Here is a 69884-nt window from a genome sequence, read left to right on the forward strand (position 1 = left end):
TTTGCTGAGGTTTGCTGCAGAAACAGGCTATTTTCCATTTAAGGAAGGAAGCTGAAATGAGCATTCAATAACAAAGGGGATATTTTACTTTCAGGCAGGCGCAGTTCAAGGACTTTTCAAGGTCAAATAAAAATGTGATTATTCCCGGAGGTGTTGGGGAGGGGGGGTGCCAGGGACAGTCCACCATCTGTCTGTTATATCTGGTGTTGTGGTGTCTGATCGCAGGAACCGATGATGCTCCTCAACATCCTCCTTTGATTTTGCATTCATATTTTTGGCCAATTAAATATGAAAAGAGAGAATCCAGATGATGGGGAAAATGGAGAACTACCAAAGTTCACCTTTAGCTCCGTTTTCCCAGGTAAAGAAATATGGAACTATGAATATTATATTTCATTGCTTGCTGAGGAAATTCTGCAAAAGTAAATATAAAGAGTAAATAATAGCTGTAAATAGCGGACGAACATGGAACAGACAGGACATGTGACAGGATATCGGAGCTGCCTTCCTATGTTTTACATACTGAAAGGCTCTTTATTCCCAGGCCCAGCTGGATCCCTGCAGGATGACCTCATAGCGCAGGACGTTCTCACAGAGCTCAGAAAAGCAGTTTGTCAACAGATGTGCAACGATACTGAAACTAGCTGATCGCGATGAGCATGTAAGTACCCCCCCCCATCCCCAATAAAAGAGTACTGTGCACGGCCGGCTGCAGCCTGACGCCTCCTGACTGACTCGGCCAGCACAGTAACACTTCAGTGTCCGTAAATCACCACACTGAAGAAGACAGCGATGAAGAACAGCTGGATGCATTAAATGAAACTGCTTTCTCACTCTCAGTCCTCCGGAAAAACCACAACACAACTGTCCAAACAAAGGAGTTTAATGTTTGTGAATTGTGGTTTAATCCATTCATCCATCCTCTACCGCTTATCCGGGGTCGGGTCGCGGGGGCAGCAGCCTAAGAAGAGAAGCCCAGACTTCCCTCTCCCCAGCTACCTCTCCCAGCTCATCCGGAGGGATCCCCAGGTGCGGTGCGCACGGAAGCCCAGGGCGCGGGCCCAGGTGGAGATCTTGGTGGTGGTTTAATCATCACGCTTTATTATAAAGATCATATAGTCACGTCTCTAAAAGAGACTGAGGGACGTTTTCAAGTGCTACCCGGTTTGGGGAGGACATGATGGCGTTATGAACGCCTGGTTCAGCTCGTGGGGCAACAGAGACACGTTGATTATTGGGGGTGGAAAGTGAAGCAAACTGTGGTTGAAGTACAAATAAAGTACAAACACACCCAGAAGCGGAACGAACTGTGCTAGGTTGAAGTGACGGCGAGCGTTAGCAAAGCGAGAATCGCACGCAGACTCAGGGAGCAGCGTTGACACAGCAGTGAAGAGCACACAGGTCAGTCCTGGAGGGAGGGGCCCACTCAGGGGAAAAGGGAGCAAGCAGATCAGGAAGTGACGTGTCTTCAGGAGCCACGACCAAGAGGGCTAACAGGGGGCTCACGGGGGCTCACGTGGGCTAATGGGGACTGTTGTGTCCAACGGTTCTTCTTCTTGTGCTTCACACTAACAGAACCAACAGAAGCTCTGCTGAAAATGGAAACTCGAACAAAAAACCTCCAGTTTGTGTCCCTTGAATGGGATTAGTCGGCTTGAATGTGAACCTACGGAGCCTCGTAACCGGGGAAACAGGCCACTGTCGTGTTGACCCAGCTGTCTGCACAGACCGTAGAGATGACACAAAAGTCTGAACATCGCTGCCTCAAAATAAATCTCTCAACAACAGTTAACGAGAAAACCAAAGAACTGCAACAGGTCTTTAAAACACGCTCCATTTATTAGCCGTTCAGGGCAGCTTTGCTGGAAGAGCGAACAAAAGCTTGTAAAGTTGATCCTGATGGAGAATTTTGGATTTTTTTGGCAGCATAAGCTCAGTTTACACGTCAGAGCTCCAAAACCACATCATTCCTAATGTCAATTATGTGCACGTTATTAGCAGCCGCTGCTACAATAGAGGATCACTGAAGCACCTCTTCTCAGGATGATCAGCAAATTGTTCCCAGAATTCAAACACCACAAATTTAGATTTCACCCACTGATTTATTGTTGAATCCCATCGGGTTTATCAGACCTGTCCACGTGACGTATCTGACCTGACCTCTGAACCCCAATGCTGGGCAGAGTCTCCAGTCTAAACTGTGTCCGCCTAACTTCAATAACCCCCCCAGTTGACAATAGATGTTACAGAGGAAGGCCGTGGAGCAGCTCCCTGGACCGAAAGCAAGCCGTTAAAACTGTGGTTGCATTGTGGAACCACCAGGGCGGGGGTTGAACCTGGGGGAGGGGGGAGGGGGGAGGGGGAGGTCACCCTGCAGTCGTGGGGAAATAAATTCTAAATGAAGTTAATAAAACAGTGTTTGCTACAGAATGAAATCAGATCATTTGGACAGAAACCTATCAGATAAATGAAAACAGCGACTGCCAGATCCTTGCAGGAGGAAACATCTGGAGGCAGAACCGGCACCAAATGTCTCCCTTCAGATGTTGCAACAATGGGTCAGTGTTGTATCCACATGACAGCAGCGCTTCCATCGGGCCTCCACGCTGCTAACGATTAATACTCCACTGATGAGCGTTCCAACATGACCTGACATGAAGAGGACCGGAGCAGCACTCGAGGAGGTGGGAGCTGCGTCCCCATCAGCTGATCGCTCAGCCCGCTTCAAAACGACCGCCAGACATTTCCGACGCTGGGAGAGACAGAGAGCGTTCGTGGGCGTTAGCGTAAAATGTTCCGGCTGTTTGCCGATCCGCGATGAGCTTCCACAATCGTCTGGGCATGCGGAGACTCCAGGAGCTGCTGAATGGCTGGAGGCCAGACCCCTTTATGAGCGGCACCGTGGATCCAGTTGGCGCTTCCAAGAGCGACTCCTGATGCCACCTGGCATCTGGGCATCAAGTGGAACACAGTTCAACAGCATCCTCAAGGTCCTCTTCCAGGCACTTATTTAGTCCCGATGCTTTTCTGCGATGGTTCATCCCCCCCCCCCCCCCCATGAGGGCCATGCTTGGCTTTTTAGCAGATCAGACATTCATTCCCTAATCCCGTAATTCCCTTCGCTTGCTTCAGATTATCTCTGTAGTTTGTTTGCCGCTCAGGCCGTTTCTCCGTTTATTCCTCCCTTGATAGCGGTCACGTGACCACAATGTGTGTTAGCTTATGTGATGTGAAGCGAGCAGCGCTAACTTTGAGTTCACATTTGGGAATATTGGTCTTCCTGACTGTCCTGAGGGCTGTCCTTGGTCATTTCTCCTCAATTAACCGATCCAGAACACTCCTGTGATGTCAGAAATTCCAGCTGGAAGCACCATTATGGTGCCTTAAACTCTGGAACTTGTCCTTGCTCTCCAGGAACCCTCTGGGAGGAGATTCAGGAAACACTTACACCAACACACTTGGACTTTGCAACTTCCTGTTTTCCAAAGGAGCCTCAAAAGCCAAACTTGACAACTTTGAGCCATAACTGAGTAAAATCCGAGAGTTTGTCCACAAAGGCATCAAGCCGGACAACATTTGTGAGGTCAGGAAAAAGAAGTTCTTCCTGGCATCTTTGTCAGGCCTGCTATTCTTAAAGTTGGGGGTTCGGGTTAGATCCAATCAGTGGTGGTTTGGTTTTGATAAACTAAAATCTCTGCTTGCAGCGGCAGCATCTGCTGTGGAACGATGGCCAAAAGAGTGACTGCCAGCAACTGCTTCATCTCCTGCTGTTGCAGAACGTATCCAAATGTGATGGCTTGTTTTTATTGGGTTGGTTGGGGCGGACGTATAAATCCTATCAGTAATCACTGCTGGCTTCCCGGCCTGTCCATAAACACAACTTTGAACTGATAATAGTTTCACATCGAGCTCCAGAGTCCGATCGCGAAGTACAAAATAAGAGGTCGGCTACGCTTTGGTCGGTCATGGCGAGCAAAAACACGGAGAAGCGACCTCCGGGTCCATATGTTAGTTCTGAGCTTTGGTTTTTTTTCTGGGATCTGGAAACAGGAGATCCACGTTATGGCCTGCGAGGAAGCGCATCCGCGCCCGAGCTAAAGCGAAGCAGCTTGATTTGACTCGGAAAAGCTGCTTCCACATTCTCGGCTGAGTTTACGCCGCGTGTCCCGCAGTTACCATGGCAACGGGTTTATGGCAACTGCATACATACACACGTGCAAAACATTGGGCATGCACGGGGGTTCCATGTGGGGTTTTACTACCCCCGGGGTAGTTAAAGTGCAGGAATTGGGAGACAGGTTAATGTTCAGTCGTGACTGAGCTTTATTTCCCAGTGGGGAGCAACGGGAGAACGGGTGGAGTCCGAGGAAGCTGCGTCCCTTCAGGACAAGGCCTCTCCGAGGTCAGCGAGACTTTGTCAGCGTGGGACGGACGCGGCCGCATGTGAGGGGGCCTGCAAGGCGAAGTCCCCCCGTAGTCGCGTCTGTCGTCAGTCTGCTGCGGCTCGTTTGTCTGCAGCAGCTGGTTCCTTTTACAAAACAGATGAAAACTTCATTTTAAGTCCGCGAGCATCCCGACGACCTCCACCCATCGTTTTGCACACGCAAACCTTTTATGGCTCCGTCGGCGTGACTCTTTGAAGTGAGCGGGCAGAGTGGGTGCACTGTATCGCGATAAACACCGGCGACTGGCGGGCGGGGGGGTTCTTAGTTGGCTAAAATTTTATTGTATTTTCACTTAATTACTTTCACTCTTCGTGGATGTTGTGGACGTTCCCAGAACAACACTTTCATCTCCTTGAACCACGATAAAATCCCCTTTAAGAGTCTAAATGAAGGGATTAAAATGCAGCCCAGAGTGGGCGTTGATGAGGAGCAGCTGATGTTACGGAACCAGTCGTATCTTTACTGGGAACATAAATGAATGCAGATGAACGTGTTTGCTTAGGAAAACCCGTTTTAGGTGTAGGAACGTTACTGAGATATGAGTGATATGGAGATATGAGGGTCACTAAACAGAAGGGAAACGAGCTACGTGGTAGCAGAGGCCCCGATTTCAAATAAATCCTTTAAAACTATAAAAAGGCAGGAAAACGATGAGCGGGGAACTTGGTGGGTTCCATGGAACTCGGGTGCAGAACCGTCTCCGTTCAGAACGCTTTTCGTTTTCCTGAAGAGGATCTTGACCGGCTGGATGAGGAGCTGAAGCAGTTATGAAAGCAGAGGTGTGAACGGGCAGAGGTGGATGAGAAACAGATCGGGACAACACAAAAGGGACTGGGCATGAGAAGAGCATTTCTGTTGGGAAGAGTCGGGTTTAAATCTGGACCTGGTGACAACCGACTGCAGAAGGAACCCTGGACGGCGGCCTCGGCCTCGTATGTCATCACACTTGGGGCCAATGTCCCAATTTTCCCGTCAGCTTTGCACGGATCGATCCATCTGCGATAATTAAGTTAGCAGCAAATCCATGCGGGGAAAATCCCACCCAAAGGACACAGATGTCAGAGTCATCTTTATGTGTGCTGAGAAGCCGAGGTCGGATCACGGAGTTTAAGCCTCCGTTAAACCCACATAGTTCTGCAGCGGCTGTAAATCAAGAGAAGTAATGAAATACAAGAGGCAACTGGACTTTTGCTCCTGAGAGCCGGGGGAGGGGGGATTAGAACCCTTGTTTGTGGGTGATTAGGAGCTGATGGATGGTTCTCCTTCCCTCCAGCCCCCAGTCCTTTAAACGTGTAAATAAAATGTAAAGAGCGTTTCCATGGCGGCATGAGGAGCAGCTAATATTTAAATGTAAAGAAAGTTTCCAATAATCTACGCTCTCGTTTCCTGTCCCTCTCCAGCACGTCTGTTGCTCAGGTTCTGAGGCCGTTCCTGGGAAAACCCGCGATAAACTGAGCGGTGTCGGTCTGAGAGAGGAAGAAAGAGCAAAAGCACTGATGGCGTTTCCCTCCGAGGACCGTTTCCTGTCAGGAGGCCTGTTGAGCAGGATCAACATAAGGAAAAGATGGAACACATTTGTTCCTTTCATACAACGGATCCTCTGTTATCCGAGTGTACCCGTGAGCGTGTGTGTGTGTGTGTGTGTGTGTGTGTGTGTGTGTGTGTGTGTGGTGTGTGTGTGGGTGTGTATTTAGTACCTAAGTACCTAAATACTGCAAAAGTGAGGACATGTGAGGCTGGTCGTCACAACTTCAAAGGACTGTTTGAGGGTTAAGTTCATGGTTTAAGGATGAAGTTAGAATTGGGTTTAGGTCAGGGGCCTAGTGGGGGGGGGGGGGGGGGGGTGTTAGGGTTAGGAGCTGAATAATGTATTATGCCTATTAAAGTCCTCACAGAGAGAGAATTACGAGGATGTGTAAAAGTGTCTCTGTAAAAGGAGGTAGATCAAAGAGAAGGGCAGTTTCACTCATATTTATATATATTATATTGTTACTTGAGCTGTTTTTACTGTGAAATTACAACACATAGAAAATTCCAGTCAGTTTTCTGTGCACGTGTCGCCTGCAGGATTTGGTGAAACTGCAGGAAGAGTCGATGCTTCCTGATGCTGCTCTTGTGTTTTGACATTTGTCTAGTTTAATGATTACAAATCAAAGGGCTTTATGTGGGAAAACCAACATTTTTGATCCTATCCTTCCACTGCCTGCCTGTTAAACGTGTATGATTATAGTTCATCCCATAATTATCTGGCACTGTGCTCCCTGGACCTCAAGGTTGCGCCGTCTGTTCCCAATCTGCAAAGAGGTGCAAAACACCAGCTTTTAGGGTTCAAGTCCACTAAACACGTCAGGACAGGGACTCAGGCTGATGTCTGTCTCTTATTCCCACCAGGTGGCCCCACCCTGCTCCTGAGCCAGGGCTCCAGTGGGAGACCCAGAACTCTGCTTGGATTACGAGGCCTTTTATTGCCCATGAAGTCAGTTTTGTTTAAACAAAAGGCCTGTTGTGCTGACTCTCGTTATCCACTGAATTGTCACACAATTATCTGTAATGACCAAATGATTATGTTTGTCTTTTGATGCTAACTTTTCTAAATTGGGTTCAAGCAGATGTAACCTCTTCTTTTCTTTTCTTTTTATTGCATTTGAAATGCAAATGTCCTTTTTTCAGCCCTTTTTTCTTCTTCCCAACTCGTCCAACGATGACTAAAGCACCTTTTACTATCGCTTTCAACACTCAAGGCGGCTCAAATGGCAAAATGCTGTTGGCTGAAACCACAGCAGCATTTTATGATGAAATTTTTCTAATAACCACCAAATGTAGGTGAAAGCAGAAAAACATCCTTTGAGAACGCAGCATTTTCTTCATTAAAAATTAATGTGAGCAGTGTAGGTTTTATATATACTGTATATATTTCATCACATAAAAGAAAAAAGCAAGCAGATGTTTACATTATAACACACATTTGAATGAAAATGACCAGAGAGGAGAGGAGGACTAATTGTCTTTTAAAAATAATGGGTTAGGTGGGTCTCTATGGCAACGGTTGTTGATGATTTTCAAAGCTCTCCTCTGGAACCTTTAAACATGCAGGGTGTGCATGTTCTCCTGGGGTCCACAGGGGTTCTCTGCAGCTTCCACGTGCATCTGAGGGGTAGAAGGACTGTGTCCAAGAGTGCACGAGGCCCTCGCGATGCTGTTAAAGAGGAGCCATTATGATTCTGCAGCATTTAATTAAAATCTGTCCACACATCTAAAGCAGGAAGCTAAGTGAGAAGAGATGAAGCCTTTATTTTCACACATCTGGGTAACGATTTGTTTCCATTCACACCGAAGCCAAAGCAGAGCTCAGATCCTTCGAAGTGATGTCGCTAACGAACGCGCTCGTTTCACTGGCGACTATAAATTCTCCTAATGTGCCAGTGTGGTCGACAAAGAGCCAGATACACACACTGTGATTACTTCCAAGGTTTCCATGGAACCCAGTTGTTTATGTTAGCGTGGCGCCGCCAGAAAAGGGGGGATTTACCGCTTTCCATTCAAAAAGAGGCGCCGCACCAGTGGTTTAGCATGTTACGCGTTATGGGTCCTACCGGTGCCAATGAGGGTTCCAAGATTCTGCAAGTTTAGTGTAGAAGAATATTAGAACAATATATCTTATCATATTAAAGATGTGTTTAGGTATTGAAAGCCCTGAGAAGTGTTGGACCCCACCCACATTAACACTCATTACTCCTGAGGGGGTTTACGAGGTGACCGTGTCCCGTTTTATTATTTTATTGGGATTATGACAGTATTGAGCTGAGGAATAGGACTCCGCCGGGCCCCGCGGAGCCTCTCGCGTGTACGTTTTCAATGACTTTCTTGTCCTCATGGCTTGTAAATGATGTGGAGGGTGACGAGCTGTATCATAGCAACCTCCGTGGGGGTGTCACACACTCGCCTCTGTGATACAGCTCAAATAAACCCTGCTGCCTTTTTTCACCTCTGCCACCTCACACACGCAGGCCACGGGGCGAGTTTCAGGAGATGTGCAGGAGCCTGCATGTACCATCCGGTGTTCTGGATCAGGTTATGCTCAGGTTCTTTCATTATGCTGTCCGTGTTCTACACCTGTGCAAGAACCCAGGGCGCTACTGAAGACATAAAGACTCGACCCAACCCACCGACACCTCGATACATTCACTCTTTTGCTTGTATTTCCATATCTTCAAACAAGAAACTCAGGCAAAGAGCATCTGTCTATAGTAGAGGGAGGGTTGTTGGTCACAGGTTCGAGTCCTTTGGACCATTTTTGAGCATTTTTGAACGTTTTCTCTCTGCCTCATCAGTTTTGCAGTCACAGTGGGTGTTCGTGAACTAAATTAAAGGATTAAATCAAAAACATCCCCCAGTTGTTGCCTGTCATGTGTTAACTGTGGAAGTCACATTTGGCTGTGAACAATAGTTTAAATCCCATTAACGGTGGCTGTGCTTATTCTCACAGCCAGTTGGTGAGTACCCCCCCCCCCCCCCCCCCCCCCCCCCCCCACACACACACACACACACACACACCACCACACACACCTTGATCCACTGCTGGCCGGCATCCATCCCGGAGTCATTGCTAATCAGAACTTGACGACAGGCAATATCCTTCACAAAAACAAATGGATCCGTTCTCTTGTGGGGTCCGCCCTGATGCGGGGGGGACAGGACGGGACGGTGAACCAGCAGTTGTGAGGACATCGGGGCTGCACTCTGCTCACTTTAGTGCTGATTCAACACTTTGCTTGGCAGATCCACCCAGAACTTTTAAAGCCCAGTCAGCCATTTCCGACTTGAGGAGCAGAAGATGCATTGTGCTTGAATCATCTCCAAGAATGCTCCTGTTATTTGCATGAATTAAGAAGTGGAGAAGTTTTGGGAAGACACAAGATCCATCAGGTTTGCCCAGACTCCTGCCAGGCTCCTCATGGGTGGAACCAGAAGATCCTGGCTTGGTCATCATGAGATCAGCCTCCTGTGACCCATCTGTGAATGCGCTCGTGCCCATGAAACCCGGCTCTGTGTCTCTGTGGACATGCTGTGGACTAACAACTCTACAGACATATTGCTAAGATCATGTGGAATTATAAAACATGCTGACTCAGGCGCACACATTCTGGCTGCCATCAAACGCCTCCAATCCTCTCCAATTATCCGCTGATAATCACGCATTCATCGCTGTGGGCCTCGAGTGCTTCCATTTCTAATTTAAACCACATTCGGCCCTCCTCTCCACACACATCTTTGCTTTGTCAGCACTTAAACGTCGCCTCAACAGCCCGATGTTTGCATACGAAGCTCAGAAACAGGCAAGCTGGGAGTGTGTGATGCACCACAGTGTCCCAGCATGGATTCAGAAGAAGGAGGGGAGCAGATGTTATCGCTCCGGTGATGTTTAGCGTGTTTCCTCCCTCGGAGTTTCGTCATTCGTAAAGGATGACCCAGACAGCTGAAAAAACGGAAGGACCACACACAACACCTCTGCTGGTCACATGCCTGGTTTACACCCCTGTAAAACTGCTCTTTGAACAACAGTCCGCTCCCCCGGTGACCGAGACTCAATTAGCAACCGAGGAAGTGCCCGATTGTTAGCTGACATGCTGGAAAATGCTCGGAACGTAATAAAGGAAGAAATGAGAAATCAATTAATCAAATAAGGTAGGATGAGGTATAAATATAAGATGTGGTTACGCCTTCTGTGGGAATCATTCTATGGCCCCTACATAGAATTATTTATTATTTCATTCCAAGCGTGGACGCATCCATCCCATTAATGTCAGAACGAGCGCTTCATTTGTGCCTGTGTGGATCTTTTGCTGTGTCCTCTCTCTATAGAGGTGGTTTTTTTCTTCAATAACTTGACAAATGAGAGCCAGATTAGAGCCCCGAACGGGATGGGCTGACAGGAGGGGGGGCGTGGTCTCGGTCATGTTGGACCACAATAAAAGCCACTTCTCTGGAGGATCCCAAACGTCTGCAGTAACACCACAGAAGCTGCTGCTGCTGTTGCAACTCATGCCAGTCTACATTTGACCCTTTGTCTTAAGTCAAAGGTTTCCTGTTAAAGTGTGTAAATTCCAATTTAAAAAATGAGGAATCAACTCTTCATCACAATAATCTCCGTCATTCTGGCGGCCAACGTGCAGGTGAGGAGCGCTTCCCCTCAATTTGAAGGTAAGATTAAGACCTCATTCCAGCATGGGTGTGTGAGTGGGAGGGTTTGTCAAAGGATGCATGTGTGTAAAAGTGTCTCATTGGAGGGTGACCACTTCAGGGACCAGGACAGGCTGGTGGAACAATAGGGCCGTTCACAGATATGGCTTTCATAAATAATACTTGTAAAAAGTCACCACAACAGTCAACGATTTACGACAACTATTGTATCCGTTCTCTGAATCGACGACGTTTCCGACGCAGACAGGAAATGAAACAGGGACACGTGTCCCCGGTAATTCAGATCCGCACCAACCATGAGCTACGAAACAGCCGCTGCGCTCTGGTGCGTGAGCACTAATCAGCGACCTCGCTGACTCAGCGAATGTGGAAACAGGGCGTCTCAGGACTCGCTTCTGCTCCGACACGCCATGAGGAAGCAGTGGGGAGACGAGATGAATGACTTCAGGGACAGCGTTTTTTTTCCCTCCTCCTCAGGCTCACTAAAATGATGTCCGTGCGTTTGCAAACCCGGCGAATAGGATCCATCTGGGCTCCGCATCCGCGTTGGCTCCGTCTTCATCATCTCAGGGTCTGATGTAGTGTAGTAACGCATCAGCCCAATGAGCAATACGTTTGTGTTCATGGGGCGTAGTTTGTCCTTATTCCTGCTGACTGCTGGGGCACTGCTGTTTGGAAGCCAGCCATTGTATCACACACACACACACACACACCTTGACAGGAGGGAAGTTAAGATTAACGACCCACACCCAAACGTATGCCCGATGCTCCCCGGCAGCCAAATGACTGTTTTTCCCCACAATGGAACAGTCTGTGGAGCCTAATGCTCGCTGTAGCTGGTGGTTACTGAGGCCCGGCGTGAGGCGGCTGGCGTGGTGACACCGCACATGAGTTAGGAGATAACATATCACTACGGCCACGTTTGAGCTGTCCGAGCGCTCACAATGCGCAGCGCGAGTGCTACACACCCACCGTTTAGCTGTAGCTTCAGTTCTTTTTACCATTCTGACTCAATCAGGGCAGCAGCTAAAGCTGAGCCTCTCTCTTAAAACTAACATTCAGGGGCTTAACAGCATAATTACGCCTCTCTAGCTGGAGAATATAGGACTGCCAGCAAACTCAGACCTCTGCAATGCTCTTGAATTTACAGTTGGATCTTATTAACAAGCAGGTGTTTCCCATTACAGCTGAATAGAACCTTTAACAGAATCGTGCCTGCTCATAAAACGTCAGTAGCTGGCTGCAGCTGCTGAGCTTTTTCCATTTTATTGTCCCGTGCGTGCTCACGTATCGGCCCAAACTGCACTGATTCCCAGCCTTTTTACCGAAGGAAAGCTTCAGCGTTACGGTAGACGTGGCGGTTTGGGCAACGGGCTGCGACTTCAGCCAGGCCTGTGTAAACGGGCTTTAGCTGGAGGTGAGAAGGCCAAAGGACAAGGACCTTCTCTTCCCAGCAAGCTGAGTACACAGAGTCGCCCGGGCTTTTATGAGCGTGTATCCCACAAGGTTGGGGCCACTTTCCCCCGCGGGACATGTGTCTGCTGGGACGTGCAGGAGCGTGAGAGGTCGGAACTGACCTGGACGCCGCTGCCGCTCTTACCTACGGTGAAGCTGCTCTTGATGCCCGTATAGTCTTTTATCAGCGCTGAGGAGCTTCATTAAGTTTTCCACACGAGTATCAAACCACACAGAGAGGCTGGCTTTCATTTGAGCGAATCTCAATGGGAGTCTTTATTCCATCTACTCCATTTTCCAGAGATTTGTAAACCGCTTACTCATAAATTCCGGAGTTGGCGTCGCATCTGGTGAGCTGGCAGCGCCGTCGTAGTCGCGTTTATAATCACCTTCACCTTTGCCACGGCCTTTGAGGGGCGGGTTTAGTCATCCTGGCTACCTCATATTTCAGCCTGTGCTCCACGCAGCCAATGCCCATGCGGAGAGTTAACGAGGTTCTGAAGCTGTGACTCATTCCCCACAAACAGAGAGGAATGAGGCTCAGACTGCCGTTAAACTTTAGAATGTTTTCAGACACATTAGGAATTAGCGGGGGTAAAAGTTGGGATTCGATCACACATTGAGGACCTCTGACGAGCGCTCGAGAGACAAACGCAGCTGCTTGATGTGATAAAACCCCGTCAGCAGTTAGAAGGGAGGGTAGAATAAGGAATGAAAGGAGGATCCGCGGAAGTTTACGCTCCGGAACACAAATTGGGAGTTTTCCGCTTTCGCAACAATACTAAAGAACTGTGGCTCATCAGAAGTTTCTGAGTGGGTCTGATCCTCTGCCAGAACCAAAGGTGTCCACTGAAGAACATGCGTGCCAAGTCTCTGATGGCCGTGCCGCCTCATTTGTAATATCACCTGAAACCTCGAGTATGTGCGCTCAGCGGAACGGTGCCTTGAAGGACGGGCGCACACACGTTCAGCACATTTCTGCACACATTTGTAGAAAAACAGGTGGAATCTGGCCATATTTTCATTAGAGATACAGTAACAGACAAAAGCACAACAGATTGCACTCTGGGATTTGTAGTCTCCCTGAATATTGTGGGATACTTAGTGGTCCCAAATCCACAAGCAAGTACACATGAGAGGACTTGGAACATACTTGGGAACGCAAATACATTGACAAAGAACAATAATGTGAGTGACATAATGACTAAATGATCCAACAATGATGATTGGGCCACGAGTTCGCTGAAATTAGCCGTTCATTTGCGGAGCATTCAAAGGTCAAAAGGTCGGTGTTACGGGTCCTTTGTAGCCGGGCCGATGAAAGCGACGGCACACATGCATCCGTTCATCTGCGTGTTATTACTGCCTACAGGCTGCTGCCACCAGCGCCGCCACCCCCGGGGTCACATTAACTAAACAATCCCCGAGCTCTAAACACGGAGGTCAAGGCAACTGTGGGAGACCCGGTTAAGACAAAGACCTCGCTGTTTTCATTCAAACAAACTGGCGACCTGAAAATAAGGCTCAGGCTTGTCTCGGATTATTGAGTTTCTGTCTGGTTTGTTTCCACTGAGACAGAAATACGCTGACGGCGGGGGGGGGGGGGGGGCGGGCGGGGGGGGCTAACATCAACGTTAATCTTTCATCTGCGGTTTTCCTCTTTCACGCACACCTGCGGCTTTCCGTGTTTTCACAAACAGAACTTTGTGGCGCCGGATTGCCGCCAGGCGCAAAACAAAAGTAAACAGCCGATTGTACTGAAGTGTTTCGATCCATAAAAATGGACAATTAAACGTCTTCGGGTTTCCTCACTTTCCAGTCAGGGTTTTGGCCGACCTCGGCGGCAACGCCACGCTGCCCTGCCAGCTCCCGTCCAAAGACACCATGTTCTTTGGCGCCACCGGCATGCGAGTCAAGTGGACCAAAGTGGCGGAGGACGAGGCGTTCAATGAGGACGTGCTGCTTTCAATGGGATTCCACGAGAAGACCTTTGGAAGCTTTGAGGACCGGGTCTCCATCGTGAACAGCGACAGCGACGACGGCTCCATCTTAATAACCAACATCGCCATGCAGGACGCGGGGAAATACCAGTGCGAGCTCATCAACGGCATGACAGATGTGGTCATGGAGGTTCACTTGGAAGTGCAAGGTGGTCTCAAGGATGGTGGGTAATTTTTGCTAGCATGAATCCTTTGTTTTGTCTACTCCTGTGGAATATGAATATATTTAATCAACATGCAAACAGAAGCCGATTGTGTTGGTCCGATCTGTCCTGTTTTTCCCGCGTCTGATTCCTGCTTCCCATTCCAGCCGAGGATTGTTTCACATTTGTTAGCCGGAATCGCTGCAGCTTGTTTTTCGCCAGCGTTCGCCAGCATCTGGTTCCCTTTCGGCGACGGCTCGCCCACGTGCGTGGAGCGACTTCAGGCAAAAGTAGTGGGGAGAAAGGAAAGCTTTTAAGACGGGAAGGAAATGAAGCCACGATGGCTCATCACTTGTCTTCAGTTTCCAGGAACGAGATCAAGCATCCCAACGTGCAGATGTTTCCTTGCGCAGTTGGACAAAGGCTACGTTCATTATTACGCTGACGGCCTTCGTTGACCACATTTGATCTCCTTGCTGTCTCCTTCAGGGGTCGTTTTCCCGTACCACCTCCGCGTGGGCCGCTACAACATGAACTTCACCAATGCCGTGCGGGCGTGTCTGGAGCAAGATGCCGTGGTCGCGTCCTCCGATCAGCTGCTAGATGCCTGGAGAGGTGGTCTGGACTGGTGCAACGCCGGCTGGCTGAGCGACGGCTCGGTGCGGTATCCCATCACCAAACCCAGAGAGCCTTGTGGTGGCGCCAAAAACGGACCAGGTCTCAGAAGTTACGGACTCCAAAACAGGCGGAGCCTCTTCGACGTGTTCTGCTTTTCCTCCGCTCTCAAGGGTTCGTTCTCTTTCTTTTTATTGTCTCGCCGGTGTTTGGTTGCTCACAATCTTCTTCCTCTTGCGCTTCCTGTCAGGGACCTTTTATTGGCTGGTCCAACCCGAGAGGCTGACCTTCGCTGAGGCCGTGCAGGCCTGTTTAGATGACGGCGCCCAGATCGCCAAAGTGGGCCACATCTTCTCCGCCTGGAAGCTGGAGGGTTACGACCGCTGCGACGCCGGCTGGCTGGCTGACGGGAGCGTCCGCTACCCGATCTCCAGGCCTCGCAAGAACTGCAGCCCCACAGAATCTGCGGTGCGCTTCGTCGGATTCCCGGACAAAACTCAGAAGTCGTACGGCGTTTACTGCTTCAAGGCCGAGCAGTAAACACATGGAGAGTGCAGCCTCTCCCTCGGAAGCAGCAGCAGTCAGTAAAACCATCAATAAAGTTTACAATCCTACATCCCAACGTGATCCCATTATCTCTGACAACCCTCACGGTGAGGTCGTGCGCGAGCGAGCTGACAGATAAGAGCTCGACGACTGACATCTGCCTTTAGTCTGTCCTCCCCGGAACGACTCCAGATTTATGTTTTATCTGCAAAGATCGGCTGCTTCATCAAATGTCTGAGCAATAAAAGAATGTGACATTTTGGGCATTTGTAAAGTGTTGTTGTAAGAGCTTCAACTGGTCACACATCACGCTAATATCATAACAGTTGGGAGGTACTCCAGATAAATGCCATATTTCATCATCCGTCTGCCTCCTCTGAGGCCAGACACCGAATGTAAAGAAGACTGTGACCTTTCTGTACTGGCGTCTCAGACAAGCTCACCAGAGCTGTTTGGCTGTTGCTTGGCTATGATAACCTGATGCAGCGTGTATGTTCTGTGTCAGTCTTGTGTTGTGTTTGTCGATCCCAGCCCAGATTAGCTTTGCTAGCATGAATAAAATACAAATCCGATGTTACTTTTATCAAATGCATTTGTGTGACATGTAAACTGTGATCGATCGAAAATGAGGTGAATTCCAACACCAGATTAAAGACCAGAACAAAACAACACCTCCACAGTGTTTCCATGTTCTTTTTGTTACATTAATCCTGCTATATTTATCACATGCACTGAAATATTGTGGATATTTCAGCTCACGCGTCATGATGCATTTTTGACCCGTGGAAAATATCTGTTGCACTTGTGCACAAAAACAAGACTAAAGGCCTCTTTGTATCTTATCATTGTGTATCTTTTTAAAGAAAAAAAATAAACTTTTTTTCTCATAATGGTTTTGTCATTATTTTGTAGATCTATAACCAGCATGTATTATGGGGTGAACCGTATATAAGGCTGTTTAAGCAGCCTGAGTTAGGGACAGCATGTTGATGTGAGGATTTAAGGTGACCCTCTTCAGAATGCTGCTGGACAATCTTCCACGCTTCCGGTTCTCCTCCGTCTGCAGATCCTGACCGGTGCAGACTATCGTGATCTGATGTTTGCATTAGACCAGGCCGTTCCCTCGGGAGTCAGTGGCTGCCAGGAAGCTTACAGGAAGACCCAAGGTGCATTACCTTCGCAAAATAAATCTTGGATGCTCGTTAAATTCCTCAGACGTGGGTTCAGAGGTTTTTCCGGCGATCACCTAGAAAACACGTGCATTTCATGAGCCACAAATGTCTTTTCTTTTTTTCTCTCGCTGGGGCATCCAGTTGCAGCCTTTGATCACCACCAGTTAAAGCAGGCTGGGCAGCACCCCAGACGTCAGGGTGCACCCCTCTAATGGTCTCTAGGAGGGAGCCTCTGCTGCTAAAGGACGAGCCTTTCATGAGCAGGAGCTCACCCCTTTAACTGTTTATGTCAAGGTTACATCTTTAGCATCGGTCTCAGCAGTAAAAAGCAATGGAAAAAGGCTCTAATCTTGTTTACTTGAGTCAAAACCACTTTTTAATAAACAAACCCTCTTCTAATACACAGGCCTGCACCAAGGAGACTCTTCTGCAGCTGTAGCATTCCATACAAGTCACGTTTGCTTTTCCTCTGTCCCCTCAAGTCAGTTTCTGGTGGAGGACAATAACTCGGCCTGGATGTTAATTGTTCCTGAAGCAAGTGCGATTTAATGCAACATTACAAAAGATAAATACATTTGTAGGTCAAGCTACTAAGCTACGGTTTTATTTTCCATATTTTTTAAGGGGCAATTATGAGATTTGTGCCATTTCAAATCAGCTGGACTGTGGAAGCGACCCGACAATCGTGGTTTTATCCCCAGTCTGACAGCTCGACCTACTGGTGAAAAACCGCAAGATTAAATCCACCCGAACGGGCAAAATATGTAACGCGAAAATGTTAATAATCTAATGTAAAATAACATTTTATGAATCAATGTTGAAATACTAAAGCAGTCAGATTCTTCCGTACAATAGTCATAATTTATTTTAAAAAACTTTGGGGTTTACATTAAATAATGTCACGCACATCTGTAATCGCTGTGATTTCCGCCTTCGGCCACAAGAGGGCGGAATAACATTTTCTGCTCTATCGGTACCTTGGTGATGACTTTTATTTGCACTCTCTTATAAATAGAATCAGAAATGGTTAAACAAACAAACACGAGATATATGAATATGCTAACTTTTTTGACTCAAGGCATTCTGGCAATGGTGCAACTTCACATTTGGACCTTTAAAGTTGCACAAAGTCTGGAGAACAAGTATTTACGTGTGCAGGATTCACTGCAGTCCAAGCATTCTTCCACACCGGCCCGCCCACCAGCGTCACTTATGGCTGCCGAGGAAGCAGAATGCAGAAACAAACGGATCAGCCGCTGTGGCAGAGGCTCACGCACACACACTGGGACGCACGGAGCCTGTGAGAACCTGGAGATTTGCGGGAACACAGCTGGAGATGTGGGCGGAGGTGTGGAAACTCGCGTTACTACAGTTGTTACTCCTGGAGTTCTGCTGGGTTAAAGGTAAGGTCTCGTCTTCACTGTTGTAGAAAGAAATAAAAACGGGGTGGGGGGCCCTGTGGCCTCATCATCGCCATAATTAAAACACGGGATGAAACAGAAATTAAAATGCGGCCACTGCCGTCAGGGTTAAAATAAAATTAGAGTTTAAGATTAAAATGGGCAAATTAGTGTAGAAACCTTGTCACACATTTGGTTCTCTTTTCAAACAAATGAGAAAGGCACTTTAAAATTAAGTGGCCTCTTACAATTTTCATTTAACTTTTAAGACTTTGTACAGCTAATTATTAAAATCACCCTCGGGAAATGATGTTTGGTTTTCCTAATATTGGCTTTCATAGTGGTAAATATTGACAGAATCAGCAGCCTAGATATACTTTTCCATACATTACATAAACATACACAATTGTTAAGTCTGAATTCTGGCGTTGAGCTGTACCTCAGGAGTGTGTGGAGGCTTGGGGGGGGCAGCTGGTGTTTGTTTGGTGGAACCAGTTCACCCTGAAACACGTGAGGAGAGCATGGAAACTCCACCAGAAGGCTTGAGGCCATCAGGCTGGTACTCAAAGTCCATTTATTCAACCCCGAATCCGTAAACCAGGACGGTATCAGCTCAAGTGGGGGCACCTAAATCACAGCCAGGCTCACCAGTCAACACTGGGAGAGTCTGGAATGATGCTCCACTCAGGTACAACAAGACAATCAGGAGCAGGAGAGGAGGGAAACAGCTTTTATACTCGAGGTGGAGTGAGACAATGACACAGGTGGAACACATTAGAGCTGGCACGCCGTCACGATGGCGGGAAACTTGACAGGAAGACGAGGATGACCCCAGACTTCAAAATAAAACAGGAGGTGGGGACATCAAGGACAAAAGCCTGCAAGCAACAACCTGACCTGCTGACCTCTGACCCCCCATCCCATGCAAGTCTGACCTCGTCGGGGTCTTCTAGAGAGACAAATGGTGCATTACACAAGTGAAAGGATAGAAAAGGGACCAGACCGAAAGCAAAAGAAAGATAAAGGATTTAACGATAAACAGGATCGTTATTTTCTAAAAATGAGGCAACACAGTGCTCTCAGGATGATCCGGAGCCCCCAGCAGCGCACGCAGACAAGCGAGCGGCTCTGGTGTCATCAACCACCCGTTTAGAAGAACAGTGTCGTAGGTTTCTTTGGTCTTTGGCTGTGAATGAACACACGGTTCCTGTTACTCTGTTCCAAGGTTTAGCACAGCTAATAAATGTCAAGATTCACACACCCTCGATGCTGATATGGCACAAATGAAAGGGGAAGCTCAGTCACGTAGACATGAGTCACTCGCTGAACAATGGCTAAGACGTCACACAGTTTTACACTCTGGGCTCCAACCAAGCGCTCAGTGACGTGGGAAGTCGTTATTTTTAATCCCAGGAATCCCGTCGTCGGGATCTGCTCACTCATCCCCTGTTTTCCCTCAGATGATCTGTTAGCGTGAGCATTAGCCTCCCCTTTTATTTCAAAACGAGGGATAAAAGTCCGACTTTTAAAGCAAAACTGAGGGGCCCTGTAGAAGGTTCAGAGATCCAGGCCCAGCAGTTGCCTCTGACTTACACAGACACGTAGACGACCCTCTGGAACCAGGCTGCAAGCTTTAAAGCTGTTACCGGTGGCAGTCATTAGTCATTTGAAATTGATTCTAGATGATAATTTTGGAAAGACTGCCAAGTCCTGGAAGGGTGATAGATGAGAAGGGTTCATCCCGGGAGAGTCTGGATAATCACAGCTGCCTGTTCCATGTGGCTATGATTTGGTATCACCGACATTTCTTACTGATGCAGGAGTTCCAGCGTGTGAAAGCCACGAGTTCCAGTGCAAGCTAGGAATCTGCATTCCCGCTGTGTGGAGATGTGACGGCGACGATGATTGTGCCGATAACTCCGACGAGGAGGACTGTGGTAAGATCTCTTATTTGTTACCGGAGGTGGCTCCATCTTTAAGTTGGTTTTTCTACGGCTCGTGAACCTCACAGGTAGGGAGGGGTGCTGTAAAATGTCAAGCGTGGTAGGAAAATGCAGCATGTTGCTTCAAAACAAAACTCTTCCCGTCTGCCTGACCGTAGAGTCTCAGTGCGAAGCCAATCAGTTCCGGTGTAACGACGGTCTGTGCATCCCAGCCAGCTGGCAGTGCGACGGAGACAAGGACTGCTCAGACTACACCGACGAGCTAGAATGCATTGGTGAGTCCGCTACCCTCTGGGAGGGGGGCTTGGGGGGGATGGGAGCCTGTGCTTGATCTTAAATGACCTGGAGCGATGGAACTAAAATATATAAATATTGGAAATTCATAAGGAAGAAAAAGAAAAGCTCCATAGCATTCCGAGCCAGGAGCGCTAGGTTCTCCTCGTCCCCTTTGAAAGTTTGATCTTGAGCAGTTGCTCATACCTGTTTAGAATACCACCCCCCACCCAAGAGTCCAGCCTCCGTCCATCCCGGAGCCATATCGAAGTTCCAAAACCCAAACGGAAACATGAGCCGGACCAGCTGCACGGCGTCAGAGCTCACCGAAGAGCTCGCCGACTGGACGCTTTGCTCTTGCGATACACCCGGAACCTTTCGAGCCGCGAGCCACGATTCGCTGTGTGACATCACTGACTTATTAGGAGCAGACGACGCATTTTCCTTGATTCTCCTCCAGGGAGGTTCCGATTTGCATGTGTAATGCTGTAAATAATGTAGAACACATGTGTGAGCGTGAAGCCACGGGATCCACCAGGATTGTCCAGCCTTTCCGAGCAAACTCCCGAGAGACTCCGGAGAGCTACGTCGAAAGCGCTACATACTCTCATGGGTGGAACCAGAAGATCCTAACGTGATTCATGCTACTGTCCAGCTCTTGTGAGATCAGCCTGCTGTGACCCATCTGTGGATGCGCTCATGCCCCTGAAACTTGGCTCTGCTCCTCCGCCTCCGAACCTTCTGGACTGTCAAACGCGCAGACATACTGATAAGATCGCACGTCAACAAACGTGTGGAATGTTGGTCAACGATTTCCAACAGGATAAGCCTGACCCCATGTGGAGAGAAATAAAGGCCTTCCCACTGTGGCAGCTGGATTCCCATTAGAACCATCGTGGCCATTTTTTTGTTCTCCAGCTGTTTGGGATGAGCACTTGTTGCTAGTCAGCAGCAGAAATCTTCCTGAATAAAGACGGGAGGGATCAGAATCAGCCTGAAGGGACGCCAGGCCGTGATCAGTGTCTCTTCTAGAGGCTAGTGTGACCATTAATGTATGTGTTTCCATCTGTTAAACATGCTGCTGTCTTTCTTCTTCTTTTTCTTGCACCCTCTAAAGGACGGCTTCTCTCATCCTTTATGGAAGCCTTCTGTGCGACTGTCATTTCATTTATCGTGATATACGGCTGTGGGCCGAGAGCAGTTGGGTTCTGGCCGCCAGCCTGATCTCAGCTGTTTCATATATGAACATATGACTCGCAGCTGGTTTTCTGAGTGTATATAACAGTCACTGGAGGCCCTGCTTAGTTCACGTAGTGGCTCTCCCATGACCAGCCAAGATCTCCCTTGGTTGCTTGGACATCAGCATCTGGATCGGGTTTTGGAGTTTCAAACTCACGGGCCCATGGCAATCTGCAAATATACAACAGGCTCCCGATGTTGCGTCAGAACACGAGTCGGAACAAAAGGAGTCCAGTGTTTTGTGTTGTTGCTCCCCTCCCCAGCTTGGTCATCCTTCACAAACAATCCAGACCCGGCGGAGAAGAGACCACACAGAACAGCTGTGCTCGCTGCAGGTCTCGCGTCCACGTCTTAACCTCAAACAGAAGCGCTTTGTTGAGCAACAGCAAAGACCATGAGAGAGTCACTTCATTTTGTTTTTATTTTCAATGCACGTGCGTCACCTGTAGGCTGGCAGCAAACCAAGAAAATGCTGCAAATGCTTTGGGACATGTGACTGCCACGGCCAATCAGGAGGCTCGGCCACACGTGACCTGGTTTACAGCCTCTCATATAGTCCAGCTGGGATACTAGTGCGGCTCCGGGACATTGATACTTGCCCATTAGTTTCATTCTTGCATGTGAATTTGCCTTCTTGACGTATGCAGACTTACAGGAGAGTTGTCAAGCGGAGGACTTTATGTGCGGCTCTGGCAGATGCATTCCAGCCACGTGGAGATGTGACGGTACCGGCGATTGCCCCGACAACAGCGACGAAATGAACTGTCCTCGTAAGTCTTTTCCTTCTGACAAGTGCGATGACTCCTTCCTTTTGCTGTCTGATGCACCCGCCCCCCTATTTTCCTAATGGGAATAATAATAAAGTGCTGAACTGTAAAAATATATGTTATATATAATGAAATATTATATGTAATTGAATATGCAAGTGGTTTAAATGTTACACTTTAAATTGCCCCAGCACCATTGTAGGAGGAACAGCAGCTCAAACAGGAGGGGTTCTGGTTCGAGTCCCTGTTGCACACCAAAACCAATTGCAAAGTAGTTTTCTCCTGTTGCTGCAGGGAGGACGTGTGATCCCGCGATGTACCAGTGTAAGAGTGGAGAGTGCATCCTGGCCAGCTGGAGATGCGACGGCGCCAGCGATTGCGGTGACGAGACCGACGAGGAGAACTGCACACGTAGGTTTGATACCATCAGAAATAAGGACAATGATGCCTTTATGTGAGTGACGAGTGTGGGATTTTCTACCTTTACCGGTTGTTTCTGATCACACAAGAACTTTTCCTCTCCTGACCATTTAGAGGCTTATAAGGAGATGACGTGTCCGCCTGGTCACTTTCAGTGCAAATATGGGGAGTGCATCCCAGCCAGGTGGAAGTGTGATGACGAATTTGACTGTTCCGACCAGAGTGACGAGGAAAACTGTTGTAAGTAGCCTTTGATAAACTCCAGTCCCTCCAAAATGTCATGACTAACGCAAAAGGAAACACATCTCAGCATCTTCTTCAACATCATTGTTAAACATCCCCTCCAGTTCGGTTACCTGGCAACCCGCTCGGCTTTCTTCTGAAGCTGCATTTCTTGCCCCCACATTTCTGTTCCAGCAGATCTCACTCCATGTTTACATCATTTCCAGTTCGGATTTTTGGCGACCTCGGCGGCAACGCCACCCTGCCTTGTCGGCTCCCGTCCAAAAGATCCAACACCGGCATCCAGGTGAAATGGATCAAGCTGGAAAACGACGAATCTCCGCTTGAGGACGTGCTGCACTCGCTGGGAACCAAGACCAAAACCTTTGGAAGATTCGAAAACCGGGTATTTCTACAGGGCGCTGACAGCAGAGACGTCTCCCTGGTCATCCATGACATCGCCGTGGAGGACATGGGACAGTACCGCTGCGAGGTCATCGACGGCACCAAACGCACAGCTGAAGAGGGTTTCCTCAAAGTGAAGGGTTGCGTCATCGAAGGTGAGAGGAACTAAGTAAGTTACTCTTTTCTGCCCTCGACCCTTCAATCAACCATTACGGTGCTGCTGCGTTCAGGGGTCGTCTTTCCGTACTCCCCACCTTCGGGCCGCTACAACCTGAACTTCACCAAAGCCACGCAGGCGTGTCTTGAGCAAGATGCTGTGATCGCGAGCCATAATCAGCTACTAAAGGCCTGGAGAGGTGGTCTGGACTGGTGCAACGCCGGCTGGCTGAGCGACGGCTCGGTGCGGTATCCCATCACCAAAGCCAGAGAGCCTTGTGGTGGCGCCGACAACCCAGCAGGTCTCAGAAGTTACGGACTCCAAGACAGGCAGAGCCTCTTCGACGTGTTCTGCTTTTCCTCCACTCTCAAGGGTTCGTTCTCTTTCTTTTTATTGTCTCGCCGGTGTTTGGTTGCTCACAATCTTCTTCCTCTTGCGCTTCCTGTCAGGGACCTTTTATTGGCTGGTCCAACCCGACAGCCTGACCTTCGCTGAGGCCGTGCAGGCCTGTTTAGATGACGGCGCCCAGATCGCCAAAGTGGGCCACATCTTCTCCGCCTGGAAGCTGGAGGGTTACGACCGCTGCGACGCCGGCTGGCTGGCTGACGGGAGCGTCCGCTACCCGATCTCCAGGCCCCGCAAGAACTGCAGCCCCACAGAATCTGCGGTGCGCTTCGTTGGATTCCCGGACAAAACTCAGAAGTCGTTCGGCGTTTACTGCTACAAGGCCGAGCAGTAAACATGCGGAGAGTGCAGCCTCTCCCTCGGAAGCAGCAGCAGTCGGTAAAACCATCAATTAAGTTTACAATCCTCCCTCCCAACGTGATTTTAATAGGTTTATTTAGTTCTGATACACAGCGAGGACGTTAGCATGTTCCATGCAGTCAGTCTGTGCTGTGATATGGAAATACGAAGATTTTAGGGAACATCTTAGCACAGGATTATCCCTGTCGGGGTGTTTTGTAGTTCCAGAAGATTTAGTGGACCAAATAATAGTTTCCAGTGGGCTAATCTGTGATATCCAGTGTTGTGTTTAAGTGAATGAAAGCAGTATTTTAAAGGTTATTTACAGCGGTGCCACATGTTAGAGTCACCACTCCAAGATAGACTTTATCAATATATATGACATATCTGAAAGTCAGGAACTTTCAGGAATAATGTCTTTTGGTTCATTCAGCGTAGCATCGAAGCTCAAATGTGTTTTTATGAAGAAGGGAGGGTAGAATAGGGTACAATAGTAGTGGGTCGAGCACAGAACCTTGCGGGATCCCCATGACTAGTTTAAATGTACAGGGAGAAGATTATTATTAATACATTTATGTACATTAAAGATGAAAACATTCCTGATGCTGCTTGTCCACTGTCTGACCCCATGACAGGATGTAATTGATCAGATTTTACTGCAGTTTTCAGCTGTCTAAAATCTAAAGTGACTCCGACAAACTGTGGTTAGGATGTGAGCTGTAAACTGTGTGTGTTGCCACTTCGTTTCTGTTCACTCTGAATGGGCTGGATAGCATTATAATAATCTAAAAAAAAAAATCTTTTTTTTCCTTTTTATTAGGAATGCTGTTTAAAGACCACAGTAATTGTGTCCTGGACAGAAAGATCAAACAATTCAAAGTAATTTTCTTTGATTTTTTTTTTTATGTTTTACGGGGTTTTGAACTTGTTGTGGTGGTGTTTTTTTTCAATAATTCTTCATAATTTCATTGATTTTTATGCTGCTGTTCACGCTGAGGTCACATAAGTGAAGTATTCAGTTTTTTACAAACCAAGCTTGTAATGTTATTGTAATACACTGCAAAAAAAACCCAAAAAACAACCAAAATATATTTTTGTGTCATGTTGCTGTGCAGCTTTTTCAGAAGAATAAAAGGAACCAAAATAAATCAGCTTGAAATGAATGAGGATGTGGTGATTTAAGTGTATTGCTTCAGCTGCCAGGGGGTCACGGGTTCATGCTGCTGTGAGGATCTAAGATTAACCTCACCTCGTATTTCATATTCACTGACAGTTAAGTGGGTCCGTTGGTTCTGTTGCAGATGGAATTTATATACAGACCTGCGTCTGTACAATAACTGAACAGAAAGAAGCTGTGGTGCGTTCCAATTGTGATATCGCCCCCTGCTGGCCGACGCGCCGCACTGCACACTATGTTACACGACGTCACATAGCTTTACCAATGTCTTTTATCCATGTATGTTATTTATTTGGTGATTTAAAGCAGAAACAAAGACTTTGGTCTCATCATCAAAAACATTCTAGACATTCACATTGTAAAAAAGGTGATAAATATAAAATGATAATAAGGCTTGAACACACAGAAACATTCACAGGCATAAAAAATAAAAATAAAATAAAAAACCCAGACATATTTCTATTGGAAACGGGATGGACACACATATCCATCCACATCCATCAACATTCTGTTAATGTTACCGTCGGGGCCGTCCGTACTCTTTGGTCCATTGCTGGTATAAGAGAGAGTCAGAAAGGAGAAAAATTATGTTATATTGCTGAGAAACATTTCATCTTTATTGCATCCCTTTTACACACCGGCTGGTCTCCTAAAATATGATTTGCCTGGAGTAGTGTCGGGTCAGGTGACAGCGTCACAAGATCAGCAGCGTGGAATTAAATTATGCCTAAAGAGCCATTGCGTTCAAGTCTTTTTGCAAGTTTCAGAAAAATACATTCTCTTAATGGCTGATTTAAAATGGCCACAATGAAAAGCGTGCAGGAAAATAGCACTAAAGACAAAGCTTTGACAAGAGAAATTGAACTAACTTTGAATGAATAATTATCCTCAGCATCACTTGACCATGATTCCTGGTGTAAACATGCTTTCATGGCCCATTTCTGTGTTGCACTGAAGAGACAAGCAGAAAAGGTGCCACATTCTGCATCTGCTGCTTCTCTCTCTGTGGATAAAGGCTTTTTTGGCAACTATACAAAGACAACTCTTTTATATTAAACTGAAATATTTATACAAATTTAGAAAAAGAATCTTTTCCGTCCCATAAACATTTACCTTAACATCCAGTGAGGGCTGGAACTAATTAATGTAATTTGTCTCTTTGACAGCTATTATTACAGCTAATTTTGTTTAAAACATGTTTTAAATCATCTCACTTGGCTGCTTCTTCCACTGGGAGTTTAGATCAAATAAAACCGGAAGAAAATGTGGGGACTCTACCACCTAACACGTGTGCATGTGTCCGCACGCTGATGGAACTGAAGGCATTTCCTTGACTTAACATAAGCGCTATAGTGTCGGGAACCCTCATGGTGAGTTCAACTAGCAAACACAACCCTAATGAACGCATCGCTTGGTAAGCTAAAAAGAAAGAAAACTGAATTTAGTGTTTGCGTTTCCAGTAGCCAGCTGAACATGTTTTACCACAACACTGGAACTGGCATAAACCAATGGCTCTTCTTGAGAAGAGTCACGTAGCAACAGATGTTTCAAAGGCACTTCACAGGACTCCATCACCATCCAATATGCAAAACTACAAAGTTATCCTCTCTGTATCTTTCATGAGTTTTTCCTTTCTTGACACCTTGATGGGAATCCTTTTCATCGTCTTTCCACGCGAGCATCAGTCACATTTTCTCGTTTCTGACCAGCTGGAGTCACTGTCTCCTCCCCCTCGGCGAGGGCTTGTCTCTTTTTCCGCGGTACAGCTGGCTGTGGAAGCGGAAGGCCTCGTTCGGCCATCGCTGGAAGGTGTTGATGTAGAGTCGAGAGTGGTGATGCTTCCCGAGGAAGACCCTTTGGTAGTTGGATGCTGTCAGAGGAAAGTCGTGCATCAGCTTTTAAAGCAGCATTAAAGTAGCGCTGCAAGAATAAAAGAGACTTTTGCTGCTCTTACGATTCATGCAGGAGATTTTTGGCGCATCCCAGTGTCCGTTACCACGACAACGGATAGTCGGGGGGTGCCTCTGAATAAAGCCCCTCTGGCATTGGTACCTGATGAGGGAGTTCACTTCGTACCGCTCGCGCTTCTTACCAAAAGTGCGGGCATTTTCCACTAGAGGGGGCTGGCTGCAGGCCACTGCGGGAACAAAGACAAACGTTGGAACGCAAAGACTTTAACGGCGTGTCTGAAGTAACTTATACTAACAAAATGTATTACCTGTGCCCTTCTTGCAGCTGAACGTGAGGTGGTAGTTACATGGGACATCGTTCCACTGGCCATCTTCATGCCAAATCATCACGACGCAATCCTCACCAGCAGTGAAGAAGCTGTCGGGCTGGTTCGGCCTCCAGTTTTCATATTGCTGAAGCAAGCGAAAAAGAAAACATCAATGTTGGAACTTGATTTGATTATGAACCTAATGCAGATGTTTAATGTCTTATTTATGGTCTCGGCAAAATGTAAATGTACTTCAGCACGTTTCCTATCGGTCTAATTTTGACGGTGGCCACTAGAGGGAGCAGTAACGTCTTTCCCAGCAGCCAAACTAAACAGGGATTTAATGTAGTGACCTCATCATTGTTGGTCCCCAGGGACCTTTGCTGTACTTACAACATACTGAACCTTTCACAGAAAGCTATGTAAGTAGTTGTAATGGTGTGATTCTGAAAGAAACTACAGTTTAGTGCACGTTTTAGATGATTAATTCCACACTTTAGATCCTGGACATGATACAGTGGGTGCCAGTAATTGCTGATTGACGTCTAAGATCGGGGAATTCTCTGCAACGTCGTAACCTGACTTAGGCAGTCCTTATGCCTGTAAACTACATCATTTAGCAGGCGATGCAATCCACAAGGTGCGTGCAGCGATTCCCCATTGACACATCGGCGCCGTATACACACAGCTGTGGTGCTGCAGGGCATCTGACCAGAATTTGATGCTACCTGCAGTCTTTCAGCACATTCTAGGTTCAAACATCCCCTTCAAAGCTCACTCACTCACTCTTCCAACCGTGCCCCCGGGGTGCTGCTACTCTGTCATTATGGTTAGCAAACAAAACCGGACTTCCTGCTCAGCTCACCTAAACGTAACAAATCGGCACCCCATCATCTGCACGGCAGGCCTGCATCCGCCTCAAAATAATCAAACAAACTTTGATCGCCTCCTCACTCACAAACCGATCGCCAAATAGGCTCCAACCTGCGTGCCTCAGTGCCCCCACTGCCAATAATCATCAATTTTCCCCAGAGTTTTTCTCAAATGTAAATATTTTTACAGTTGTTTAAGAACAGTCTTAATATTATATCTAAATCCTCTGAAGCTGACCACCCAACCGGACCCCAAAAGTTTCTTCCCTTCAGTATTTTTCTTCCATAAGCACAGGTGCTGTCCATCTGTTTCCTTGCCTGCTTGGTGGCCCTTCTCCCGGGTGGCTGCCTGCTGGTTGGGCCTTCTGACATATGTGGGGGTTGTCAGGGACCATACCTGTCACTCACTCACCCATCACCCCTTAATCTTTCAGCTCAGCAGGGGTCGCGTGCTTATCTTTAAATCCCCAGGCTGCTTTTATACCTCCCCAATCTCTAGTCATTCCAATCTTTAAAGCACTCAGATTGATCTTTACAATACAGATGTACTTAGTAATTACTTGATTTCCTGCTGAGTTGACCGAATCTAGCAAAAAGAGAGGGATAAATCCCTCCATTGTCTGCTGTTTTAATTGTGGGAGCAATTCCTCCCCTTCCTCCTGCAATCTCTTATTTTGCATGCAACTCTAAACCATCTCCTACATCACATTTATAGCAGAAACAGTCGCCCGGATGGGCGTAGCAGCACAGCTAAAAAAGAAAGGCTCTCCCTGTCTGACATCATTGTTTTCACCAAATATTTACACTGTCGTCCTGCCATATTTGCTGAGGCAAAAGTGTGTGAGAAAGCAGCCTATCTCACCAAAGGGCTGCCGTCAGTCCAGCGGAAGTCGTTGTCAAACATCTTATCATTCAGACCGATCCACTGGTAGTCTCGTCCAAGACCTGCCATACAGGGGAAAGTCAAACACACTGGGGAATGTTTCTTCTGTTGCACTATTGCCCTTTTTTGGACAGTTCAGTCATGGAAAGTTGTTGGAAAACAGAGATAGCAATTAAGGCAAGAATCGCGGCGAAGCATTTGTAACTGTATAAACATAACACTCTATTGTAACTTGACCGTTTCGGAAGGTTCGGCTCAAAATGCCTTTCCCCACAGCTGGATGATCCCAAATGTAGTCTCGGACTTACGGTTTATAAATTGTTGCTCCTCGTGGGAGGTGATGCTGACCAGATGAGCGCCCTGCATGCGACACTCTCTCTCTGCCGCGTCCCAGCTTTTCCTCTGGGGGCAGTACTTGTAGCAGCTTCCCTGGAACTTGTGCCAGCCGTAGTGACACGTTTGTGTATCTGACACAAAGAATCGCACGATCAATAAAACCAAATGCAGGTTTTGCACAGATGAAACGTGTGGGCGTGGCTTAAACCCAGGCTTTCCTCGTGGCATCAGCTTATCTCCCTCATCTGCAGCAGTTAACTGCTCAGTATAACAACACTTCAGGGCTGCTGTTAAATCCGAGTTGTCTCTAAAGATGAAAGAGCATTCTAACCCCCGTACCATTAGCAGTTTAGTGAAATGAGGGGCAAAAGCCAAACAGAGTTGCTTGTTAAATTAAAGCACATGTTTGGTTTTTAAGCTTCTCTTTGTATCCACAGAAAAGGGAATTTTTAGCTTCACAAGCTCCAGTTTCTTGCGTAGGGAAGTGACATTACATTTGACGTCATTCCCCAGAATCCTGAGAGGTTGGCCGTCACACCTTTCTGTGGACTCTGTGTAACCCGGCCCAAGGCATGTGCATGTGCGTGTAAATACAACATACTTCTTTCAGCAAACAACCATTTGTTCCTCCCTTCCCCTTGGACCACCTTTCAAACATTAGCAGACAAAATAAACACAATCTTCCTCCTCAAGTGACATTCTCTCTATTTTTCCTCACTGCTGCATGTGAGCCCATCAATCTGGGTGTGACCCACTACTGAGTTGAAATAAGGGTGTCTTCAATCAGCTAGTGGGGAAACTGTGACATTAAAAAGCAGGCTTACTCAGAGAGCTTTGGTACACATGAATTTAACTCTTCGGCCACCAGTTCAGCTGCCTGTGCATGTGAGGCTGGAACACAACTATAAACCAGATTTTATCCCTCAGTTTGGACTTCCAGGATCAACTTAATGTGCTAAAAGTGATAGTGATGTTGAGACAAGCAGGGTGTTTTTAGCTCGGGCAATTTAGGCAACAAAAAAAGGAAAGGCAAAAATAAACATACCTTCCTCACAGTGCAATCCAGAATAGCTCGGAAGGCAAACGCACGTGAAGGACGCCAGCCCGTCTACGCAGGTTCCTCCATTGCGACAAGGGTTTGAGTTGCAGTCATCAAAATCTATAAACAAGCATATATAAGGAGTCAAATGTACTTTATTTCAGTCTAGAAACGACTGTTATGGTTATTTGCCTGATATTGACTTAAATACTGTTAGAGAGGTTCAGAAAACTCTACCTGTTTGACAGCGATCACCAGTGTAACCAGGAGCACAGCTACACACATGAACGGCTCCATTTTTGTGGCAAGAGCCTCCATTCAGGCAAAGGTTTTCAGTACAGGAATGAACTTCTGTTACACAGGTAAACAAGCGTGTTATTCATGTGACGACATACTGTGTATATGTGGAATAAGTGGCATTTTATTTTAAGAAGCCTACCTGGAATTACAACAGGCTCTCCAACAACAGTGTGGCCCATATGCAGTCCTGCGTCGGTCGACTCCTCCCTTTCCATGACTGGTTTTCCACCAGTAAGTGATGGCGGTGTGGTTACATCGCCGTCTGGTGTCTCAGCCTCCTCAGAAGAGGATGCCAGGGTGGCGGCTACAGATGCTACCGTCTCAGTCTGGCCGTGTGCTGGAGGGACTGTTGCTGTTAGCGGTTCCTCACTTCCAGCTGTGACATTGAGAGGAGCAGATTCCATCCTTGAAGCCGTGGTGGCGTCCACTTTGAACACAGTCTTGATTTCACTGTGGGGCTGCTCCTCTACGCTGTCGGTCTTTGGCTTCTTTGTGATCGACATCTCTTCAGACTCACTCTCCGAGCTGACAGGCTCCCTCGTGGAAACCGTCGAACTGGTAGCAGATAAAAACGTGGGGGTGACACTCTCGACTCCATCACTGTCCAGTTCAATCATGCTCACCGTGGACATGATTTCCTCTGAGGAGCTGCTGCTGCTGCTGCTTTGTGAATAGGAAACAGTGGTAGAGAGTCTAATATTCATGTCTTGTGCTGTTGATTCAGGAGTTGTTGTCTTGAGTGACACATCCTCGGGAGAAAGATCAGCGCTCTGTGTGCCTGAGACCTCTGGCGTGACTTGTTCAGAGGATTTCTGAGTGGGGAGCAGATGCTGCCCTGGGAAGGATGTGCTGTCGTGGTCTTCAGGCTTCAAAGTTGAGGTAGATTTGGAGGAAATATGCTCAGCTTTGGGTTTAGAGCTTGAAACAGTTAATGTGGGAGAAGATGTCTCATGAACATCATCGAAAGCCTTTGGGCTTTCTTCTTTGGTCGAAATGTCTTTGGTTGTAGGACTTTGTCTAAGCACTGCGGGTGTAACACCCTCCGGTGGCATGGTTGTTACATCAAAGCTAGATTTGTTTCTTTGCCTCGACGTGTCACTGGAGGTCATCTGAATGGTCGTGGTCATGGAAGACCCCTCAGATTCTGGGTTGATTTGCAGAGGAAGAGTGAAGGAGAATTCAGAGCGCACCTGTTGGAATGACACTGCAGATGGTCTTCTATCAACATCTGGGACAAAGGTGGTGACAAACTGAACTTTCACCTCAGGTTTGGAAGTACTCTGCAGAGACACCGGGGATTCTTTAGTAGAGACAGGGAGGATTCCTTCCTGTGATGGACCAAAAGATCCTCTTTCTGACTGTGACACTTTATCCACCTCAACTGTTGTCTCCTCACTCTCAGTTTTGTCCTCTTGAGGTGCTGTGGTTGGTTTTTCTGTGCTGTACAACGATGACGCTGGAGTGGCGACAAGCCTTTCACTCTCAGATGTTTTAGGTGATGCAGTTGTAGCCTCGGAGATCTCATCCCCAGAACCCCCAGTACCCGCGTCAATAGGAATTTTGTCCACTTTCACTGTGCTGTGTTCGTGTGCTGCCGGCACAGTGAAAGGCTCATATTTATCAATGTGGTCATCCTTCACAGATGGACTGATAGGAGACAAAACTGTTACGTTTCCAGTACTCGAAGAAGAACTTGATGCTGTTACATCAGCCTCCCGAGTGCCAGACTCAGGTGGAAAAACTGAAAATGTTACTTCTTCAGGCTTCAAAACTGCTACTATACCAGAGGTTGCAGCATTTGAGGAGTCGGAAATGGAAGTCGAAGGTTTGGCTGTTTCTTCTGCTGTGCTGAGGAGGTCATCAGTTGGTGCAGCAGTCCCTGCAGCTATGTTTGCTTTTCCAGAAGAAACAGGTAAAGTTTCAGTCTCAGTGAAAGTTCTGCTATCTTCATCTGGGACAGCAGTAGTTTCCTCAGCGCTTGACTCGGTGGACTCTGCAGATGTAGGTTCTTCCTGTGGTGCAAATGTGAGCATCTCCTCAGAGGACGACTCCTCACTGGAGACACTCTCATCAGTTGATGACATTGATGTTGATAGGACCCGTGGAGACGATGTTGAGGCCACATTTGCATTTAGTGGTGTGGCCTTTCCCGAACCCTCTGGTTCCTCTGTTACTTCAGTCGTCTGTGTCATTGTAACTGCTGTGATGCCTCCGGCTTCTTCTGTCTGGATGGTTGGGTAAAACGAAGAGGATGGGAATACTGATACAGTATCTGCATCAATGATGGAACCATCTTTGGTGAAAAGCTCTGTGACACTGCTACCTTGTGTTCTGCTGTCTGTAACTACAGAAAAGAGTTCATCTTCATCTTTTGAATCCTCTGTGAATATGACGGTTTTGCTGGTCGATGGTTTAGACTCATGTAGGACCATGGTAGGCATCTGTTCAGTTTGGTCCGTATCACCTTGGTTGTTGCTAGGGGTAATAATCACCACCTGCTGCTCTGTAACACTATGGTATACGATGGAAGGGATGGGGGTGGAAACTACTGCGGAGCCATCTTGGTTTTGCTCAGCACTTGAGCTCAATGTGGAGAAATCTTTCCTGAGATCACTAACTGAACTTCCAAAAGTACTGGAGGAAATGTTGCCGTCGTAAGGATGTGTTTCTTGCTTAGTGTCGGGGAGATCATATTTGTCTGCACTTGAAAGGGGAGGCTTTGTTGTCTCAGACGTGACAAGATGCTCTGCATCTGGAATAACCTCACCCTCCTGTGAAGAAGGCACTTCAAGAGAGGTTGGTGTAAGTGACACAAACGTCTCAGTTTCACCTGTTGCTTCTCCAAATGTCACAATTTCCCTCACTAGTGGCGTTGAAGTGACCACCTTGGTTTCGTGGTAAGTTGAACTCTTTGTCTCTGTCAGGTCCAGACTTAGTGTGGATGCTTCAGTGGCAGGTAGAGAAACATCAACTGGTCGCTCAGATATGCTATCCATTTTTGTTCTGTTTGGGTTTTCAGTGTTGTAGAGAGAAGTAGCTGCAGTGACAGCAAGTTGCTGAACATCAGCTAATTGACTTTGGTGTGATTCTGTGGCTGTTTCGGGTTTTTCCGTATTGAGCAATGGGGCGTGTTCTCTCTCTGTGGTAACTGCTGACTCTTCTTCAAAAAATGTGACGGTTTGGGTTGGTTCCTCTGGTCGTAACTCTGGGGAGACTGTAGCACGAACTGTACCACGTGATGAAGGGGGATACACTTCTGAACCAAACTCTTCTTGAAGCAATGCACTGCCATTTGTGGATGGTACAGATGAACCTAAAGGTGAAGTCTCTGTTGTTACTGAAGAGGACGACAGTGATTCCAAAAGTAAGGCTGGTTTAAGAGTGCTATGGTCAGAACTTTCAACGTTGAAGGCATTTGAAGATGTATTCAGAGCATCAGCAGGGGTTTGTGTGCTGTGCACAGTTGATGGTAATTTAATTTCTGGAGACAATGCTGTTGGTTTTTCTGAGCTGGAAGGCAGATAAGCAGCATAGCCTGTGGGTTCTTCTGTAAAAACATCCTCTGTTGACTCCGTGGTGCTGTGATTTATGCTGTCCTTTGGGGCACTAACAGCACTAGAAGACACAGTGACTTGTTTGGTAATTGCAACAGTTGGTATTAGCACAGTAGAAGGTGTAGCAGGTTCAGAAGTAGAGAATCTATCAAAAGAGCCAGAGGCAGAACCTTCAGAGTCATCTGTCAAGACCCCACTGCCCTGCTCAATAATATAAAAGTCAGTGCTTGTAACGTGTTTAGATTGTGTAGGTGACTGTGTAACTGACCTAGCTGTGGATGTAACACTAAAGATATCAGGCGTTCTCCCTGTCTTATCGAGCTCGGTTTCATCGGTGGCCACAGTATAGTGAACCAGAGGTTTTGTGGTAGTCACAGGGTAGGCCCCTGAACCCGATCCCTCCTGATCACCATCTCCGCTTGTAAAACCAGAACTCTCCATGTCGATATAAGTAGACTTTTCTCTTGAGGTAAACTGTGTGACACTGGCAGTTGGCATTGCTAATCTTGTTTGGTCTACAAAGGGTTGATCAGTCACAGTAGGGCTTTCCAAGGGATGTTCACCTCTGGATGAGAATTCTGTCTCCATTGAATCGACACTTCCTGTTCCAGAAGCTGATGTAAGAATTTCCTTGAGAGTAGTAGAACTTAGTGGAGCTTTTGTAAACTTCTCGGTCATGAATACAGGCAATGACTGGGTTGATGTTTCAACATTAGGAATTAAAATAACTTCACCACCTTCCATTATCCGGCCAGGAACATTTATAGTAGTTGTGTCTATCTTACTTGTAATGGTGACATCTTGTGTGATTAGTGGTAAAGTTGTTGGTTTTTCTGTGCTAAACAGTGAAGATGCTGTTGATACCGTAGAATATTTGAATGAAGTATCAGCAGCTTCTTCTCCTGAACTCTGTTCTTCTGTGGTTTTTAATTCTGAACTTTCTTTGGCTGTTACTGGTTCTTCTTCAGTCGTGCTGGTGGTTTCCTCTTCCTCAGAAGTTGGTTCTACTTTCTCTGTCTTACTTGTGGTTGCAATTTTACTGTCAATTGTTGTTGTTGTTGTTGTTGATGATGATGATGATGATGATGATGATGACTGAGTCAGCAAATCCTGGACCTGTTCACCTGAACCATCTTCATATGTAAAGAGCTGCAGTGTTTCATCAGATTGAGGAGAAACTGAGGCCTTCTCTGTCATGCTTGTACCATCTTCAATAATTGGTAAAGTTGTTGGTTTCTCTGTGCTGAACAGTGAAGATACTGTTGAAGTTGCTTCTTCTCCTGAACTCTCTTCATCAACTGATGGGAAAAATGTTCTTATTTCAGCAGTTGGTTCTACTTTTTCTGTCTTAGTTGTGGTTGTAATTTTACTGTCAGTTATTGTTGTTTTTGTTGTTGTTGTTGATGATGATGATGGCGATGATGCTGCTGCTGCTGTTGCTGATGATGATGATGATGATGATGATGATGATGATGATGATGAAGATGGATCTTCAGTGGTGGACACTGGAGGAACTGATGGAGGAACTGATGGCTGCTCTGAAAGTGGAAGTTTCATCTTATCCAGATCAAGAGTGTCTGTGGTTCCAGTTGGTATCAGGCCTGATTTTTCAGTGATGTCAACAGAGGGTGCAAAGGTCACAATAAAAGACTGATTCAGCAAACCTTGGACTTGTTCACCTGAACCATCTTCAGATGTAAAGAGCTGCAGTGTTTCATCAGTTTGAGGTGAAACTGAGGTCTTCTCTGTCATGCTTGTACCATCTTCAATAATTGGTAATCCAGTTGGTTTCTCTGTGCTGAACAGTGAAGATGCTGTTGATACCGTAGAATATTTGAATGAAGTATCAGTCACTTCTTCTCCTGAGCTCTCTTCATCAACTGATGGGAAAAAAGTTCTTATCTCAGCAGATGGTTCTACTTTTTCTGTCTTACTTGTGGTTGTTGCAATTTTACTGTCAGTTATTGTTGTTGATGATGATAATGATGGATCTTCAGTCATGGACAGTGATGATACTGATGGACCTGCAGGCTCTGATGTAACACTCATTTCTTTGTCATGTAATGATTCCACTGATGGCGTATTAGTGGATGACAAGGAGGAGACTGTTGTTCCCAAAATCAAAGTCTCTCCAATTACATCAACACTGCTGACAGGAGAACTTTCAGTTTGACTGGAGCTTGACATTGAGGATGTTTCTGGTTTAAATGTTGATCTACTGAGAGAAGGAAGAGACTCAACCATTGAAGACTCATTGCTGATCACATCATCCTCAAAGTGTGAAACAGATGATGATGTTCCAGCATCCACACTTGGAGAAACTGTCACTGAGCTAGAAATGCTCTCTGCTGAGGCTGGAGGAACTGATGGCTGCTCTGAAAGGGGAAGCTTCATCTTATCCAGATCAAGAGTGTCTGTGGTTCCAGTTGGTATCAGGCCTGATTTTTCAGTGATGTCAACAGAGGGTGCAAAGGTCACAATAGAAGACTGATTCAGCAAACCTTGGACTTGTTCACCTGAACCATCTTCAGATGTAAAGAGCTGCAGTGTTTCATCAGTTTGAGGTGAAACTGAGGTCTTCTCTGTCATGCTTGTACCATCTTCAATAATTGGTAATCCAGTTGGTTTCTCTGTGCTGAACAGTGAAGATGCTGTTGATACTGTAGAATATTTGAATGAAGTATCAGTCACTTCTTCTCCTGAACTCTCTTCATCAACTGATGGGAAAAAAGTTCTTATCTCAGCAGATGGTTCTACTTTTTCTGTCTTACTTGTGGTTGCAATTTTACTGTCAGTTATTGTTGTTGATGATGATAATGATGGATCTTCAGTCATGGACAGTGATGATACTGATGGACCTGCAGGCTCTGATGTAACACTCATTTCTTTGTCATGTAATGATTCCACTGATGGCGTATTAGTGGATGACAAGGAGGAGACTGTTGTTCCCAAAATCAAAGTCTCTCCAATCACATCAACACTGCTGACAGGAGAACTTTCAGTTTGACTGGAGCTTGACATTGAGGATGTTTCTGGTTTAAATGTTGATCTACTGAGAGAAGGAAGAGACTCAACCATTGAAGACTCATTGCTGATCACATCATCCTCAAAGTGTGAAACAGATGATGATGTTCCAGCATCCACACTTGGAGAAACTGTCACTGAGCTAGAAATGCTCTCTGCTGAGGCTGGAGGAACTGATGGCTGCTCTGAAAGGGGAAGCTTCATCTTATCCAGATCAAGAGTGTCTGTGGTTCCAGTTGGTATCAGGCCTGATTTTTCAGTGATGTCAACAGAAGGTCCAAAAGTTACAGAAGAAGACTGATTCAGCAAATCTTGGACTTGTTCACCTGAACCATCTTCAGATGTAAAGAGCTGCAGGGTTTCATCAGTTTCAGGAGAAACTGAGGCCTTCTCTGTCATGCTTGTACCATCCTCAATAATTGGTAAAGCTGTTGGTTTCTCTGTGCTGAACAGTGAAGATGCTGTTGATACATATGTAGAATATTTGAATGAAGTATCAGTTGCTTCTTCTCCTGAGCTCTCTTCTGTGGATTTTAATCCTGCTGGTTCTTCTTCAGCCGTGCTGGTGGTTTCCTCTTTGTCCACTGATATTGATGATGGTTCCTCTGTACTGTACAGTGATGATGCCACAGTAAAACTGTGATGGACTGAAGATTTGGCTGTTGTCACCACATTGTGTTCATCAATAACTGGCAATGCTGTTGGTTTCTCTGTGCTAAACAGTGAAGATGCTGTTGATACTGTTGAATATTTCAGGGAAATCTCAGTAGCTTCTTCTCCTGTACTCTGTTCATCAACTGATGGGAAATATGTTCTTATCTCAGCAGTTGTTTCTAGATTCTCTGTCTTACTTGTGGTGGCAATTTTACTGTCAATTGTTGTTGTTGTTGTTGATGATGATGATGATGATGATGATGATGATGATGATGATGATGATGATGATGATGATGATGGAACTTCAGTGGTGGACACTGGAGGAACTGATGGAGGAACTGATGGCTGCTCTGAAAGGGGAAGCTTCATCTTCTCCAGATCAAGAGTGTCTGTGGTTCCAGTTGGTATCAGGCCTGATTTTTCAGTGATGTCAACAGAGGGTGCAAAGGTTACAGAAGAAGATTGAGTCAGCAAATCCTGGACCTGTTCACCTGAACCATCTTCAGATGTAAAGAGCTGCAGTGCTTCATCAGTTTCAGGAGAAACTGAGGCCTTCTCTGTCATGCTTGTACCATCTTCAACAATTGGTAAAGTTGTTGGTTTCTCTGTGCTGAACAGTGAAGATGCTGTTGATACCGTAGAATATTTGAATGAAGTATCAGTCACTTCTTCTCCTGAACTCTCTTCATCAACTGATGGGAAAAAAGTTCTTATCTCAGCAGTTGGTTCTACTTTTTCTGTCTTAGTTGTGGTTGTAATTTTACTGTCAGTTATTGTTGTTGTTGTTGTTGTTGATGATGATGATGATGACGATGATGATGATGATGATGATGGATCTTCAGTGGTGGACACTGGAGGAACTGATGGAGGAACTGATGGCTGCTCTGAAAGTGGAAGTTTCATCTTATCCAGATCAAGAGTGTCTGTGGTTCCAGTTGGTATCAAGCCTGATTTTTCAGTGATGTCAACAGAAGGTCCAAAAGTTACAGAAGAAGACTGATTCAGCAAATCTTGGACTTGTTCACCTGAACCATCTTCAGATGTAAAGAGCTGCAGGGTTTCATCAGTTCCAGGAGAAACTGAGGCCTTCTCTGTCATGCTTGTACCATCCTCAATAATTGGTAAAGCTGTTGGTTTCTCTGTGCTGAACAGTGAAGATGCTGTTGATACCGTAGAATATTTGAATGAAGTATCAGTTGCTTCTTCTCCTGAGCTCTCTTCTGTGGATTTTAATCCTGCTGGTTCTTCTTCAGCCGTGCTGGTGGTTTCCTCTTTGTCCACTGATATTAATGATGGTTCCTCTGTACTGTACAGTGATGATGCCACAGTAAAACTGTGATGGACTGAAGATTTGGCTGTTGTCACCACATTGTGTTCATCAATAACTGGCAATGCTGTTGGTTTCTCTGTGCTGAACAGTGAAGATGCTGTTGATGCTGTTGAATATTTCAGGGAAATCTCAGTAGCTTCTTCTCCTGAACTCTCTTCATCAACTGATGGGAAATATGTTCTTATCTCAGCAGTTGTTTCTAGATTCTCTGTCTTACTTGTGGTGGCAATTTTACTGTCAATTGTTGTGTTGTTGTTGTTGATGATGATGATGATGATGATGATGATGATGATGATGATATGATGATGATGATGATGATGATGATGGAACTTCAGTGGTGGACACTGGAGGAACTGATGGAGGAACTGATGGCTGCTCTGAAAGTGGAAGTTTCATCTTCTCCAGATCAAGAGTGTCTGTGGTTCCAGTTGGTATCAGGCCTGATTTTTCAGTGATGTCAACAGAGGGTGCAAAGGTTACAGAAGAAGATTGAGTCAGCAAATCTTGGACCTGTTCACCTGAACCATCTTCAGATGTAAAGAGCTGCAGTGTTTCATCAATTTCAGGAGAAACTGAGGTCTTCTCTGTCATGCTTGTACCATCTTCAACAATTGGTAAAGTTGTTGGTTTCTCTGTGCTGAACAGTGAAGATGCCGTTGATACCGTAGAATATTTGAATGAAGTATCAGTCACTTCTTCTCCTGAACTCTCTTCATCAACTGATGGGAAAAAAGTTCTTATCTCAGCAGTTGGTTCTACTTTTTCTGTCTTAGTTGTGGTTGTAATTTTACTGTCAGTTATTGTTGTTGTTGTTGTTGTTGTTGTTGTTGATGATGATGATGATGATGATGGCGATGATGATGATGATGATGATGATGATGATGATGATGATGATGATGATGATGATGATGGATCTTCAGTGGTGGACACTGGAGGAACTGATGGAGGAACTGATGGCTGCTCTGAAAGTGGAAGTTTCATCTTATCCAGATCAAGAGTGTCTGTGGTTCCAGTTGGTATCAGGCCTGATTTTTCAGTGATGTCAACAGAGGGTGCAAAGGTCACAATAGAAGACTGATTCAGCAAACCTTGGACTTGTTCACCTGAACCATCTTCAGATGTAAAGAGCTGCAGTGTTTCATCAGCTTGAGGTGAAACTGAGGTCTTCTCTGTCATGCTTGTACCATCTTCAATAATTGGTAATCCAGTTGGTTTCTCTGTGCTGAACAGTGAAGATGCTGTTGATACCGTAGAATATTTGAATGAAGTATCAGTCACTTCTTCTCCTGAACTCTCTTCATCAACTGATGGGAAAAAAGTTCTTATCTCAGCAGATGGTTCTACTTTTTCTGTCTTACTTGTGGTTGCAATTTTACTGTCAGTTATTGTTGTTGATGATGATAATGATGGATCTTCAGTCATGGACAGTGATGATACTGATGGACCTGCAGGCTCTGATGTAACACTCATTTCTTTGTCATGTAATGATTCCACTGATGGCGTATTAGTGGATGACAAGGAGGAGACTGTTGTTCCCAAAATCAAAGTCTCTCCAATCACATCAACACTGCTGACAGGAGAACTTTCAGTTTGACTGGAGCTTGACATTGAGGATGTTTCTGGTTTAAATGTTGATCTACTGAGAGAAGGAAGAGACTCAACCATCGAAGACTCATTGCTGATCACATCATCCTCAAAGTGTGAAACAGATGATGATGTTCCAGCATCCACACTTGGAGAAACTGTCACTGAGCTAGAAATGCTCTCTGCTGACGCTGGAGGAACTGATGGCTGCTCTGAAAGGGGAAGCTTCATCTTATCCAGATCAAGAGTGTCTGTGGTTCCAGTTGGTATCAAGCCAGATTTTTCAGTGATGTCAACAGAAGGTGCAAAGGTCACAGAAGAAGACTGAGTCAGCAAATCCTGGACCTGTTCACCTGAACCATCTTCAGATGTAAAGAGCTGCAGGGTTTCATCAGTTTCAGGAGAAACTGAGGCCTTCTCTGTCATGCTTGTACCATCCTCAAAAATTGGTAAAGCTGTTGGTTTCTCTGTGCTAAACAGTGAAGATGCTGTTGACACCGTAGAATAATTGAATGTAGTATTACTAGCTTCTTCTCCTGAGCTCTCTTCTGTGGATTTTAATCCTGCTGGTTCTTCTTCAGCCGTGCTGGTGGTTTCCTCTTTGTCCACTGATATTGATGATGGTTCCTCTGTACTGTACAGTGATGATGCCACAGTAAAACTGTGATGGACTGAAGATTTGGCTGTTGTCACCACATTGTGTTCATCAATAACTGGCAATGCAGTTGGTTTCTCTGTGCTAAACAGTGAAGATGCTGTTGATGCTGTTGAATATTTCAGGGAAATCTCAGTAGCTTCTTCTCCTGTACTCTGTTTATCAACTGATGGGAAAAATGTTCTTATCTCAGCAGTTGTTTCTAGATTCTCTGTCTTACTTGTGGTGGCAATTTTACTGTCAATTGTTGTTGTTGTTGTTGATGATGATGATGATGATGATGATGATGATGATGATGATGATGATGATGATGATGATGATGATGATGATGATGGAACTTCAGTGGTGGACACTGGAGGAACTGATGGAGGAACTGATGGCTGCTCTGAAAGTGGAAGCGTCATCTTCTCCAGATCAAGAGTGTCTGTGGTTCCAGTTGGTATCAGGCCTGATTTTTCAGTGATGTCAACAGAGGGTGCAAAGGTTACAGAAGAAGATTGAGTCAGCAAATCTTGGACTTGTTCACCTGAACCATCTTCAGATGTAAAGAGCTGCAGTGTTTCATCAGATTGAGGAGAAACTGAGGCCTTCTCTGTCATGCTTGTACCATCTTCAATAATTGGTAATCCAGTTGGTTTCTCTGTGCTGAACAGTGAAGATGCTGTTGATACCGTAGAATATTTGAATGAAGTATCAGTCACTTCTTCTCCTGAACTCTCTTCATCAACTGATGGGAAAAAAGTTCTTATCTCAGCAGTTGGTTCTACTTTTTCTGTCTTAGTTGTAGTTGTAATTTTACTGTCAGTTATTGTTGTTTTTGTTGATGATGATGATGATGATGATGATGATGATGATGATGATGATGATGATGATGATGATGGATCTTCAGTGGTGGACACTGGAGGAACTGATGGAGGAACTGATGGCTGCTCTGAAAGTGGAAGTTTCATCTTATCCAGATCAAGAGTGTCTTTGGTTCCAGTTGGTATCAGGCCTGATTTTTCAGCGATGTCAACAGAGGGTGCAAAGGTCAAAATAGAAGACTGATTCAGCAAACCTTGGACTTGTTCACCTGAACCATCTTCAGATGTAAAGAGCTGCAGGGTTTCATCAGTTCCAGGAGAAACTGAGGTCTTCTCTGTCATGCTTGTACCATCTTCAATAATTGGTAAAGCTGTTGGTTTCTCTGTGCTGAACAGTGAAGATGCTGTTGATACCGTAGAATATTTGAATGAAGTATCAGCAGCTTCTTCTCCTGAACTCTCTTTTTCTGTGCTGAACAGTGAAGAGTTTTTTAATGTAGTTACTTCCTTTGGTTTCATCGTTGTGTTTACATCTTCCTTGTACGTTCCCGATAATGTTGTCTCCGATGTTAGAAATAGTTTTCCAGCCTGAATGGTGGTTGGCACTGGTTCTTGACGATCAGACGATTTCAGTGTCTCATTCCTGTCTGAGGTTTTTGCTGTTGTCGTAAAGAGAACGGGTGCAGTTTCAGGTTTCAAGGTAGAAGGACTAAAGGAAGGAATTGGCGCCAATTTTGTACTTCCAATGATGTGTTTATCCTGCAGATGTGAGCGTGGGGATGTGAGTGGAATTCCTGTTCTTGGAGCAGTTGTGCTAGCCAGAGGTGAATCAACCTTTTTAGTTGAAGAGATTAGTCTTTCTGTATGGCTCATAGCTGGAAGCTCTTTTCCAGTGGCTGGCATTTCGGTTGTCTTTCCAGTTAAATTTAGGGTCGCACTTGCATCGGTTGCATGAGATGTTGCCACTTTTGGAGACTCAGATGCTGGGGGCAGGGTGGTTGACAAGATCAGCAGGTCACCAGTAGAATTAACACTGATGTCTTCAGATCGTTCAATGTCAGTCGTCACAGATGGCAGTGTTGACATTCCAGGGATCTCTGTTGATCCACTGAAAGAAGGAAGGGATTCCACAAGTCTAGGTTTAATGCTGATATTATCTATAGAGTCTGTGACAGTGGACGCTGGAACACTGTCGAAGATTTTGGGGACTGAGCTTGTTTGGAAACCTAATGTTTCACCTGCTGGAGATGGCAGCTTTGTGATATCTTGAACTCTCGATGTTGTAACAGGCAACGTTATTTTTGGCACATCGGTGCTGGTGGCAGAAGGTTTGTCAGTCTGAGAGCGCGTGCCCTGAGGCTGATCACCTGAGCCATCTTCCCATGCTATGGTGTTAATTGTACTTTGCACTGTCTTCGATTTATCAGTCTGTACTGAGAAGGAAATGTCTTTTTGTGTAACTGGCAGTGATGCTGGCTTCTCAGTACTAAACAGCGAGGAAGCCGTGGAAGCTATTGGACTGCTAGGGCTCTGGCCTTCTGTTCGGGGTTTGTATGATTCTCTAACCGATGTCAAGTCTGTGCTCAATACCGAAGATCCAGTGGTTGCCATCAAGATTTCATTTGATTCTCCGGTCAAATGGGTGGTCCTTTCTCCAGACCTCTCTGAATCCTTGGTCAAGAGAACTGATGCCGTCTGGAGTTCCTCTTCAGTGCCTGACAATGTCATTGTTGTCCCGGTGCTCGAAGGAAGGGGAACAGTAGAGATGTTATGGGACTGGTCCTCCAAGTCCGGTTCCTCAACGGAAGTCGTGTTATCCGTAATGGGAGACACCGAGGGCTGTGCTGTCCGAACAGCAGCTTCCGTAAATTCAGATTTTGTGGGCAGATTTTCTGATTCGATGAAGGATGGGGTCACAATCAAGTCTGTCATTTTGAGTTTTGTTGCATTCATGTTGTCTGTTACAGAAGGTAGTGTGACACCAGGGGTATTACTGCTATCGGTGCTTGCAGAAAGCACTGAGGAGGACGTCGCGTTCATACCAATATCTGTCGAAACAGCGGTTCCTAACGGCATAGATTCTGGTTTGATTCCTTCTGTAGTGTGACCAGGAGAAATTGTCTGGAGTTCAGAATGCATCTCACTTGTGGGGTTCAAATCTGAGCCTATATGATCTTCAGGTCTCTCATGAGATGAGTGACCAGTGGCAGCTTGGTCTGTTACAACAACAGGTGTTTGGGTCACCGGTGATACGCTCTGTGTTAGTAAATTACAAAAATAATCAGTGAACGTCTCAACTTTGGTCTTAATCATTTCAATCGTTCCGTGTAAGGAAGAAGAAACAAGAGTTGTTGTCTGATCGGGTTCCAACTCTTTGCCTGTTTCTGTGCCTGCTGGTTGCCCTGTTATCCCGCCCTCCGCTACTGGACCAGTTGCTTGTGAACTTGAAGGCAAACTTGCAGTTCCTGCAGAGGCGCCTGGTATCTGGCTGGATGTCAACATGTTTATGGCGTCAAGGCCTGAACCATCCTCTTCTCCTGTTATAAATTCTGAACTGATCCTGACCTCTGTAGCCCCTCCCTGGTTTATTATTTTAGCCGTTGAAGCTGAAGTACTGCTGCCAACCTCCAAGGCTAAAGTTGTCTCAGTCTCATGGGCCTGTGCAGAAGTAGCTGGACTTGTAAATATCGGGTCAGCCCTTGGGTCATCTTTCCCTCCCTCCACGTCTTGAGTGGAGCTCTGTGAGTCAGTAGACGTTGATGTAACCATTTTCCCATCAACACCATTGTCAGATGGGGTGGACACTTGTAAGTCTAATGTGGTCTGAGTGCTGTGATCAGCAGCTGCAGTAACAGATGTGCTCTCTGCGTCTTCTGTGGTTTCGGTTTTATCACTGTGATGACCTGCTTCCTTTGTCTGTGTTACTGCTGAGTTACTTTTCACATACGACAGAGTAAACTGTGACTCGCCAACTACTCGTTCTTGGGCAGAGGAGCTGGTGGTGGATTCCTCCGACCTCGTTTGGGATTCTGCAGCTGTTTCGGTGACAGTTTTGACATCGAGCCCTCTTATTGTTGCATCTGAACCACGTTCAGGTTGTGTTGTTTTAGACAGAGCAACATCCTCTGTGGTAAATGTAAAGATAGTAGTCACCTTGTTGATGTCAAAAGGTTTGTGGGAAGGTGATTCAAGTCTAGTGATTACCTCAGGCTCATTGTTTTCAACATTTGGAATCTCTCTAGAGGTTTCTGTCACTGTGGTTTCTGTAACTGTGGCTTCTGTGGCTCTGTGGTCAGGGAGGGTAGATGAACTGAAATCAGTGTCACCTTTCTCCCTCAGCATGGTCACATTTGTCACAATCTGGGTACCTTTGGCTTCCCTTTCTTCTGGGCTCTGTGGCTCCAGTGTAATCTCATATTTGTCATTTTCAAAGCCAACAGTTGGAGTGACGGTTACAGTGGCTTTGGAGAAAGGGTCTGGCTTTATGCCTGACAAGGTGGACTCACCATCAGGGTGTTCAGAAACAGCTGATATGCCAGGATCCTGGGAACCTGGTGGCTCTAGAGTCTGGTCAGCTGTTGAGAAAATAACAACAGTTTAATTGTAGACAAGCTAAAATCATGAGCAGAAAAAGAGTAAAGAACATCAGATTAGTGTTTGATCCCCTAAAATATAAAAGTAATATTTCCAAATTTGCTAACAGCTTAATATGATGTACACAAAAGGCAAGTTGTGGAATATTTAGAGGAAGTGACCCAACTAGTAACTGACACAGGGCTGGACTTTATTGTCCATTTCAAAGAAGCACATATTGACGAATAATTACAAAGTAAATGGTTCAAAATCATTAAATAATTTTGGGTGTTTTTTGATACTTGCTGAAGAAAAAGCCTCTGAAATTGTTTCTCAAAAAGTACAAAAAAGAGGATTTAAGTGGCTACACAACAAGCAGTTCAAAGAAATCTGTAACACTGTGGCTATTTTTGCCTTCTGTAACATAACAAAAGGCATTTAAATCTGCTATCAGCATGATTCTGCCTTTAATAAAGCTAGTTTGAGGACATCATTCCAGGAAACTACAGTCTTTCTCTTCTGGAAATCATCAGATTCTGAGATGAATCATTTCACACTGATGCCAACAAATACAGTCTAGAGTTGTTTGCATGTACTTAATGGGACTTTTGAGCTTTTTGTAATCATTAAAAAATATGTGCAGGGCAGGAGGGTAAAAGAACAGAGTCGCGCTTAATCCTAAAATGAAAACCTGGGTCCTGTTGGACTGTGCTTGTCTCTCTCTTTGCTCCTTTCCCCCCTGAGTGTCCCACAAATGGTGATTGAGAAAGATTATTGGTTGCAAACAAGAACACCTGCAGCAGCTCGGCGCTGCAGAATGACACCTGTGTACAACAAAGACCAGGCCTGGGAACTGAAGCATCCACGCAACGATCCAAAGCACAGCTGGACCTCCAGAGACAACATTAAACACAAACACCTAAAATAAATACTCGATAAACGGAAAATATTACAATCGCCATTGTCGTTGTTACACAACGTACAACATCACTGGCTCCTCTACTCAAGTACAACTTAAAGAAATCTGTTTGTGTGTTAAACTGCAACATTTATGGTTATCGGGTTTTAGTTGTCTTGCTTCATTTGAACATTTCATAAACAGTCCTGAAGTAAGTGGGCAGACGTGGCACTATTTAACATCCTAAAATTGTGCAACTGCTGAGAAGCCCGAGAACGCCATTCTCCCTGTGCCACAGGATTTTCCAAAAGCCTTTCCCACATGTGCTGGGAGAGCAGGAGGAGACCTGGAGCATCTCAGATGACCACATCACATGATGAAGAGGTAATCGTCACTGGAAACATTCACTTTTGGTCAAACGCCTTCCAGCTGTGCTCAACGAGAGACTTTACATTAGGGGTGACCTCACTTTTTATGATGTGCCCAGTCTACCCAGCAGCTGTTAGAACCAGACTAACTTTTACTGAGCTTCTTCATGTAGCTACACTGAACATGCTGCATACATGAGCCTGGCGGCAAACTTCAGATTTACTCAATACTAAAAGGCCAAACCAAACTCAATGGTACATTTTCAATTTCCAGCTCTTCCACTGACGAGAGCAGAAGTTATTCAAATACTACAGCGATAGCAAAAATTGTAATAATCCATGTAGGTGACCTGAAGGTTTTCATGAAGCTGTTTTATTTGTCTTACCTGCTTGCTGTAAGAGCGTGGCAGCGGTCACTTGGCTGGACTGTTGGCTTCTGTTCGTGTGTGTGACCGCTGCAGTTGGCGGCCTGGTGGTGCGACCTGCAGCCGAAGCCATGGATGTAAAGAACTCCGGGTCAATCTCTGTCCTCGCGTCAGTCTGCGTCAGGGTGTCGCCGCTGTGCACCGTTAACCGAGCGGTGGACTCATCAAAGACCTGAACGCCTGCCGATGCTGTTTCGTCTTCGGTCAGCTCTCCGCTGTCAGGCAGGATGGCGGCCACAGCTGCTGTCTGCAGGTTCTGCGCGTGACCCGTGGTTTGGGCCGTGGTGCTGGTCGGCTCTGGTGGTTCTGTAGTAGTGACCTGGGCTTCACCGCCAGGCTGAGTGTTGCGCATGTACGTGGTTTCAGTGGGAGCGACTGTTGTCGTATCCGGATGGACACTGTCTGTCGTCGAGACGTCCCGTTCCAGTGGCTGAGTCGGCGGGAGGGCCTCAACACCGAAATGGGTCTCGATCTCATCAGCACCAACGTCGTATACACTCGTGGGCATTGATTCGGAGGAGCTGAACACTTCCTCCACATTCACTTCAGTTGTTTCTGTTGGGTTGTCAGGGAGGTCAGAGGTCGTCGCCGCAGCGATCCCAGGAACCAGAATGGTTTCCTCAGTCTTCCCCTCAGCAAACATTGGCTCAGTGATGAGAGAGGGGTCTAGCATGGGAATGTCTGGCTGGATTGTGTTGATCTTGATCACCGAGAGGTCTTCTTGTTCCTCGATGGGCCCTGGCTCTAGGACGCTGTTAAAGTCCAGAAGCTCATCATGGTCCTCTTTGATGGTGGGTGCCACTGTTGTGATTAACTCTTCCTTCTGGCCTGCTTGAGTTGGACGCGGGGGAGCCATACTGGTAGAGAACATAGATGTGGCCTCTGTAGGATCTAAAGCTTCTGGGGATTCTTTTGTTTCAGTGTCAGATGTCGACAGAGTAGAGGGGGCATTGTCCCACACTAAAGGATTTATGCTAGACGAGCCCATGGCGGTGGTGGCCACTTCAACAACAGAAACATCTACAATGGATGTCTGTTTGATCACCGTTTTCCCTCCTAAAAACAACATTAGCACAAATTAGCCTATGATTCTTTCTTACTTCATCAATAGATTTCATTGTAACACTATTTCCATATTAGGGAGGAAACAGAACATCTGTTAAAATTCTTAGCCAATAAGCTGAATCACACAAGGTTACACTGTGCTGGCCACAAAGTGTAGTCACAAGTCATTATACTGCACATCTGAAATAGCACAATTTGAATATTGTCTACCTCAGTTTAAGAAATCTTAAAGTAAATACCTCAAGTACGTACATAATCTAAATAATAATACAATCTAGTTGATAATTATGATTATGAGTCCATTTTATCGTGCTGAGTTTGTCGCATGCGCCAGAGAAAATAAGGTTAGTTGTGTTTTCTGCATAATGCCACAGTGTTCCCACACCCAACGATAAGGTCTGTTTAAAACTTTAAACCTAAACTTTGCCTGATATGCAGATAAGGGTTCCCAGAAACAGGATTTATATAAACTTTTAGCTATCTAGTGTTTTAGGCTGGTTAAAACTGCCCGGCTGTCCTCATCTTCTAGCATACTAAGCCCATGCAGCCACTGGGAACTTGTCTGCTGTTTCGCCTCTGCCAAATATCCATTCAAGAACAGTTTTATTCTCTTTGCTTCACCTCTGTCTCGCTGCCTTCCCATGCTGTGCTCCTTCTGTTACATTCGAGCTTTCTTCACTGGCACAGATTATATAAAGCCAGCTGTTGACCATTAAGTCCTCAGCTTCTTTATACATGAAACCATCTCTGATGTGAGGCACATTTTTCCTCCACCAAGAAAAGGGTCCTGTCCCATCAGGGCACTTCTGCTCTGACAACAGTCTATTAACTCGACCCTTGCCAGCGGAGCTCTTTGCCTTTAGGTGCACTTATGTCGTCTTCTGCCAAATCCAAATCACAAATCACGGAATTTTTCCTTCTCCGTCACTGGGAAGCACGCAGATTTACATATTTCACTTTTGTGGCATTTTCTTGGTGTGGGAAAGCAGGAAATGATGGAGCGAGTTCCACTGAACAAGGGTCCTTGAACGCCACTTAAAGAGGGGGTGTAAATACAAACAGGGCGAGAGGGCTGACATGGAATAAGAAGAGCAGGAGGTGATGGTGACCTGTTTACCTGCCCTCTGAACTCTCATGGGGACTTATCACTGCGAGAGTTAGCTTTGCTCGCGGCCATTAAATGGCCCGGCAGGGCCCGGCTTATCTGTCTAACCTCACATTCGGAAAGATGGAAAGGCCAGGTCAAAGGTCGCCAAGGATGACTGAATTTAGCAGTCCAGCAGTAGCTTTGTCCATTATCTAAACGTCTACCCTGATAAGTACAAGTGAGAATGACAGAGGGCAAAAGCCTGACAGCGGAAATAAGATGAGAAAGGTGAAAAGGAGGAAGAGAGTGAGACTGAAAAGGCTGACAGGTGTGGTATTAGCCACTTTTTCTGCTAGTCTCAGTTTTGCCTGAGGGGTGTTGATTAGTTAAGAAGGCTAACCTGGGTCTGCAAACTCCCAGTGAACCGTAAGGTGTCACTTTTGTCTTGCTCCATTTTAACATTCTTAAACTGTAATCCTGGTTTGCAACAGTGTCTCGCTCTGCTCATAACTTATATCCTACTATAAATGTCTGAAAGTATCAACAGTTTACAGCCACGGCTGATGAATTCTGCTCTTCCCAACACCTCCATTACTCAGATTATTCAGCGTAATCTGTTATGACAGAAGCAACAATTGATGCGGCAACCGCTGAATGGGATTTTATATTATATCAAAAAATGATGGTGCCATATTAAACAGCATTGGAGGACACGGCCTGGTTTAGTTTGTTTCAGTCGTGAAGCTGTGTGAGAACCAGCCCTTCACTGGTCCAGCTGGAAGTAATAAAGATAAAAATATTTACACGTGCGACTGTCTGGAGCAAAGGATTGATCATTAATCTCACTATTAGGATAAGAACAGACATGCCCATTGTTTTTAAAGACAACAGTTTACCGCTACGGGTAACTTTAATGGTGTCGTGTGCAGGTAAGAGTTTATTTCTTTGAGAGGACTTACCTTTAAAACAATAAGCTCCCAGCATTGTGGCTGGTTCTGGAAAGCCGGTTTGGTTTTTAAAACGGTACATGGTCCTGACTCCGAGCAGACCTCCCCCACACTGCATCTTCGGCACGGCGACGGGGTGCCGAGCACTGCCGTCGGACAGCCAGCCGTAGTCACACCTGTCCAAACCGAGGCGCCAGGCAGCGTGGAGCTGCCCCGGGTTTGCCAGCACAGCGTTTTCCTTCAGACACTCTTTACTGGCTTCTTCAAAAGTCATCTTGTGTCTGACGGGTGAATAATACACTTTACCTGAAATACGCCCCCCGCCCAAGAAAAAAGGATGAATAAAGGCAACAAATTGTGACGACACTACGTACATCAGATGTGACACAAGCTATTTCAGGAAAACGTACTGTTACTTGATCGTTTACACTTAAATTAAATTAGATGTAATCGGGCAATCATTGATTTCTGAATCAGTCTGGAGCCGCCGACCTAAAACTGCTGACAGCTGACACAGGGCTCAGACCCAAAACTCCCACCTTTTAGATTTAAAACAACAGCAGCTCTTTCACACAAGTGGGATAGTAATGCTGACAATGTAGCCTATCAGAGGGATCTAAACGCTAAAGAACCCTCTGCAGAGTTCGATTTGTTAGCAATGAGTGATTTTATAATGGAAAAAAAACTATTATAGACAAGCTGCTAAATTCCGGGTCATCTCGACACCATCATGATCACGTCTTTATGCTGTGACTTTTAGGAAGAGAAGTCGCTCTGTGGACCTAACGGCGTCATTAAAAGCTCACATAACCTTTTAAATATACAGTCTTATAAGCAATAAAAGTCATTTGGTTTGGCACCATCTAAATTCCAAGGTGTTGTTACTCCTAAAAGAGGGCATTGCAGTGCATCGGAATGATACAGAGGACTAGAAAGGCCTCATTTTGTGGGGAAATTACCATCAAGTTTGTCTATGTAGCAGTAAACATCATAGGTGTCTGTGAGTTTCCGTTTCCCATATGTCCTAATGCCAGGTTTGCTCTGTAGGTTGCCATAGCAGCCCTTTCTTGGCCTTGTGATTGGGTACCTTTAAAATCAGACAAACAAAGAGATGTTTGTGTACCCCAACATTGACGATCATTTCTGTAAAGGAATAACTGTGGTATTAAACCGCAGCTCACCCGACTATCTGCTCAGCCAGCCAGCCGGCATCACACTGATCAAATCCGTCCTCGTAGGCGGCTTTCAGCTGCTCAAAGGTAGCAATGGTTGCTCCAATATCTTGGCACGTTTGGACCGCCCCCTGGTAGTCCAAGTTGTACCTGCTGGCGTTTGTCCGGTAGTGAAACACCACACCTGTCAAAAAATACAAAATAAAAAATGGATCACATTATGGATCACGCTAAGCAGTAGATCAATTGGAATTTCAGATTCCTTCATAAATCTTCTTGCAATAAATCCCGCGGTTCGGGCTCTGTAATTCACAGCATTTTTACAACGCAGCGTTACACATTTGACCACACGGTGACGGAAAGGAAAAGAAAGAACAGCGACTGACGGAGTTCTAAGACACTCTTTGTTCTGCCCATAACCTGTGGAGGAGCAGCTGTATTTTGGGCAGTGCTGAATTTGGTGTGGACAGACACCCAGAATCTGTGTCACATCTAAAACGAGCCCAAATGAACACTGTGGTGAGGCCGTGTAACTACTAGGTAGCCGCTGCTACCAAATTAAGCAGAAAGGCGCCTTAAACTGCATCTTGGTGGCTGACATTCAGTCACGTATCTTTCACAGACGCCCTGTCACGTACCGCTGACATCAAGGTCAACTGTATCCCGGGTGTCCTCGATGCCGTACATGACCTCACAGCGATACGTTCCTGTGTCGCTGGCACGTAGCTTGACCATTGTCAGCGTTGCGTCGCCGACATCTTCGGGGTGGCTGGGCACAGACACGCGGCTCCTGTAGCTGGGGCCGATTTTGATGACTCCGTTCTGTGCCACCAGCACGGTGGTTTCTACGTGCCGCTCTATTTTGGTCCATTTGATCCGCAGGTATTCTCTGGTGTGGATGGTTCCATTGGGACTGATGGCTGGTGCTGAAGTGGGAATCGCAGAGAAGAAGCAGGGAAGATTCACCTTCCCCGAGAGGGACCCAGTGACCGGCCTGATGATTGATAGAGAGCTGGAGTCTGCGTGGGAAAAAGAGAAAAGTGCTCGGTATTTTCTTAATTTATGCGCCTCTGTATTTTCTGTTTCTTCATCACTGCACTTTGTTGCTCCATGTTCTTCCACTTTACAAATACAAATCGGGTGTGTTTACACTGGTTCTACAGATGCAGGTAAACACCATAAACTGGCCGAACCCATTTACATCGTCGGGGTGGAATGGCTGCTGCGAACGGGCTGGGAACAACAAAAATTGCATCATGACTCGAAAATAGTTCTTGGAAAGTTAAACCTCATCCTTGGGTGTGGGAATAAAACTGAGTGCTGTGTAGCTGCAGCATGAAGATATTACAGCAGTGTTACACAGATACAGTGTGTTTATTGTTAGGAAATTAATTTTAACACGAGAAGCAATTAAATACAAGATACTAATGAGTATATATGGGTGATTTTCATCTTTACGTGAGCATTTTTTTTCATAAAGAGCTCTTGAGTTTGGGTTATAACCCAACAACTGATGAAGCAGGTGACGTCTACCATCTTTATTGAAGTACCGTACCTGGATTTAATGCCTATGATTCAGATATTAGCTGCAGTTCCCCAGCACAGTCACAGCCACCCCAGTTGGAGCATTTCACTCCAGTGCTGACTGTGTCAGACAGGATGTCAGACTGAAATGAATTGTAACAAGCTGAATCATGCTTGCTTGTTTGGGTTTTTTTTCTGTTTTATCAGTGTGTGAGTGTGTGTGGTGGTAGTTGGAGTGGTTGCAGAGAACAATGTGAAAAATGCTGTGGAAACAGTGATGAGACAGCCCTGAGGCATGATTCTGTTGCAGCAGAGGTCCTTATTAGGATGGGGGGCTGAGACCAGCTGTTCTTTTCCAGACTGGGAGTCCAGTCTAATTGAAAGGTGTGTATTCACATCCAGATCCAGCATGGGGGGGGGGGGCAGTGGTGATGATGACAAAGGAAAAGGGGAGTGATGGGAAGAGGGAGGGACAGAGGGGGAGGAGTGACCCAGAGAAAGAGTCGGGACTCCTTCGGTCCCTACCTGTGGCAGCAGCAGCTTCACAGAGCCAGAACAACCACCAGATGTGCTTGATATTCGGTATCATCTGTGGGGGGAAACAAAGGTGCATCTTGAAAGAACGCGTGCAAACAATGACATTTTCCTTTCCTACGCTTTGTTAAACGCAGTCATGTTTCTGGGGTGATAATCCTTCTACTGTTCTGCACAGCCAATGAGAAAAAGGCCTCTGAATGAGATTTCATCATGGACCAATTTTAGAAGGTCCCGCTTTTCATTTCTTTTTTTCTTAAACTGCAATATAAACCACCAATAAATTAACAGAAGGGGGTATTTTTTAAAAGGAGCCACGTTTATATTTTAGTGAAATTCGTGGGTGGCGGGGTTGAGAGGAGAAGCTTCCTGACTTGCTCGAAACTCCATATTTCTTGGAGAAACGAGCAACGAGCCCACCGGCCTCATTTCCATGCCGCTGTGTAAACACAAGCTCTGGGTGGCAGCGGGGGGAGGCAGCAAACGCTCCTCCAATAAAAGGGACTCGAACATGATCTGACAGCTGGCGGTGACCAACAATCTCAATCAAACCCCGACAGCATATCAGTGTGGGAATCGGTGAAATGAATGACACCGAGTCTTTCCAGAGGCGAGACGCGCCCTGATGGAAACCGACTCCAAGTCCGGGAGAACACAAGCAAGACGAGTTCAAAGTGATCTAAGTTCAATTTAAATGGTCCCTAAAGTGAGTAAATTTAGTTTAACGGGTAGCAACACATGCTGCCCGCGGCGGTTCGATGTCATAGAGGCTGTCATATTGTGAGGAATTGAGTTCCATTTTTTCATTATTATTATTTCCATCCCAGTAACAGCTGTTTCTTATGCATGCTGGGCAGAAATCATGACGCACTGGACCTGGTAATTGTTCATGAATGCGATTCTCATTAACTGTGGTACAGCGGCCAACCTGGGGATTTGTACGTGGCTCACCCAGGAACACACGGGTTAACTGAGGACAGCATCGCATCTCTACACGCGTCGGACCGAGATCATTTACATGGCAAAAGATAAAAACGTTTGAACCTCAGCATAAACTATCCTGTGAAGAACCAGCAAGAAATAAATAATAGCGTCTTTTAGTTCGTTTAGTTTAGAAGAAGTGCCAGGTGGAACACTGCAAGACTGGGACTTAACTCTTTAAGTAAACATCAGTAATACTCACGTTTAGGTTTGTTTTACTCCATAAAATGTGCAAATGTTGGTTCTTTCTTAAATCCTCTTGGTCCCAGTGCGCAGCAGGCGTGCGTAAAAAGCGCCGAAAAGCGTGGAGTCCTCTGCGACTGCCTCTTCTCTGTGATGCTACAGAGACGCGCGGCTCTGGCTGATCCTGCTTCTGGACAGAGCCACTCAGCCCGTGGACCGCTGACAAACAGCAAGTTTAATTTTGCTGAACGCACACTGTTATTTCGTCCTTTTGAGAGAGGAGGAGTGTTCATCCAAAAAAAAGTGAATGAGACACCTTAGGTAGGAGGGGATGGGGTAGGTGGGGTGGACCAAATTCGACGCCGTGCCTGAGGTGTTGGTGTCATCCAATCCGACTGATCCGATCTGTCGTGGAATGCCACTTGAAGTGTGGATTTACGCAAATCAATCAAACAATCAATCATTTAAACGCCGAGAGAATTGAGAAGTTAAAAATAAATTGTTAATAAATCATTTCATTCGCCCGGAAGTTAATCCAGAATTATGCAGTTATTTCAGGTGCATCCAACATGTCCTTTGCTTAAATTTAAACTGTATGAACACCTAATTGTGATAACGACGCTGGCATGCGGACAGCGCGCCGCCGCTCAAGTGTGCGCAATGGAAACGGGTGGTGCAGAGGCAGACACGTCCCGTTGAGTCACGACAAGGATGTTCCAAAAACACATTTCTGTCAGACCTGTGGAAGCAGTTTCTCTCTTCCAGCCCAGTGAGACTGTCAGACAGCCCCTGCGCTCCCAGATGAACGCTGAATTGTTAATGTATTCACTTAAACGCATCTCCGTGAAGGCTGATACGATCCAACAGAGGTCAACAGCTTCTGTCCTGGCTTTCCCACATGGGGGACAGGCTGACCCTCACTCTATCACAGGTCTCTCTTATTTAGGCTACTCTAAAGAGGAGCACTTAGCTAAGATCTTATCATTTTACTGCTTCTCTTTACATTCATTTTAAAAGAAAACTGTTTCCCTCCATGGAAGCAGATTTCCCTGACAGATCCCTCAGTCTGTGCATTTATGGATGATCATATATGACTTGATGACGAGGAGCCTGGCTGATGAATTATTGCAGTTAGAGGTCACGTTATTTAGGCTTTCAGCAACACTCAAACCATGTGTGAGAAGGAGCACAGGTGATGATCCTCCAAGAGAGAAGGTTGCCCTCATAGCCCCCGGCACTTGTCCACAGTCCTCCATTTGCCATACCTGTGTGCACTCTAATCATCGCAGCTTCGCGGCAGTTTGCCCCTGCACAGCTTTCTCTGCAAAGAAAGAGGGTGGGGGAGCGTTTCAGCATCTGATTCGATTTCAGAAGACAAAATGTGGGGAAAATAAAACGACACAAACATTTGCTCGGCATTAGTGGTCCGTTGGGAATCTGGTTACACGGAGGAAACAAACGGTCACTTATGAGACCCCCGATGAAAACCAGTTGCAATGGAAAACTAATTTCAGCATTTGAAGACATAACCTGCCCGAGAGCTGAACCTGACCCGTTTGTGGGCAAAAGAACCTCAGCAAGGTTAACAAGTAGGTTTTAGTTACAGGAATCGCTCCTCTTTTACTGCCTCACCTTCTTAACTGAGTTGCTGTTAAAAGTTAAAAGCTGTGAGTCATTTAATGCTGTGTAAACTGTCTGTACTGTATGTGTAACCATGGAAGTCATGTTGCCTTTCAGCACCCATAAATCAGCAAGTCCAGGAGCCGATCAAAAAGCGTTTGATCCTTGGGATCTGCTGTGTGGGCCCCAAAATGACCCACATATCACATGACCTATAAAGGTGCTCTACCTCCGGCCCCATGCTATCTCAGCCTTCATTAAACGGCATTAAATTCCTCCAATCCCACGAGATCTGTCCTCATGTGAAAAAAGATGCACTTTCAATCCATAGTTTTAAATCTATTTCCTCCAGGAGAGATGCAGGCTACTGGCCTCATCAGCACCATCATACATTAAATGTCAGTGATAGCATTTCTAAATAAATGCTATGGAAACACACGAGCAGCTGCCTAACACACCCGCTCGTTATGACTTCTGAACATAAAAAAAATAATTAAAAGGGGGCTAAAAGCTGCACACAGCCATTGTGACAAGTGGCACAACTGTCGGGAGTTGTCAGTTCCAGGTGTCAGTGAAGTAGGCACCAGGTGTCAATCAACAGGCAGGAGTCAGAGACGGTAATGACAGCTGCCGGACTGTCGTGCTGTCAAAGAAGAGGTGGGAAATGATGCTTTTACAGCAGACTCTTAGTAACAATCTGGTTATTGTGTCACTTTTCCCTTTGTGCACTTCAGTCACAGGAAAAGCCCCCAGATCCCCCATCAGAGGGCAAGTTCTTGAGTTCTGGAAACAATACATAGACTATTTTTGTGGGTGATCTAATTTTGCATAACAGTTGTTGTAGTCAGGCTGAACCGCTAACATAAAACATGCACGAAGGTTTTCAAACCCTCGACTTCTGCGTCCGTATTGACAACTCCAGATTTCATCATCGCTTTACTGCCTTGCTGTTAAAGCCCCTGCGGCAGGATCAGGTTCCAGGGGAGCCGCAGAGCAAAACTTAATGAATCACATCCACTGACTTCGAGCGTTCTTGTTTAATCTGACAGGTTGGCGAAGAAACAAAGGCAGAGTTGGAGGGTGTGGAGGACAGAAAACGGTCTGTTAACCGGAGAGAAATCGCTTCCCATTCCCACATCTCATCTTTTGCCAGCTGCAGTGAACATGTAGCACTGAGGTAACCAACTCCTCTGATCCTTTCAGCCGTCTTCTGTAGCCTCGAGTGCAACAAATATAAATGACAAATTAGCACCTCAGAATTTACACATATGTGGTTGTGCCCCTTGTCTAACATGGTCTGGAAGAATCACGCCTCAGGGGCAAAAAAAGGATGGCTGGAAATGAACTAAAGCAGGCAGCAGGGCAATGTAGACATGAAAACCAGCGTGCACAGCTCATCAATCTGACATAAAGCATCGAGAGAAGCGTCCATTTCCAGACATAAGGGAAAAAAATCATGTAAAAAGACAGCAGGTCTTCTGGACCAGTTACAAATCCCACACAAAACAACCACCCAGTGCATTTCCAACATAAATTTATTGCTCACATAATCACATTTTGGGTTTGAATCATAATGTTCGGATGCAAACATGTTTGTAGTCTTCATTGCTTGTGTGAATAAGCTGATTCAGACGTTACAGTATAAAGTAGCGCGCAGTGAGCGCTCAGTCCAGCTCCAGACAAAGGCGGCTCTGTCTCCTGGGAGCTGTATGGCAGCGAGGCAGGAAGACTCCTGTCATTTCTCTCCATGATGGGAATCCTACAGGTGCACAATTTAAGTGAACGACGATGATAAGCGAGTGAATGAGTGTTTAATTTTGAGCAGGCACAGCCGTCATCGCCCCTTCACAAATGCCTTCAGCTGCATCGGCTTCCCCGCTGCTCTGCGGTGCCCTTGCTGGTAATCAGGGTTTCATTCAAAAATGAAAATTCAATGACAAGAAAAGGGCCTAGAATGGATCCAGCCAAGGATAAGAGTACAGTGGATACGGCTGGGGCATGAGAAAAGATTGCCTTTCAAATTTGAATTGGTCAAAAGTTAATATTAATCGAGCTAATGAAACCTGCAGATATCGACAAGAACCTTAAAATGTGTATTTTACATGCGATCTTTATCTACTTGTCTGTCAGTATCACCAGAGCATTAAGACGCATCAGGCTAGTTGAAAATGGAGATTCAGTTTCCATAGATAAAGCTGGCTGTGATGACTTCAGGATCTAAGGTGGGTGCAGAGGAAAAGACAGAGGTGAGGAGGTGAAGATGATAACCCCCCCCCCCATTAGGTGTTGAGAGTATATCTACAAAATCAGTGTGAAAATAAATAATCCAATAATTGGGTTTTAATTTCCCCCAATGAAACACTTAAGAAAATATCACAAGATGTGACGAATCAAAAGGAACAGAGACGCTTCAGTGATCTGGTGGCGACACCCTGTTTACGGGCGTAACTTCTTGTCCCTCCGCGGTCATTAATCCCCATCCAGCCTTGGCCGTGGGGCTTGACAACTCTAGCTCCAGGTCAAACCCTTGAGAGACACTGTTTACACTCTCTTGGTTCCATTGTCTCTGGGTCATTAGCAGCAACAGCATCAGTTTCTAACAAAGCACCAGATGACCAGAAGGCCTAAAGTGCCTGTTTCTACACAGCTTCTGAGGCAGGACCGAAAGGAGAATGTGGCCTCCACTGTTTGGGGAAAGATAGCATCATTACTTTTGCTGCTTTCAACTTGAAAAAGAAGAGAGAGAGAAGCGAGTGGGAGAGAAGTGCCGTGTCTCTCATGGGATCGGTGGCAGGTAATCGTGGCAGTTAATGTAAAGCAGATGGCAGCAACGTGCTCTGGCTCAATGAAAACTGCTCCCCCAATATGTGACTTCAGATCTGGAGACACCTCCAGGACACTGTTGCCTGGCTATCACTGTTTGGGTTGTGTGTACTAGTGAGGGTTGTGCCCAGCTGCAAGCAGCGTGGCACGCGGCTGGACGGGGATCAAGGCAGCTCGTCATGAAAAGCCTTGTGTTCGGGGCTTTAATTGTGATGCGTTTTCGGATGCTGTCAAGCCACCGAGTGGAAGGCTAGATACCGGACGAGGTCAAAATGTGGCAAAAAGTGGGCGGTGGGGGGAGGGGGGTCATTTAAAACAACGATAAAAACAACCACGTCATATTTCACGCTTGACTGTAGGGAAAAAGACAGAAGCATGATGCAAAACACTAAAAAAAGCAGCGATTCAAAGTCTCAGAGCAACAAATAGAGGAAAGAAAGGCACCAATTTTCCTGTCAGTGTATTTGGATCCTGGCTAAAGAACGATACTGTTGTCACCATTGTGTTAAAAATATAGTGAATATAAAGTGGATTTCTCAAGCATTGTGCAGAACTGTGAGGAAATGTGCCCCATTCGCCTCCTCGGTGACATTATTCAGGTTATTTTGCGTCAGTCGTTAGTGTGTGAGAAGAGGAGCAGAGAGCTGGAACACTAATACCTTTTCAGAAGTGACATCATCTTGAGCCGTCATATTCAAAACATTTCACGCCCAGCGAAAGGAAAGAATCATGACTCCAAACTGTTTCCTGAACATAATTTAGCACGTGCACTTTTATTTTGAAATCTATATGGCGACTGACGCTGTGACGGGTTCTGCCGACGAACCTGCAGCGTTATTCCTGGTGGTAAGACTCTGGAGAGTGTGAAGGAAGCGACCTCCGCTTCCCAGGCGGTCGTTGGTCTTCATCATCAGATGAAGTCTTATCCAAAGAGATGCCGTAGCACACCAAGTTACGCCCTGTGTACAAAGTATACAGCACACGTGGAAATGTCAGGACCTAGTTTACCTCAAATAACCTCTGAAACCCTAGAAAACGCTGCAGAGTCATGGGAGCTTTATCAGGGAGCCAGATCTGGCATTCCTCACAAGCCCAGTCAAACTCAGATACAATCATTTATGTTATGAAGACAGCCACAAACACACCTGTTTGCCCTTTAACACTTCTCACCCATTCAGATTCAAAGGTGGACAGATTGAGTCCCTGCAGATAAAAAAAACACTTGACGGCCAGATGAGGAGATAAAACCTCGAATGCAAATGAAGAACGCGGCGAAGGAGATTCCCTGTAAAAAAAAAAAAAAAACCCGAGAGAAGACACTGCAAACTTTGCATTTTTTTTAAGGGGAGTTTCTTTTTACGTCATTTAATCTTCTCACAGCCCTCGACGAGATAACATGTCACAGAGGATGGAGGTTGTAGACGCGCGGCCCATTAGGTCCGTTTAAACATAAATAAGGCGTACATTTGTGGATGGGTAAACACCCATCGTGGTCAGACTCAAAAGTCAAGTGGGTGGAGCGGGAGAGGGCGAGCACACATTAGCATCCATTAGCTTATTGTCAGAGACGTGAATGTGCAGCTTGTTTCCAGCGCGGTGCTTAAGGCCGTGACAGAAACGCCCAGACACTGATTTGTTGGCCTGTGTAAATACAATCGTTTTTGGAAAACACACCCAAAACGTTTCAACATGAAGAGAAGTCAGAGGACTCGTCCTCAGATGCATACGACCTCGTAGCTGAAAATACTTTTTAAAAAAAAGAACTGTTGGGATAACAAACATCACAGGAACTGAGCCAAGAACATTCGTGCATGATCTGCAACTTGAATCTGTCCTCGCTGAGAGCAGCCTTGGACAGAAAAGAGGAGTGTTTTGGAAAATCCACGTGTTTTCTGAGCAAGAGAAAGTGGAGACAAATGAAAGCCAAACCAGGACGAGCCGCTGAAGGCACCGTAATATCGATGTGTTTTGGAACTGTATCATACTTTCAGGGGGACTTGAGATTGGCGCCGGATACAACGCGGCCATTGAGAGCAATCAGGGGTTTATCCCTGCAGACCAACACTGACACATCGGGGGGGGGGGGGAGCTGAGGAAGGGGGGGGGGGGGGGGGGGGGGACTCAGCAAAACGTGGAGTCATGTCTGCTCACCGCAGTGCACGACCACCTCATGGTCGACCGCGTTGAAGCAATCGCGGTCGATTTGCACTGGGAGGATTCATGACTCACTGAGCGTTTCCCAGATCCCTGATACCCGAGGGGATCCTCCCCACGTCAGCGTGTGCCCCCCTGCCTGCACAATCGTTCGTGCACAACTGTCGAACACACTGGACAACAGAATCAGCATGAAAGCAACCCTCGCTTGGAGTCGGTCTCAATTTCCAGGCACAGTGCGACATATGACATCAGAAAAACTGGGATTGGGTGAAAATTCATCATTTCCACACCCTGCTGCATGAAAACTGTTGAGCTCGTTTAGCCTTGAGCGATGGTGTGTCAGGAAATCTCAGTGGACACCGCAAATCAGGAATTACGTTCAGGATTTCTCACATTTCAAAGTGCTCAGTGAACTTTTCCCCTTCAGCCAACGGCCTCACGTTGAATCTTATTAAGGCTTTAAGTCTCATGAGGGAACAAACAAGGAGCCAACTGCTGGATCACATCACAAACTGAGTTGGACAGTTTTCGCCTCGCCCCTTAAGGAAAACTTGTTATTTTACTCGTTTCTGAGATATCCAAAACTAGAGAAGCTTCTTGGATGAGATGCAAAACATCTTCGAGACACTACAAATTAGTCCAGTTGACCTATTTTAAGCTGAAGTCAGAGAGGAAACGGAAGGTCTAAAGGATGATGCAGGTCAAAAATCCTGGAAATTTACTGAAAAATTGGTGAGGACAAAATTTTTAAATCCATGAAAGCCGGACGTTACGTGATGATGGGACTTCTCTCGCCAACGTGGCGCCATACAACAAAGGGACGTGCACACACCTGTGATGAGGAGGGTCGGTTCCTGAGAGGGATGGACGGACTCGACGGTGGCTGCTGCTCTGTCTCCATCGCTCGCTGTTTTGTGACTGGTAAAAACAAAACGATGGTTGGAGAAAAGAGAAAATAAAGAAATGCTGACCTATTAGACGGGTGTGTCGTAATGTGTCATATCCGACTGCACTTAGCCCATGGTTATCATCTGGATGAGATGTTATCAGGATAATAACCTGAGCAATAACAATGTTATTCATCACAAGCTACAGATATTTTACAAAATGATAAATTATACATGTAAGAGCTCTAAATCATAAATTAATCAAATGTCGTGTGTCTAGTGGAAGTCAGGGAGGGAAGTGCAGTCAGCAGCGAAGGGAAAATAAGGTCTAAAGCAGCTGTTATGCCGCGATGTCCAGACTTAAAGGAAACCACACCCTGCTGCATGTTCTCTTTCCTCCTCGGCCTGTTGGAGCTGATGGAGAGTGTCCTGCAGGCTTCTGATCTTTGCTTTCTTTTCATTCAGCACCACCACGAAACGTGAGTAGAGCTCCCGCTCCATCGCCTCCTTATCCACAACCTGCTGCTCCAGCCTGATGAGACCCAGCCATAATGACAGGAAGCTGATTTGATTGTGCTGAGGCATTGTTCTTTCCTTTAAAGCTAACTTCCTCCTCATCCTTACTCATGAAGTATCCTCCTGTGCTCCTGCTTCAGCCTGTCGTTCTCCTCCAACAGCCGGCAGTTTTCTGACTCCAGATCGGTGCTGCGCTTTAAAGACTGACCGATCATATCTCGGTTCAGCTCCACGGGATCCAGAGCCGGCTGTAGCTCCACGGAACCCAAGTTCACCTTGAGAAAGACAGAATATGAAATTCCAAGATAAATCATTAAAGATACCAGATTTTGCGTGTGTTTTTCCTCAGACGCACTATAAACTGTGGGAAGATGAAATCTCTGTTGCAACAATAGCTGCTGATCTCCCAAACTTGTGTAAACTGTCATTTTACTAAAAGCAGGACAGTCTTAGAAGTTCTATTTTAGTTCGATTCTTATAAAAACTCCAACAAATCAGAAGCCAGCAGTAAACAACGACAACAAATAAACAAGTTTCTCTTTGATTCTTCTGTCAGAGAAGCTTCTGAATCACAGACAAGCCTCAGATAATAAGAAGATTCTTCCCCTGGTTTGTGTTTTGGCACAAAATCACAGAGCAGGCCTGAGGTTTTGGAGAGGAAGACAGATTTTCTAACGTTTAGTTGATACTGTGCGTTGTATAAATAGCTCTGCAGCCCTCTGGCAAAAGAAAATTATCGAAAATGCTGTAATTCACCACGCCGCGGCCAACGAGTCTGCCACCAATTTCAAATAGCCCCTCGAACACCGGTTGCACGTTTGCTGGGAGAGGGTCGTGCGACGCACCCAAACACAGGACAGGTGAAGAGAAGCAGCGCTCACGATGCTCAAGGAAACCAGAAGGTGACGAGGTGCTAAATCTTCATTGGGCTCCGTCAGGGTCCAGGCCCACTATAATAAAGCCACGATCTTCAAACGCTCCCATAAAATACTTGATGCTGTCCTGGCAGGCTACACAGCTGTTTTCCCCTCCACGCTTACGTGTCACGATGAGTGGACATTTGCTGCCTGTGACGCCCACAGCACGATATTTACTTACCTCAGCACAGCATCTCCCTCCTATGATTAATATGGTTCCGAGAGGATTGACTTGGCTTCGTCTTGAACTCTCTAAATTGTCTACAAGTTTAGCGAGGAGCAACGGCAGTTTCAGTTGCCAGGTTCATCTAGCTGTCGGCCATCACCGGCCCTTATGCTATAGATTATAATTATCATTACGATAATAAAGTGATCTGAAAAAGTCAAAATTGAACACGTATAAATGACCATCTTCAGAAAAATTCAGGAATACCTCTTAGGTTGATGACGGATTCTCTTTAAAACTGTATCTACAGTTATTTCTACTAATGGAACTGTCATTCTGAGCCATTTCCTAATGCTCATGTCAGACCAGATCACTATAAACAAGCCGATGATTGTACAGTTGTTAACCTAATAGTGCCGAGACGCAGAGGAGACCACCCAGGATCTAAAATAGAAGAGACCTCATAAAAATCTAGGGTAACATCAGAATGTCACGGTGATCCAGTCCAGGCTACTCAAAAGGATTTAAGGGGAATCTGCATGACACAGACGGTTTCATCACTCATCAGTGAGTTGACATTACCGAGATTCAGTGTTTGTGCAACATGATCCGCCCTTATCAACAAATGGTGAACTAGTGCAGGCAGAGGCCCGGTAGAAATGGCTGACGTTTGGCTTCGTCAAGTACTGCACGCAGGTCACATGTTCATCTCCGAGGATCAACCGATCTATCAGCGCACAACTGTTGCTTTACTACAAGCTGCACAGTTACCGAAGTGTGAGAGGTGTGGCAGCGTTCCTCACACCCGTCCACCTGGAGCGACCTCGCTCCGCTCCGTCCTTCCAGAGAAAAGTCTTCCGGCAGTAAATCCACCACATCACAGAGGATTGTGTGAAGGCTTGAAGCTCAGAGGTGCTGCGTGTACGCGCTGCAAAATCCTACATCTACTGTAAAAGTCTCACTCATTCTCAAGAAAACATGGCAAAAATATGGCATTTATAGCCAAAGTCGCCGGATACAGAGCAGGCAAGACGTGGCTTTCCTTTGCTCTACACTCTCAGATGAGACTGAAAGTAATGGCGGCTTAACATTTGGCTTCTTTCCTGAGCTACCGAGATAAAGGTCAGGATCTGCCAGGCAGTGGGAGGTCAGAGCTTTAGCCTGTGAGCCACGAGCCACATTCCTCTTCTGTGTTGGATGGCCACAAGGAACAACAAATAAGGGAGCCATTTAAGCTGCGTGCCTGACTGCTTTTATCATATCTATTATAATGTATTTGGAATCGAACGATCAGCGTCACCCAAAAGGAAACGATGAACAGATGACACACAAAATGATGAGAGGACGAAAACGATTGAGCTGAATTTTGCGACAGTCTTGACAAGGGGATTAGAATGTCATTAGGCACCTTCTGATGTGTGTGGTCTGACCGTGTGTTTGTGCGCCTGTCCCCAGTCGACTACACAGACCTCGAGGTCGAACCCCTGGAGTTAGGAGGATGTAGGTGTTGCAGCAAAGTTCAGCACAGCCCGGCAGTGCGTTGGCACAATGCTAACAAAGCTTCCTTTCTGCTCTGTCCAGCACAATGACTGAAAACCACTGACCCGATGATAACCACTCTTTCGCAATAGCGTCACATTATGGAGATGATGTACAGATATTTAGATATTGAACATCATTTCCATTTATGTACTCTTAAAAACAAACAGGCCAAATTACTTTTCATGGCCGCATTTGAATCATTATTGTGTTGGGAAGTGAGTGGGTGAGCGTAACGACAAAGAGACATTGTTTCAGGGTGGGCACGAGCGATACGGGGAGTGTGACCAGACATCAGCTCCCGTGTCCACCGTGCAGAGGCGTGCGACCAGATAGAGAGCAGGAAGTCGGTGGGAGGAGGTCGTAACGTCACTGATAACATAAATGTTCCCATAAATGATCGCCACGCAATGGCCCAGTCCCAACTTTAGGGTAGGGACAGGGGATCAGTGGTCTGAACCATCTCAGGGGGCTGGTCTTAGGTGTGTTTGTTTCGTTCATACAGTCGGGCACACACACTTAATGGCGGCGTTTCTTTGGACGCAAGACAATTAGACGCCTAAATATCGATAGTTATTAGAGATATAAGCTCAGTTAAATTCACAAGTCTCAATACTGGGGAAAAAGGTTCCCTCACTGACAGATTGGTGCCTAAACACACATTAGGGAGGAGATTAGGTCTGACCCAACCCCAGAGACCACCTGCTTACTAGCAGCAAATAGCCAAATTACATCCATCATTACAACCTCTGGGGTCATATTCATAAAATAAGTCAGGTTGAGTTCACCACCTGGTTTGTGTCTAGCGGTCGTTTTCTTTTTTTGCTATTTCTGTACCCTAAAATTATCTCCTGAGAAGAAAATGTTACACTACTTTTTTTACTTTTGACACTTTGAAAAGAGAGAAGTATGAGAAGAGACTGGAGTGGGAGAAGCAGCTGTTAAACTTGAGTGGTACGCTTGATGCAACACTCACACACACACACACACACACACACACACACACACACACACACCACACACACACACACACACACACACACACACACACACACACACACACACACACACACACACAGCTCACAGACATCATTCCTGCCGGCAACCGCGTGACAAAAGGGATGCATATTTACAAGCAATTATGGCTGGACAGATTTCAGAGCTGTCAATCATTTGGTGTGTTCTCCAGCTCTCTGAGAGGGGAATTTAAGAAGTTTTTCTCTTTCAAGTGGAAACCAGTGCAGGACAAATTTTTCCTTAGGATATCTGCGTTATGATAAAAGAAAACCTGTGGCCGTTACAAAGAGGAAACCGGGTTAAATACATTAGCATGCATTCCACTGGAGACACCAAATCTATATCCAGATGTTTTTAAAAAAGTGTATTTATCTAAAGGCATTTTACACAATACTGGTGTCCAGTAATGAGTGTGATTTGTATTACTACCACTTTACTCTGAAACTGTTTGAAACGTATATTTTTAGCCCAGTTGCCACTAGAATAAGTGTTTTAGCATTAAGTGAGTGATATCAGGAACCAATCATCTGTCGTTGCTGTTACCTTCTGCCAGATGACACTGGTTAAACCCAGCAAAGGTCACCGGTTCATCGCAGGGCTGACAGATAGAGACAAACAACCGATCACATCCGTGCCAACAGGAAATTGAGAGTCAACAATTAACCTAAATTTCATGTGTTTGTAGTGTGAAAAGAAGCAAATAAACCCAGAGGGAGTCCACCCATCCCGGGGAAAACACGCAAACTCCAAACAGACAGAGCCTGACCTTGTGGGAAATCAAACAGGACCTTCTCCTTGTGAGGCACAAGAGCTGACCTTTGCCCTGTGGGGACTTGTGTGACGGACCCTCTGGGCTGAACGTGTGGTTTAGTTTAATACCGATGTACTATTGTGGTATACTGGGAATATTTGTGATTTGATTTGCAAAGCATCACAAATGTAATGTCATTTATTCAAACTGATCTTTTTAATCTGGACTGAATTAAACTGAGCTACCTCCATTTTTCTGTCTAATACGTCATGTTTACTGAAATACTGGATGTAACAACATAATGTCACTGGAGAGTTGCCATTTCGGCAAGAGGGCAGCCACAGGCTGACAGCCCCTCTTAAACCAACACTGCGTGCGTGTCAGGACTTGGACACATGCACTTGTGTGCACGACCAACACTCCAGGGAGAAAGAAGCTCTCGTTCAGAACTATTAGATGGCAATGGCACTGTCCGTAAATCAGGCGTTTATGGTCTCCACGGTATCCTTTACCCCCGGGCTTCTCTACCTGCACAGCAGTTCCAGGACCCTGAGTGACCTCTTCCCTGGAGGCAGCAGCAACATTTTAAAAAAAGCTTTCAAAAGCAGTGTGACCTGCTGCTGTCAAACCCATCGTGTAACCAGAGTTACAGTATAGAAAAATAAATCCCCTCTGTAGCGTTGATACTCTGTTGCTTTTGCTAATAATCGACTGATGTGCTTTAAATGACTGTGGAAGCTTTTAACCACAATGCTCCTATCTTCTTATATTCTTATCTGTGCATCTTTCCACAGCGGCCTGAAGGTACTGAAACTGTTGTAATTCATTGACAATGTAGGAAAACTATAAAACCAATCTTTTTAACAGCACCCCTGTAAAATAAAAGACTTCCTTTCTATTTTGTTGTGCGTCATTAGATGCATTTATCCTGGGGCGACAATGACTTGAAGGAAACGTACGATGTTGTGGAATTTGGAGATGGACACTGATAAATCCTGCTTGAACTGTGTTACGTCCAAGACGTTTAGGATTCAAATGGCGATTTTACGTATCGGTGTGTGAGCCTCTGCAAACACAGGACGCTTTGCCGCTGGTCCTCAGTGTTCTAAAGTACACAATATTAAGATCTACACAATTGTTTGCTCACCAAGACATTATTCGAGATCTTCTGATAGGAAAGACGACAGTGATCTGGAGTAAGCTGAAGCGAATACGCCGCCTCCTCGCCATCATCCCGTCTGTGTCCTTGTGCTCCATCTCCTGCTAGTGCACGAAGGACATCTTCAACATACTCCTCCGTTGTGACGCCCATGTCATCAGCGTCCCTCGTCAGCTCCTCTTCCGACACTGCACGCAGGAGGCACATTTTTTGGTATTAAAAATTGGAGAGAAACCAGACAGAGGCATTAAAAAGCACTATAAACATCATGTAGTAATTGTGGCAGGAGATTTCAGAGGAAGCTTGCAGAAAACCCAAGAAAGATGTCCTCAGCTGTTGCACAGCTGCTCGCATGCACTTGAGGGTCCCAATTAGTACATCAAACACAAAAGCACTGACATCCCACAGCCCTGCACATAGCTGTCACAAGTCCGTCCATGCTGTCAACTCTGCAGATGGACAGCAACAGACAACTAGAGAGCACTTACATTCCAGGTGTCCTTTAAGAGAATATGCAGTCCTCGGCATAAAGAACAACGCACACATAAACACACACACACACATGCCAGGAGATGCACAAAGACATGCCTTGTAGCGTTTAATCTACTTTAAACACCTGTAGGTTACAGCATCAGACTGGGGAGGGATGAAGGACACAGTTGTCCCTCTGGGTAAAAGACCAACACTGACACGATTCAACCTACATAGTTGGGCCACTAGTACACCTGGGGACGACCCAAGCAAGTCATAAAGAGGTGCCTGTATGCTGACGTTGCATATATAATCTGTTCATGATATAATGAGCCCTTACCTTCTCCAATCCACGCTGAGCTGCCATCGGTGAGAGCTAACGTGAATCCGCCAGCCAGGTCGACGGCCCAGTCGAGCCGCAAGAAGTAGGGGGTGTCCGGATAAGCACTCACCCTGATCTGTTGGACTCGACCGCTCATCACCTGCGGGAAATCACGGATACGGTTGAACCAAAGCCATTATAAATTC

At 46.0% G+C, this 69884-nt stretch overlaps 4 protein-coding genes and 1 long non-coding RNA gene across 9 annotated transcripts in view; 2 read left to right on the forward strand and 3 right to left on the reverse strand.

The window, feature by feature from the left end:
- The first annotated feature begins 10433 nt into the window (after positions 1-10433).
- LOC130525443 (hyaluronan and proteoglycan link protein 1-like) lies at positions 10434-16295 on the forward strand. Its single transcript, XM_057032233.1, has 4 exons — positions 10434-10646; positions 13921-14265; positions 14734-15033; positions 15110-16295. The coding sequence occupies exons 1-4, from the start codon at positions 10562-10564 to the stop codon at positions 15397-15399; spliced, it is 1020 nt and encodes a 339-aa protein (XP_056888213.1). The 5' UTR covers positions 10434-10561; the 3' UTR covers positions 15400-16295.
- A 660-nt stretch (positions 16296-16955) lies between these two features.
- Positions 16956-18557, reverse strand: LOC130525446 (uncharacterized). The gene is made up of 3 exons (XR_008950491.1): positions 18417-18557; positions 17642-17793; positions 16956-17295 (listed from the first exon to the last, which is right to left on the reverse strand). It is a non-coding gene; the product is annotated as an uncharacterized LOC130525446 (long non-coding RNA).
- LOC130525442 (hyaluronan and proteoglycan link protein 1-like) lies at positions 17771-25310 on the forward strand. 2 transcript variants are annotated; one of them, XM_057032232.1, is made up of 10 exons: positions 17771-17980; positions 19798-19914; positions 20079-20195; positions 22080-22202; positions 22494-22610; positions 22734-22859; positions 23069-23401; positions 23477-23776; positions 23853-24186; positions 24968-25310. In XM_057032232.1, the coding sequence occupies exons 1-9, from the start codon at positions 17914-17916 to the stop codon at positions 24140-24142; spliced, it is 1590 nt and encodes a 529-aa protein (XP_056888212.1). In that variant the 5' UTR covers positions 17771-17913; the 3' UTR covers positions 24143-24186; positions 24968-25310. The 2 variants fall into 2 exon arrangements, with proteins under 2 accessions (XP_056888212.1, XP_056888211.1); XM_057032231.1 differs by having other exon boundaries at positions 17772-17980; positions 23853-25310.
- A 14461-nt stretch (positions 25311-39771) lies between these two features.
- Positions 39772-56609, reverse strand: LOC130525441 (mucin-2-like). Its single transcript, XM_057032229.1, has 8 exons — positions 55353-56609; positions 54161-54224; positions 52750-53130; positions 52121-52295; positions 51899-52026; positions 50952-51245; positions 47802-48896; positions 39772-46151 (listed from the first exon to the last, which is right to left on the reverse strand). Exons 2-8 carry the CDS (start codon positions 54222-54224, stop codon positions 39772-39774), a joined length of 8517 nt encoding a protein of 2838 aa, XP_056888209.1. The 5' UTR covers positions 55353-56609.
- Positions 56610-58470: 1861 nt separating this feature from the next.
- Positions 58471-69884, reverse strand: part of LOC130525444 (DNA repair protein XRCC4-like) — a 13319-nt gene continuing 1905 nt past the window's right edge. Inside the window, exons 2-9 of one of the 4 annotated variants that reach the window (XR_008950490.1) lie at positions 69697-69838; positions 68874-69073; positions 63445-63611; positions 63197-63352; positions 62766-62851; positions 60603-60735; positions 60436-60523; positions 58471-58712 (exon numbers count right to left, since the gene is read on the reverse strand). Coding sequence is in view for 2 of the 4 variants with exons in the window: in XM_057032235.1 (XP_056888215.1) it covers positions 60611-60735; positions 62766-62851; positions 63197-63352; positions 63445-63611; positions 68874-69073; positions 69697-69835 (873 nt within the window). In the remaining 2 variants the exon portion in view is untranslated. Of the gene's footprint in view, positions 59171-60435; positions 60736-62765; positions 62852-63196; positions 63353-63444; positions 63612-68873; positions 69074-69696; positions 69839-69884 lie in introns of all 4 variants that reach the window. The other 3 variants (XR_008950489.1, XM_057032235.1, XM_057032234.1) reach the window with 3 other exon arrangements.

Source organism: Takifugu flavidus, chromosome 5 (assembly GCF_003711565.1).
Source record: "Takifugu flavidus isolate HTHZ2018 chromosome 5, ASM371156v2, whole genome shotgun sequence".
NCBI classification, from domain to species: Eukaryota; Metazoa; Chordata; class Actinopteri; order Tetraodontiformes; family Tetraodontidae; genus Takifugu; species Takifugu flavidus.

Coding starts and splice junctions, on each gene's coding strand:
- LOC130525441 (XM_057032229.1), bottom strand. CDS start 54,224: ATGATACCGAATATCAAGCACATCTGGTGGTTGTTCTGGCTCTGTGAA. Junction 53,131..54,160: donor TGAAGCTGCTGCTGCCACAG/GTAGGGACCGAA, acceptor TTTCCCACGCAG/ACTCCAGCTCTCTATCAATC. Junction 51,246..51,898: donor CTACATAGACAAACTTGATG/GTAATTTCCCCA, acceptor GGCGTATTTCAG/GTAAAGTGTATTATTCACCC.
- LOC130525443 (XM_057032233.1), top strand. CDS start 10,562: ATGAGGAATCAACTCTTCATCACAATAATCTCCGTCATTCTGGCGGCC. Junction 10,647..13,920: donor CGCTTCCCCTCAATTTGAAG/GTAAGATTAAGA, acceptor CTCACTTTCCAG/TCAGGGTTTTGGCCGACCTC. Junction 15,034..15,109: donor CTTTTCCTCCGCTCTCAAGG/GTTCGTTCTCTT, acceptor GCTTCCTGTCAG/GGACCTTTTATTGGCTGGTC.
- LOC130525442 (XM_057032232.1), top strand. CDS start 17,914: ATGTGGGCGGAGGTGTGGAAACTCGCGTTACTACAGTTGTTACTCCTG. Junction 17,981..19,797: donor GGAGTTCTGCTGGGTTAAAG/GTAAGGTCTCGT, acceptor TTACTGATGCAG/GAGTTCCAGCGTGTGAAAGC. Junction 23,402..23,476: donor GAAGGGTTGCGTCATCGAAG/GTGAGAGGAACT, acceptor TGCTGCGTTCAG/GGGTCGTCTTTCCGTACTCC.